At 38.6% G+C, this 72,089-nt stretch overlaps 1 protein-coding gene across 1 annotated transcript; it reads left to right on the top strand.

Annotated features, from left to right (window-relative positions):
• The first annotated feature begins 20,518 nt into the window (after window positions 1-20,518).
• Window positions 20,519-58,467, top strand: LOC139714481 (uncharacterized). Its single transcript, XM_071626186.1, has 5 exons — window positions 20,519-20,647; window positions 23,462-23,593; window positions 30,597-30,768; window positions 56,800-57,022; window positions 57,464-58,467. Exons 2-5 carry the CDS (start codon window positions 23,574-23,576, stop codon window positions 57,724-57,726), a joined length of 678 nt encoding a protein of 225 aa, XP_071482287.1. The 5' UTR covers window positions 20,519-20,647; window positions 23,462-23,573; the 3' UTR covers window positions 57,727-58,467.
• Window positions 58,468-72,089: the final 13,622 nt, after the last annotated feature.

Below are 72,089 nucleotides of genomic sequence, written 5' to 3'. Positions count from 1 at the left end.
TTTTGGCCAGTACTCTGGATGTAAACTTAATTTTAGTAAAACGGAGGCTATATGGATTGGCGCAAAAAAAGGATGTTTGGATTTCCCATTCACCAGTCATGGTGTATCCTGGCAAAAGTCAGAATTTAATTGTTTGGGTGTTAGATTTTCTTTGAATGTTCACCGTATGTTTGATTTAAATTTTAATAGTAAATTGAACAGAATTGAGCAAACATTAAACTGTTGGCGAATGAGGAATCTTTCTCTAATAGGTAAAGTGTGTGTTGTTAAAACTTTGGTATTACCACAATTGATATTTCTATTTTCTGTGCTTTGTATTAGAATCCCTCGTTCCTTTTTCCAAAAGTTAAATTCAATCTTTTTTAGATTCATCTGGAATGGAGGCAAGGACAGAGTCCAGAGACAGATTGTGTGTAATAATTATGCTGAAGGTGGTTTAAAAATGATCGATCCTTTATCTTTTGCCAATGCCCAAAAGTTGGTTTGGGTAAAACACCTCCTTGATGTAAATTTTGTTGCCCCTTGGAAATCTATTGAATTATCCTTTTTGCAAAAATTTAATGCTGAAATTTCATTTTTGTGGAATTCCTTTGCTCCAGAAAATATTCTTAATTCACTTGGCAGTACACAACTTGCAGAATCTCTCCGTGCATGGTATATATATCGAGAAGTAGCTACTGTAGAGTTTTATGGCCATAAATTTTCAGATTTAAGTGCATGTCAGTGTCTTTGGTTTAACCGGCTTATTCGTTCAAAATCTAAATCGTGTTTATTTTATGAATCCTGGTTCGATAATAATATTCTTACCATGTCGGATTTATTCAACCCTCCTTTAACAGGTCATAAATTATTCGAAGAATTAGTTTTAGATTTTGGCATTCCTTTGAGTGATAGAAGAAAATTTAATTTCTTGATAAAAAATATACCTGAAAAATGGATTAGGAATTTTGACAAAGATATTTTTGGAGTTCATGAAACTATAGTTCAAAAGCTTTTAAGCACAAAGAAAGTTCCAAAGAATGCATATGATATTTTAATAGGCTCCCATGTTCCAGATAAGAGATATCAGTATTGGGGTAATAAAATACCCGTGCCTGTTAACTTAGACTGGGAGAAAATACATATTTCTAATTATTTTTGTACCATTGACACAAAATTGAGATCATTTTATTTTAAAATCTTCCATAAGGCAATTGCTTTGAATCAATTTCTTTATAAAATTAATAGAAGAGATTCTCCAAAATGTTCATTGTGTGATACTGGGGACGAAACAATGATTCATTTATTTTGTGAATGTGATAAAGTCATTTTAATCTGGCAAGGGGTTTTGGATGTAATCTCACAGAAATGTGAGAATGTTTGCAATGTAACCAATTTTGAAAAATTATTTGGTATTTGTAGTGATAAATTTGTTACGTATTTGTTTTTGCTTGTAAAATACTACATTTATACTTGCAAGTTTAATAACAGTCTCCCCAATTTTACTGCATTTAAATGCTTTGTTAGGAAACAGAAAGAAGTTGAATATTTTTCTGCTAAAAAAAGAAACAAATTGCCCGTGCATTTTAAGAAATGGCGATTTGATTTATAATTTTCCCTCACTTTTTCTTTCTTTCTATCTCATCAAATTTGTATATGCGAGCCATATTTATTTTGGATGATGGGTTTTGATATATTTTACTTTGTTGTTTATTTTGAGTGATGCGTTGTACATGTATGCATTACACTTTATATTGTAGTTCAATGCCTGCTCCTTTTGCTCATTTATATTCATCCCTACACTTGTACTAAATGATTTATTGCCTGTGCTGATATACTTCTGCAACCCTCGACAAAAGTGGTGCACACTGCCACTCTTCCTTTATTTTTTTCCTTGTTAAGATCTTGTTTATGCTATGTACCTGTAATACCATAATTATAAAGTATAAGTACAATGCTCAGTGTTATACTGCATATTCACATACTATAGTACCTTTAATTCATTTATACTTCCAAGGGCGAGCTCCCCGATTAATTAAGACATCTTGACTCACAAGGCCTTTGCGAGCAAATAACAATCTGCTTTTAAAATGTCCTTTGAATTCTTAACCTTCCAATGGAATAATACATCTATATACGATTGTACATGTACGTATTTTGGGATATTTGGATGGGGGAGATCGGGTGGCGGAGCGATTCCCTTTATAACAGTGATTTCGAGTGTTGTTTCGGGATGCAATGGAGGTTGAATATACATGTATGTTAAATGTGCATGGGGGTGAGAGAGAGAGGAGGGGAGAGAGAAGGGGAAGGGGGAGAGAGTTTGTTTCAGGTGGCTGCGTTAGCTAAGAAAAGTTGATCTGGTGGTGTAAACTCTATTATGTAGATCGCTCCGCTAGTCGACCTTCAGACTCCAATCGCCTTCAGTACATCAAAGGAATGCCAGCTGGTTGCGCACATCAAAGGATGTTTTGTAATTTATTGGGGTCAAATGAAGTGCAGGGCCAAAATACCAAACTGGAAGTTAAACATAAGACATAATGTGAATACCTTAGCTTCTCTTCCAGTGTTTCGGAGCTCAGCTCTTGAATAATACATGCATTTTATCTTTGTTCTGCCCTTTATTATTATTATTATTATTGTTATTATTTCTTCTTTTATTTTTGTGATTTGTATGCTAATCTTGTAAAATCATTTGTAAATGTGATTTTTCATTGATTTTTTGAATAAAAACAAAATTATAAAAAAAAAAAAAAAAAAAAAAAAAAGAAAGCAATGAGACATAGTAAATATGTGAGAGTGTCAAAAGATCAGAGGAAAAGGAAGAGAAAACAATAAAGAAGAACAGTAAGATAAAAAAGAGGGTACTAGAGGGTACTAGAGGATACACAAGTACTAAGAAAACATCCATTATGACAATTCATGCCAAGCAGAATAACCATACCTTGTCTTTGACCCCTGGTTGGGGCAGCAGGTGGCAAAGTTGACATTACACCAGCTCGTCACAATCTCGGCTACGATCCTCAAGAGTGTGTTTACAAACGAGGACCACTGAAAAGTAAAGATTACATTTCAAAATCATCGGTACGCCTGATATGGCTCTTGCTCATGGAGAGTTTTCATCGCATCTGACAGGTCCTTCCTACTCCCTAAATATTACTTTAGGGAGCCCTTTTGCAAAAGAATCTTATTTTCGAATTTGATCATGAAAAAAAACCTGCAAACGTGATCCTTAGACTTTCGCTTTAGCTGTTTTTCCCACCGATATTATGTGTGATCAAAGTGTCTTCCCTTCACCTTATTAATTCAAGATTCAAGATAATTTATTGTCATGTATAAAATATACATAAAATTTGTTTTCCGACATACATAAAGATAGAGGTGCATAAATGAAGAATATAAATCATGAAATAACTTAACATGAGTTTTATACCATACATACATAAAATACATACATTTAATACAAAAAAAACTAAAATATAACAGGCAGTGTGACGTATTGCAAATGCTCAATAATGTTATATTTGTGTTTTGTTGAAAAGTTCTCTTAATTCTTTTCCTTCTTTCCTTTTCTGTGTATGTTCCAGTAACAAATACAATATATGATAAATTAAAAATATAATAAAGATATTGTACTAGTATATCATGATAAAGTCACAGTGTGATCACCTATATGGTGTTTACAGTATTGAAATTAATGACCATCATTTGACAACCTCTCTTCCTTGTTCTAGACATAGATCACCGCTATTATTGCCCAAAACTGGATCCAAAGTGTCATAAAAATTTGAATGGCCACATACAAGATAACAGAGTGAAAGCCATAGGTGACAGAAAGGAATTTGTCTCTAAACATGCTAAAGTTAGTTTTATATCCGCAAGTTGTTGCTTTTTCACATTTGCATCTCAGCATTTCAGCAGTCTATGTGGGGGTGGACTTACAGCACTGATATCAGCGATGAGTTGAATTTCGACTCCATACTGAACTTGTGACTTGACATCTGATTATATAGATGGAGAAAGAAATAAGGAACTCACATTCAAGACTATACTTACGTAAGTTGTCGATTTGGGGATTTTTTAACGTGTTACCGATTGTGCAGCAAATATTTCAGAAATTTCGGGAATCAACATAAATACTTTATCCTCCCTCAAGAGTAAGAATACAAAACAAATAAAGAATCGGTCATTGCTACCGTAAAGTAGCGCTTTGTTTGTTGGCAAGAAACACCAGATATATGGGTCTAGATTGATACTGAATAGAAAGTTGCTTGAGTCTTTTTTTTTTTCTATGACGGCAAATTCAACTTCTAACAAGGTTCTAAAACTTTATGAGACCATAATAGTAAAAAAACCCGGAAAATAACCCCTCCATTTTAAGTCCGTAAAAACACTGTCTTTATTGTCTTCGATTTATAATAATACCTACTTGGCATCTAGACACTCACTCTGACACACGCTGCCCTGGTAGTCGTCTGCGCAGGTGCAGGCGCAGGTCGATGTGTCCAACGTCCCGCCATTTAGACAAGCGGCGTCGCACTCACTACCTGTTACGGCGGTCGTCACTCGAGTGGTGACGCCCGTGGATGTCGAAATCGACTGCGATATCGTAGTGGTCTGAGACGGAACGGTCGAAGAAGACGTCTGTGTTGGCTCGAGAGACGTCAAAGTGGAGACAATTGTCGGTGTAGAGGTTGAGCTGTCGGTAGACGCGTACGGAGAAGTCGACCTCGCCGATGACGAAGCATCAGATCCGACGACGACGCTCGACTGGGATGTCGGCACTTCGGCAGACGTGGAAGTTATTCCTTGCTCCGTAGTACCTCCACTTCCAATTCCCAGAGACGTCTGCTCAGTTGTAATTATTGATGTTTCTCTCATTGTTGTATCTGTTGCTATGGTAGCAGTCGAGCTGGATGTCGTTCCATTTGTTCCACCTTCCGTGATGAAAAAAGATTTACAAAATGTTTCTATATATATTACACATCTCGATGTGATAACTTTGTTTGTGCTGGGTTAATCATTATAGTTACATCGACACATATTATGCAGGTTAATAAACGATCTGCAGATAAGTCAGATATTTGATACTGGTGAATATTCAATCATTGCCACTTCTCTGCCTTAGACAACTTACAGCACCCTGCTACATAAATCGGTACACTACTAGAAAAAAAAAAATCGTCAAAAAATGAATGCGTCAACACGCAGTCAAGTCAAGCGAATCACATTTATGAGCAGCATCCCTGCCTTTTCGACTAGTGGCAACTGGATAATATAAGAATCCCTACATCCTGCTGATGCATTCCTATGGTTAATACATTGACACTCATAGTCAAGCGAATCACATTTATGAGCAGCATCCCTGCCTTTTCGACTAGTGGCAACTGGATAATATAAGAATCCCTACATCCTGCTGATGCATTCCTATGGTTAATACATTGACACTCATAATGAAACTATATTGAGAGTGAAAAAGAAATTTCTTCGAACCGAAATTCCAAGATTCAACTAACTGTATACATAAAATGATAACGTGCATTTTAGAACACTTCACAAGAAAAAACAAAATAATATTATTCACACTCACCACATACGAAGTTGGGATCAGCTAAATCTGTGAAAAGATGATTTTAACATCATTGTGAGAGAGTAGGACAGGTGAAAGTGACAGATGACTAGCCCAGGACCATTAGCTGTTTCGGGACTCTTAGAAACAGAATGCAATCCATAATTGTGATTCTTTCTTGTGGTTTCTACAACTTTTGTATGCATTCTTATGGATATACTTTCATTAATCAGTCACTCTCCACGTGTGACTTATCATAACGATCTGCACGCGGTAGTAGAACGCTCTTTCTAATTCAACGTATACTCTGACTGTTGAGATTAAGATGTTGTGCAGCAGAATGATATCATGTCAGTCATGTATATGAATTATTGAAAATCTAAGCAATCCGTAATTTTAATGCTAAACGTATACGTTACCATCTACCTTAGATTTCGTCACAAAATGAAACAGGCTAACTTTCGCATAGAAAACAAGGTAGAATATCTGAAAAATATTGACTGCGTCGGGAGGGTTGAAGGAATGTTTGTTAAGAAAACAAAAACAAAATCTCATTTCCGAAGCACAAAGTAAACATACATTGTAAATAGCAATTTTATTTTTAATACGAATTATACTATTTTGTACGACTTCTTTTTTCTTTTCTTTTCTTTTTTTTTTGGGGGGGGAGAATATTTTGGTACGATATAACATGTAAATTTGTTAGACCCATTCAAGGACTTTAAGAAATAATTCAATTGAATTCTTTATCTATTCATTCCGGGCTATTCTTTTTTTTTTTTTTTTTGTTTCAGATAGTCAAAACATTATCAGTTGACTCACTGCATACACCACACATGTAGGGACAGCCTTTTGGAATGGATGCATGCAGGTCGCACACTTCAGGGCCGTACCAGCCGGGGTTCTGCCAGCAGTTCTGGTGGGTGTCTTCGCACACCGCTGAAAATGACCAAACAAGCAAACTATTTAAATTTACATTACTAGTAATATGTGAGGTAGAACGAAAACGAAAACAAAACACACACACACACACAAAAACCACAAATCTTCATGTCATTTCTTGGGATTATCAATCATTTTTCTCTGCATGCAATGTATGGTCTATCTTACTTGAAAGAAACGTTAAAATAATTTATGTCTCGTATGGAAGTTCCAGAATACATCAAAAAATAATGTTATAGGATATTGGGGTAAGAAAATTGGAATGGAAAAAGCTGCTATTTCGTAATCGAATATTATTGGTAAAATGCACGGGACCAGATATATATACGGAATAAACATGAATATAGAAAAATTGAATTAGCATCTTGACCAGATGTATTCACAATATCAAACCATAATTCTACCCCCATTTTTCCAACTTGTTGCAATAGTCTGATATCGACACGATGAGTGTTTTCAGCGATAAATTTTGTGAATGGTGATTAGTAAGTCTGGAAAACATAAACATATGAAAACTAATCTTTCAAACATTTCTCAGCTACCTAAAATCTTTTTGTGTCATGTGGCGAGGCAAACTATCTCTATCATTGCATGATTGGTTTGTTTTGTTTTTCTTTTTAAGGAGATTTTTACAAGAGAATGTATTGATAGACTCACTCGAGCAATCCGTTCCATACCAGCCATCCTGACACTCGCACGTACAGTTCTCTGTAAATGTCCCGCAGTTATAGCAGTTCGCTGCACACTCTAGGCACAACCAGAACAGGTGTAAGTTTAATGAAAGACAATCTTAAAATTTTATGAAGATGTGAAATTTCATCATGGGGATGGGCATTTAAGGTTGTCTTTTTTGTCCGATTTCATTGATGTCTCTATTTGATCAATCGCTGATGAGTCACGTATTTTCTTATTTTCTCTTTTGAAACATCTTTTGTCTTGCTCTGTCTCGTATTTTTTTGGTGCAGCCGGGAAGACGTGGTTGCCCTGTTGGGGACATTTCATGAAGCGTTTTGTCAGATATTTGTTCTGACAAACTGTTATAAGCTACTGAAATCCTTGCATCTGATTGGCTGAGAGAAACTTTGTCCGACAAATTTGCCAGACAAAACGCTTTATGAAATGCCCCCCCCCCCCCCAAATACATTACAAGGGGTCGTGTGTGTGTGTGTGGGGGGGGGGGGTGCATCCAATATTTGACGGGGATTATAAAGTGACCAAAAAGAAGGAACTCCTGCCTAAGATGAAGTATTTCTGGTCCGTTTTCCTATCGCATCAACGTCTGCATGCAACGATAACGGCCCATATACTAGTATTCGTCAATGATTGACTTTCCATCCCGCCATATTCTATTTTTGCTTGCAATGCATAAAACTTGGTGACTTCTGTTTGTATTTCATATTTTCGGCAAAACCTACGAAAATTATTGTCATATGATATTGCTTACAACCAGTCTTTCTAGTTTTTGTGTGTTTTTCCTTTTAATCTTATGGCAGGTAAAATCTCACTTGTCATTTTATCGAAATTCTATGAATATTGTATATTAGATAGATCCATAAATGCAGATAATTGAGACAAGCCATTGTATATATTCTACTTTACAACAAGCAACATAACTTCGTAAAGCTGCATGACGTAGAAAAGAGTGAGAGAGTGAATATCCAAATCAATATGATTATCAATATGTCTTCTTTTAAACTGTTCTTAAACTCACCACAACCATCTTCTTCTAGAGAACATGTGTCTGTTGAAAAAGAAGATGAAGAAATCAATTCAAATGGTTTATTGTCAGCATGATTGCAACAATAACATTTTTTTTTCAATTACACTCTCAAGGAATCTTATCTTAGTAAAGAAAATTTTAGTCTTATTATGATGGTATGTCGCAAACGTGTTTTACGAGTGAACAACATGACTACCGAACAGAAGGCCCATGAAAACGATATAGCCAACAAACAACAATGATACTTCCCACCATCAGATTTTGACACTACCACAGCCAGTTGTGACGAAATGCCTCCTTAGAGCTAATCTGAAACATGAAAGTCCAGTCAAGGGTGATCCTCGAACAATGTTAGATATTATCATTATGTCGTACCAATATGTGCCTTTTAGCTTTAGCTTTGTGCCTTTTCTTTCTTTGTTTCCATTCGAAATAAAGACGACATTTGTATTTTGTTGACAAACTTTGATTTGAGCCAAATATGGCTAGTCTTCGAACTTTTATTTTGGTGTTTCTGATAAAACCGAATTTGAATTGAATTGAATTGACTCGCACATAACATTCTATTCACAAGCTGGTTTCTCGATTTATATTTCTCAACAAGCATGACTAACGAATCATTGTCAATTTTGATATCTCCCTTTTTATGTTCTCAATGAATATTTACAGGCCTTTCGAAATAAGCACTAGTCTTTTCACTGGAGTTTGTTTATAATTGTTATTTTCTTGTTTTGTGAGATCGTATTGGAAACTGAGCAAAAACAACAACAACAAACAAACAAACAAATAAAAGCATATATTAAAATGGTAGATTTACCACACAAATTGTTGTAGCAGAGCGCCACACCGGAATCGCACTGGGTACAGCTATCACCTTCCTGGTAAGGCTGTGCCCCTTGGTAGTTTCCTCTATAGGAGTCAAACAGGGGAGACGAATTAAAGATGATATGTGATAGTGACAAAAAAAAAAACACACAAACCAACAAACAACAACAACAACAACAGGTGAAACTTATCTACTACTTTAAATATATATTCGGCTCCTCTATGTTGAAGAAAAAAGTATGTTTACCAAGTAAACGACATCATCGCTTTCTTTTCATTTAACCAACACTGTATACAGCTTTTGCAACCAGCGGAGCACATTGCACAAGTATCTAAAGGAGCATGCTTTAATTTCTGAGTAACACTTTTCGGGTAAAGTACAAACGACAGAGCATCGGAAAAGACGGTTCTCTGCGAAGTCGGGGAATTTTCAAACACGCAGAATTATCCCTGACATGTAAGAATTGCCCTGGACATTGTAAAAAGAAAGACAATCAGTGCAGATGTGAATGAGGACTCAAGAATCAAGACAAAATCCACATTCTCTGATAGAATAATACTATTTTCCTTTATTTTTCCTTTAGTTTGTGTGCGTCACTCACGCTGGTCCGTAGTTACATGTGATGATGTAGACGTTGGTGTAATTTGCTGTGTCTGATGAAGCTGTCGCACACAGAGCTCTACCGCAGCCCAGGGCGTAGGATGATGCCCACACAACCTGTTCGGGAGAAAGGAGGAAGGCAGCCCAAAAATTTGATCAACAGTGATATTTTTTCAGAAATTTCTGAAAATACTTGCTAACTGTTCTAATATAAGACTGTATAGGGCTTTTTACACTTGTAAATTTTTGCTTAGCCCCGGACTATCGGTGGGGCTAAGGGGGGGCCTTAGCCCCACCGTTGGTACGGGACTATCCTTAGCCCACTTTCTGTTTACACTCGTTTTTGCCAAAGTGGGCTAGCCCCACCGATAGTACGGTACTATCTGGCCCTGCAAAATAGCAGGGGTTAGCACCGCAATTGCGGTGCTAGCACCGCAATTGCGGTGCCAAGCAAGTGAGTGTAAACAGAACGAAAAAATAATCCTGGGCTAAGCGACGGAGACGAAGTCCGACCCTCACTGACCAATCAGAAACGAGGCAATCAAGTGCTGCCGGTGCGTGCGTGTACGTGTACAGTACACAGCGTAATTATGAATATTCATGTGGTTTGGAAAGTCCGGGGCTAAGAAATACGAGTGTAAAAAGGTCAGTTTTCTCCTTAGCCCCGGACAAGAGATAGTACGGGACTAATTGGCCAGTGTAAAAAGCTGAAAAAATTGGTACGGGACTAACGATAGTACTGGGTCAGAGAAAGTCCGGGGTTAAGAAACACAAGTGTAAAAAGCCCTTATGTATATCACGACAAGTTGATGGGTAGCATTACCCCAGTGCGAGTGATTTTGGGGCAAGCTCCAGCTCCACGCTGCCGGTTTTGCCAGTGTATAGCGGGATCATCCCACGAGGCCAACACCCAAGAGTCATAAGGCCCACGAGTTCGACATTTAAAAATAAAAGTCCATGAGTCATACGCCCATGAGTTCGACACTAGGCAAATAAGGCCCATGAATCTGACACTATAACTAGGCAAACAAGGTCCACGAGACCAACATTAGATCACTGAGCTTAATGTGTCGGTCTTGTGGACCTTTTTTTTTTTCTTAGTATCGAACTCGTTCGCGGTTTTTTTTTTTGCCAAGTGTCGGGCTCATGGGCCCTTTTTGCCGTGTGTCGAGCTCATGGTCTGTATGACTCGTTGGCTGTATGACTCTGTGGGTGTCGAACTCGTGACGTGCACCCTTATTAGCTGGAGACACGACGTTAATTCTTTGACGACGGGGAGGCGCAGCCTGGGTTCCTCTTCTCCTTTAACAATAAAACCGACACAAAATGACTAGAAGTTACATTACAATATTATACCTGAGTGTAATGTCCGCACACGTAGCTACACTCCGTGGTGTCGTAATCGTAGTATTGGACTTCGTTGTACCAAGCCTGGACCGCTCCTATGCCGTCCGGTGGCGTGTTGCCAGCCGTTCCAAGCCACAGATTTTGGCCGAGCGTGCTGAAGGGCGAAATGTTGTCTGGCTGACCGTGTCCGAAGTAACATCCTTCTGACCATTCCTGGGCCATGGTCGCCAGATCGTCATCCCAGCTCTGAGAGAAAAAGAAGAATGTCACGTCTCATTTACTATAAGACGTATCTGCTGTTTTCATTGCCAAAGTTAAAAACATGCAGTATTTGATGTACAAAGCTACAAGTACAGCCTTTAACCAACTTTAAACAAAGTTGTATGATTAAAATGATTATTTATATAGAATTGATAAAATTTTAGCTCTTACTTCATGCGTTGTTTTGAAATCGCTCGGTTTCAGTTTGTTTTCTATAATTTCTGAAGACCCATTTTGTCAAATTGATATGGGAGAGTAATACCATTTTGCAAATCGTTGTGATATGTGTATCGTAAAATGGTGGAATCTGTCTGTGTGGGAGAAAAAAGACCCACAGTTTTCTTGCTATCTAAGACCCTGTAACGGTTATCCTCAGAGGATAAGAACCGTCAGAGCAGGCCTGAAACCATCATTTGACGAAGGCATCACCATCTTTGATCACGAACTTTCAATATAGTATGTAACATTTCACAATGAATATTGATAGTAGAGCTATTGCCTTGTACTCTTACAAGATTAATCATTCTCTGTCAGAACGCGAACTTTCAAATGAAAAGGGTTGGCAGTAACGGACGATGATTACAAATCTGTTAGATTTGACACTTTACAGTCATCATGTCATAAAAGGTTTGCCCTCTCCACTTTCTTCCTTCTGTTAATTGTTCCATGTCACTTTCAAGCGTGTGTAGACAAGAGTCGGATTTATCCTATCCAAACATGGTATGTGCCTGGAGACGGAGGTGAATTAAGTATTGTTACATTAAGAGATGTTGGTTGTTTTTCGAGTTGTCCTTGCGATAGCACATTTATCTTTCACTTCTGCTTGTCACTCATCCTCCTCTCATGTAGTTAGTCTTTTTCTGTCTCCGCAATCGAACATTCCTACACTACGATGTGTTCTGGCCTATCTTTTTTTCTGGGATCATTATAAAAAGAGAGAACGTATAGCCCTCACTTCCTTCATTTTATTGTAAAGTAAGCAATCGCTATAGACAGTGTGACGAGACATAAGATTTCAATTAGTTTCAGGTTTAGCCTTGTGGATGGGAATGCTGATATACAACAAAATAATGATAATGATAATGATAATAATGATGATGATGATGATTATAAGGATGATGATAATGAGAATGAGAATAAAATTAATGATAAAACAATAAGAAGAAGAAAAAGGAGAGGAAATTAAGTAAAAATGGCATTTGAGCTGTTTCCTTGCTGAGAGTAGGTACAAAATTCTCTTATTTCAACAAACATTGTACGTACAATATTGCCATTCTCGCCTCCCTCATGTATGCATCATATACAAATACGTAATTCTAAGTAAATATATGCAATCTGCTTTAGACGCTCCACGGTCTGTTGATGGATTCGGAAAATTCATTCATTCATTTATTTTCTTTTATTTCAAGCAGAAACATAGAATATTTTGCAAAATTTGAATGCATCAATTACATCACTATGCATAATAAAGGAAATGTATACAAGTTTCCAAAATAGCAAAAATAGTAAAATGTAAAAGTAAATGCCAAAGTAGTTAAAATACTAGTAGTAGAATCGTATGGCTTTCCGTTCATTTTTTTCTCCATGACTGCACAGGGACAATCTGCTTCTAGAGTATTCCAAAGTATTCTATACTCTATATTCATTGAAGGTTTGTCCAGACATTATACACACAAACCATTATTACTTATCGAATACAATAATAGGTTTCGTGGGGATTATAAAAGACCGTCACTCCGAAAGTGAGAATACTCTTAACGACGTACGACCAAAATATCGGTAGACTACGATTCAATTACACCTTTGATATGTATTGTTGGACTATTTGTTCTGGGAGACAATAGCCACTAAATTTCGAATCGAGACTCTGGCACCGTAGTGTCAAAAACCACAGTCTTTACAAACAGCTCTCATGCCTTTTCGTTTGCCTCTTATAGGAAACAACAGTTCCCCCGGCAGCCCAGACAAAAACGTGTTCTAATTTTAAAGGCAAACATGAGTCGAAGTTATTTAGACCACCACTTGATTGATTTTTGCCCACTTAGAAATGTGTTAGCTTAAGCAGCTCAAGGTCTAACATTAGAAGAAACGCTCCATCGGCAGTTAGGCTGGTGCCTTAGTATGGAGAAAAGCGACGAAATCGTGTATAGTCTTTGACTTTTATTGTCGGCCATTAAAAAGGAAAAAAAAAAACACGTGTGCTCTATAATTTTATGTGAAAAGTCCAATTTCTAGTGATGGTTAGATTTCTGGAAATCATAATGCTAATGTAATGTTGAAAAGCTGAGAATGGCATTGCCAGTCGAGAAATCACTGTTTAATTAAGTGAGCATTCAACTGACGGGTCTAACGACATACTGTGCAGACTTCGTAACTACGCTATACAAAGACTGCAATTTGGAGATCTGTCATACTGTGTAATTGTCCTGGTACCTATACAAAGAACGATATTATTGTGTTGTGAAGACTTATCAATGATAGATAGTGGTAGGTTGATATCTAATTGCAATAAATGAACTTGGGAGATTTAGATTTTCTAGACAAGGTCCATTTCAAGGAGCACCTTAATCATTTTGATTAGGTTTTAAATTTCCTAGAAAGTCTTGGGAATATGTACGCTGGCTCTTTAGCAGGAAATGTCTCACCATCTCCCCTTCTGTGCCATCTTCTCACCATTCACACACATCACACACATACAATAAATTCAGTAACTACAGTAACTTTTATGACAATATCCATTCCCAAAATGTTAAGGCTTCATGCTTCTGCTTGTTTCAGAAAGCGCAAAGACATCGATGAGTCCAGTTGAAAGTTGAGCAGTTACAGCGGCTGCGGCTTTGATTTCAGAAACAGAGATGGTCTTGGTCTCTTATAGATGTTTTGTTGACTCTAATCCAAGCCGATTTGAACCTCTCGAGCAGCGAATTCAACACAATGGGGAAGAAAATCATCGCTAAACGTCATGGCTTTTATTTCGAGTAAGAGCTTTTTTGTAGGCCATCTCTTACAGCTTCAGAACAAATAGAAAAGTCCTGTCCAATTAAGCTGTTGGGAGAATACTTTTGTTGATGCTGTGTGTGTAGTGGTGTATGTTTGTTTGTTTGTTTGTTTGTGTGTGTGTGTGTGTGTGTGTGTGTGTGTGTGTGTGTGTGTGTGTGTGTGTGTGTAATTTCACATTCTCATAAAGTTCCTTACAAATTGAGAACCAAAATGATTTCTGACTCCCGATTGTTTGCTGTGGATATCTGGGCTTGAGGCACGCCAAAGAAGCCGACAATGATTTTATAGGAAATGTTGAACTTCTGTGATGTGTGGACACCGTTGGTATAGTTCTATGATGGATGTTTATCATTCTTGATATTGATAATCACAATAATGATAACAAAAAGACATCAAGATGAGCAAACATTCGTAAGACTTGTAAAAAAAAAATCGTTAATATAATGCAAAATAACCTCACAGAAGTCCAACATTTCCTAAAGTCTTGTTGGTTTCTTTGGCGTGCCTCAAGTCCCGACATACACAGAAAATAATACATGAAAGTGGCAGCCATTTGTTTGTTTGTTGGTGGTTTTTGTTTTGTTTTTTGTTTTGTTTTGTTTTGTTTTTGTTTTGTTTGTTTGTTTTTTATTTTTATTTTTTTATTTTTTTTTTTTGGGGGGGGGGGTCCTGTCGTTGAGTGCACGTTGACAGTGCAGGAACTGGTTAGAGATTCTAACCTATATTATTTCGGATTGGCCGAGGATTGGTGTAATGTCGAATCGTTTGTCTCGAAAGTGTTTCTGTTGTCAAAAAGAACCTGCAAAACAGTTTGTGTTACACGTCGGACTTTAAAGAAAAAGACGAGAGGGATGAGGATAAGAGAGAAAGATATTCATATAATATATATATATATGCTTCTGACCACACGAGCAAAGAGAGTAAAGGGTTTTGGACGAACACCGATCTAGGGCTTTCAATAGCTCAGTCGGTAGAGCACCGGTCTAGTAATCCGGAGGTCTCGGGTTCGAATCCCGTTGAAAACCCATGTTCTTTGCTCAAAGTTTTCACTATTTATCATTTGTTTCTCGTCAGTTTTCCCTTTCTTATAGCGAAAACTTTGAGCAAAGAAAATGGGTTTTCATCGGGGTGAAAACCCATTTTCTTTGCTCAAAGTTTTCGCTATTTATTATTTGTTTCTGGTCAAATTTCCCTTTCTTGTTTCAATATATATATATATATATATATATATATATATATATATATATATATATATATATATATATATATATAGAGAGAGAGAGAGAGAGAGAGAGAGAGAGAGAGAGAGAGGGAGGGAGAGAATACATATAATAGAGAGAGTGGGGGGGGGGGAAGAAGAGGAGTAAGAAAATTTAAAAGAGAACGTGTTATATGAATTGTTGAAAGACTTCTAATTTCCTATCGGCATTCGCATTCTCACCATCAAAGCCTACCAAACAAGCCGCTCCTTTCTCTCCGTTTTCCCTTTCAGGGACAGACTTTTCCAGTCCTTGTCTTCTTCCAAAAGAGAATTGTCAACAGAGCTCCTGCCCTTGCTGTGCAGGTTTTTTATGGGGTCTGGCCCGCATGTGGCAAAGTTGCCCCTTCTATAGATTGAAGGTGTCGAATTCTTTTTTATTCCTCGCCTGCAGTCTCTCGACACCTTTCAAAAATCATCAAAGTAGACCTCTCTCCATAATACATATTGTTACAGCCTTTCGGTTCAGATGCGTTTTAGTAGCTCGTTAAAAATGTCTGAGGATTTTAGGTGTGAATACGTTACTTATTGTAATCAGTGTCTCACCTTTTTTTTTCCTCTGCTAAAGTAGGCGGAAAATACATTTTTGGGGGTTTTTTTAAGCGAGAAAATACTCCGTCGGTAGCATAATAATTGATACGTTTCTACCTCCATATTCACCCCATGCGGAGAGAAAATTTGGACTTCGAAGTCGATGGATGTCCATACAATAAAGCAAAAAAGAATAAGGAATTGTCCCAAATAATCTTATTGCTTGTTGTTACTGTTCAATCATTGTTTGTTGTATGTAAGTCTGATGTTATCTATAAACGTTTATCCGCTGAATGGACAATTCAGATAATGTACACTTACAATCATACCAGTCTTATGAATATAACAATCATTGTTTTGAGTACGTTAAGTGATAGAAAATGTACGGCTCTGATCTCGATAAGTAGACTAACTTGTTAACGCCAGGATTTACACTCTGCAAATTTACTTACTGTAGAAAGACAAAACAAAAAGAGGGGAGGGCTTAATGAAAATAATGGTGACGTGAAAATATGCTGTATTGTTTTATTTTGTTCAAATCTGCTGATCGATTTCTAGTGATTTGATCCTAGCATAATAAGAGCGTGTTGTGGCAATACTACTTGTACACATTATTATGTATTATGACAATGTGTATCTTCGTTTTGATGCTAAAAACCTGCAAAAACTTCACGTGGGCAAGATGACCATCGATTGCACATTGCCACAGAGAAATACACACATTGCAAATGTACATGCGATCTCACGATTCTACAGCGTAGGACATGACATCATAGGCATTCTATAATGTGTTATACAATGATGTCCTTCTAAATTTTGCAATGATCGACAATCTGCGATGGACACTCGAGAAAAGAAAATCAGTAATTATTAAGTGATACTGCTGAGCAAATAATTCTACTTTGGTATAACATATCTGTTATCCGAATATCTGATGGAAACTCACTCAGATAACTTCCTGTGAGGTGCCCACGTTGTACAAGCATAGTCTTTTGAGTGGGTACCTCCACTTTTTTTCGCAGAATGTATAAATATGTCTGTATGAAAAATGCCTAATTTTGTAATGATTATTTACAAACGTTATTTTTTGCTATCTATGTATTATTCCTTCAAACGCATGTCGAATCTATATTTTTTTTACATTCTGTTGAAAGAAGTGAAAATAAAACCTTTGAAAAAAAATTGAATAAAGTAAATGGAACCATCAGAGACAAAAGAATGCTGATGATTTTAGAACATCTTCTCAACTGTTGCTGCCTTTAAAGTAATGTTAAAGAGATGGTTTGGTTTTGGTTGAGATGGGAATTCAGATCTTAACTTTTTGTGAGATACTTAGAAACCACTAATGAAATGTTAAAGAGCATACAATTCTATATAAGAGGAATTCAAAGTTTATTTGATGAAAACCGGTTTTGTAATGGCAGAGAAGTAAAAAAAAAACAGAGTAAAAGAAAGCAATCTTAATAAAGGGTGATGGGTTCAACCTTTTATTAGGATTGCTTTGTTTTGAATATTTCAGCCATTTCAAAACCAAATTTCGTCAAATAAACGTGAATTCTTCTCAGAATTATAAATTATGCTTTTTCATATTTCAGGTTTCTCATTATCTTCAAATAAAAAAAAAAATCGTCATCAAAATAACGATGGAAACCTGAAACCCCATCTCAGTCGAAACTATGCTATCCCTTTAAATCCGTGTTCACCTAGCAAAAGTCACTTTATCTACCATTATGAAATTAATGTAATTATAGTAAAACTTGATGGCAGCTGATAATAGCAAACCATAACGTGAATATCGTCAGTTTCATCATTATGATTGTGAATGTTATCCCTAACTATTTCCACTGACGTCATTAAGGAACATAGTAGCCTCATGAAAGTATAAAAGATTGAAAGACCTTAAAAAACTGTCTTAAAGACAACCGTCTCTTCCAAACTTCTTCATAAGTCCCCCCCCCCAAAAAAAAAAGAAGTGAAGTAAAATTTAAAAAAAAAATAATGGGAAAAAAGTCTCTCTCTTTGGCCAGACGGCTCTTGACCAGTACCCATATATTATACAGCTTACCATTCTTTCCATGTTGGACGCTTGTGGAGACACCTGCCCTCGCAACTCATTATGTTTGTCCAAGATCGCCAGCAGCTCGTCTGAAGCGAAATCGGTGGAACGACGACTGCGAGATCGCCCACGGTTTCGTGCTGAGGTCGACGTCCCATAAGCCACGTCATCAAGACTCTCACTTCGAATCATTAGTTGGCCTCGTTCGCTGATGACCACCCCATCTTTACGATATGAAACTGCACGGCTGTCGAAAACGCTTGCGGTGTAAGACTGACCGATGAAGGCAAATCCCACAAAAATCAGAGTAATTATCATTCGGCTGATGTTCATGTGCTCCATTCTTTTTGTTCTTCTAGCGGTCCATAATTACTGAAGAGAATAATAATGCATCCTAGCGCATATTATTATCAGAAAATAGTGAGCATCGTTGCGCTGACTTAGCTGTAACTGCATGCAAAGCTCCCAATAGTCGAAAATATCTAACAAAATTTGCACTGGGGTTTGCACAAGGATTGGGAAGAAAGAAAAAACGAAGTCTTCAGAAGTCACTGACTATTTCTTATGGGCTATTACCGATTACAGTAGTGAGAAGCCCTACTTAAGCCGAGCAGAGTACTGGTCTTTGCCTCGCGGAGCTGTATAACCCAATCGCGCTGAACAAAACTGGCACCCTAAGGGCGACTCTGTTGGTTGCTAAAGACGCAGTTATCTTTCTTCAAGTATGTCGTTCAATCAAAACCACTCTTCATTGGAGAGACGTTCTGTCACGCATCCGTGCACACGACACTCTTCAATGCAGAATTCTATGTCAATAATTTTGAGTGAAAACCTGGGTATTTCTTGATCTATCTATCTATCTATCTATCTATCTATCTATCTATCTATCTGTCTGTCTATCTATCTATCTGTCTATGGATGTGCATATAATGTATCAATATGTACCTGTACACATGAAGAGTTTGTTTGCAAAAACCGATAAGTCCATTTTTGAAGATTTTGAAGTACGGTCTCTGTCATAAAGTACAAAATAATACCTTTTAAATGATATATTGGTCACTGCATGCAAAGGTACATTTTTGATGTTATGGTCAAAAGAAGCAAAAATTTTCTTATTATTCTCTTTATTTTTCTTGACCTTTAATCGCAAATATCTCCATTTGGCAAATATGGACTTATCGGTTTTTGCAAACAAACTCTTCACATATATATCTCTCAGTACCCCCCCCCCCCTCCCACCTGATTCTTCAAGATAAGAATTCATCTTCCATTACACATTACCAGCTGAGGTCGACCAGTTCCACTCCAGGACTTGTCCTGACAGGGAGGTGGAAGAAACACTACCTCCCTGGTCCTGAGTCATTGCTATCACAGGGAGGTGGAATCTGACTTCCACCTTCCTGGTTCCTATAGGCCTATACTTGAATTTCGAGGCAATTTTCAGGCACCATGCTTCAAAATAGAGTGAATCAACTGATGATGCCCTCTTGTGACTATAATTTGGGTTGCCATTATTCAGAATGTGATTATTTCATGAGTTCTAAAGGGACGAAGTGTCTAGTGAAGCTTTCGTTCATAAATACTTTGCTCATTATGATTGCCAATTAGGAACTGTACTGTATTGTTTATTGGGTCCTTGGGGAATTTGCCGTATCTCGGAGACCTCAGATTAACTCACAATCATCCAATTACTACATTTTGTTACCAGTTGTGCTCGTGTGTTATGCTTTATGTGACAGAAGCTGTCTTCCTTTAAAGTGGGGCTTGGACAGAACATTATGAACATGAGCCTAATAAGATGAATTCTCATTATGCAGGCGCGAAAGGAGGGGGTGGGGGTGGGGGAGGGGACACTAAGCTGTGAGAGCTAACATGGCTCTATCTAATATAGTCCCCTCCGTCCTCGACCTCTCCTCCTCCCTGCTCTTCCTTTATCTTGACCTTTTTTATTCTCCTCCTCCTCCCTTTCATCTTCCTCCTCCTCCTCCTCCTCCTTCATCGATCTTCCTCCTAATGTAATTGTTTTAACACACACACACACACCCACACACACACACAAGTACACGCACGCATGCACACAACTCCTATTTGCCTTTTAATTGATATGAATCGGCATTTTTTAAAACCTTGAAAAATACCACAATTATAGTGATATTTGCAAGCGCAAGAAAGAGCAAATAACCGGCGAAATGACAAGTAAAACATTGCCCTCTCTCACTGAGATACTGCCAACTTATCACCCGATACCACTCTGTCTGTGGCGCTATCTTGCTTGCTTCATTGATCACCTCTCATAACACACACACAAACGGGTCGGCCATATGTACGTAGCTAGCGCATCATAATCATTACACACAAGGAACCCCATGCACCATGGATATGGCCCATGGGCCAAGCAAGAGACCATACGTATAATCCCATTGAGCGCAGCGGCGGAGTGCATTGAAACGGCGAAGAGTGTCTGAATCAGCGCCTGTGGATCTTGTGTTTATTTATGTTCACGTAATGCCACTGTTTCCATCTCTTTGTAGAACAACTGTGATTGACCAATTCTACATGTGAGTATTTGTCCAATAACTGAAAAAAAAAAAATGACGTAGGCCTGCACCGAAAAATATCGTCGTAGTCGTAGACAATTCGACAATCGTGACAATCGTCCTTGCTCATGATATGGTTACTGCAGTGCAGACACTGCACAGTTTCAGTGTCAGTGACTGGCTATATTGTACTCGTATGTTGTGGCCAGGTTGATTGGAGAATGAACCCACTCCACTCCAGTCCATACGGCATTGGCACTGATACCCTGATCATTGAATCATAATCGAATCACTGCTATGGCACGATCATGCCATCTTTTCTGCATTGCCTAAAATAGATAGGTTGATACCTAACCCTGGGCAGGCGCTCCTAGTTGTACACCTACACTGTGGGAGCTTTGCGTTGGGGCTGGTCGCAGTTGTAACTCATTTGCATTTAGAAGTGACAATGGGGATAGATTAGTAATACTAATAATACTAGTAGACATCTACTACTGATATAGTATCACAGTGTTATCACTATAAAAGGGAGGTGGAAGAAATCTGGTGCTAGAGTACTTTCGCACCTGTTTGTCAAATGATCTCCAAACATGCACAAACTCACCGTCGTTATTCAGCAACCTACAAAAATACTTGCATCTGCAGAGACTGCAACTCTCCCGTTTTCGACGGGAGATCTCCCGCCGGAAGCCCATTTTTGCAGAATCTCCCGTTCTCCCACTGAAGATTTGATTTCTCCCGCCCCGGCTCTGTGTCTCCCGGTGGAAAGGATTTCTTACTTATTGCTATCGTATGTTGAAAAAAAATTAGCCTTAGATAGCACCAGAGAACATCTAGAACATAGGAACTCCACGGTTCGCACACATCAACTTGGAGTCTCCCGTTTGCTAGGGGTTTCGGGCGGGAGAATCTCCAGATCAGAAGGTGCTTGGGGTTGGAGTCTCTGCATCTGAGTCTCCAAAGTCGAATAGACATTATTAAAGTGTCAGGAAATTAGAAAATCTCAATTGCTTGAAATGCCGCTCGATGTGTACACAAGCACAATACAAATACGTTCAGCGCTTGGGGTCGATCATTTGGTCGGAATGTAGCTGCACAGCAGCTTTTTCTATGTTGTCGTTGAAAAGCTAAAATCTATCTTTCTGGCAAGTCTGGCGTTAGTGGTTTAGCTTCAAAGCGGTTGAGCACGTGCGCGAGTGTGTGCTGCCACTTATATCTTTTTCTTTCTTCTATATCTTCCTCTTTCATTTTCAGGTAGAATCTATACCTAAATTTCCATTTCCTTCCTATGAATCATTTCTTTGTGGTTTTCCTCTGTCTATCTTTCTCAATTTCCTATTTAACTGTATTTTCTGCGTAATTATTCTTTGTTTCCTTCCTAGGTTGTTTTTCCTTCCAACTACTAGGATCAATTCAATTCAGTTCAATTTTATTCGGCACAAAATAAATCAAAAGTACATTATGTACACAATAAAAACAAAAGCAATGTATTAAATATACATACAAAATATGTTGTTTGAATAATGTTCTGAAGTGAGAAAGTGTAGTGTTGGACTTGAGATCTGGACTAATTGAATTCCATTCATTTGCACCTGTAAAGCGAATTGATTGAGTTCTAACTGTTAAACGGGCTAATGGCATTCTCTTTCCTTTCTATCCTCTCCATAATCTTTTTCTTATATGTAATTCTAATGAATCCTTTTCTTCATTTCCTTTTCAACCTGTATAATTCTTTCTCTCCTTTCTAATCATCATTGCTTTTATCCAGCTTTGATTCATATCTCATTCTATTATTATTTTACCTATAGTGCTTTTCTGTTTCTCTTTGCTTTCCTCTTGTCTTTTCAAATATATCCATCTCTTTCTGGCTTTCCTTTATAATGCCAGTTTCTCTTCTTTTTTTCCTTCCATTATCTTTCAGTGAACTCTCTATTTTGTAAATCTTCTGTTTCATTTTTTTCCATTTTTTTAGATATCTTTCCTTCATTTCCTTTCCCCCCTTTTCCTAGCCTTTTTTTTAAAGGCTTCATTTTCTTTCATCCTCTTAACCACATTTTTCACAATCTTCTTTCATGCATAAACACACACACACACACACACACACACACACACACACACCCTCACACATACCGTACGTATGCGCGCACATACGCCACAGTGGCGGATCCACTATGGTTTGCCAGCCGTATGCCATGTACACAGTTTAAGCAGCGCCTCATGAACATCTTTTTCAACATTTTGTTTGGGCAACGAGCATCATTATGGGTAGAATGTCTCCATACCTCGGCACTGTTTTTCATGATGTTATCCTATTGTCCATACATGAACAGCACTTGGACAAACTTTACAGCTCAACATTGCATTGTGACATGTAGAACATGTTACCACTTGGGCAAAAAAAAATAATAATGATAACAAGAAAAAATCACTTATCTGTAAAACAGGCAGCAAATTTGAAAAAGAAATGGCTGTTTAACTTTTCCAATTTAGTTTCTGTTTGGATGCATTACCAGTATTCTGATAGTTAAAAATGCATGATAGACTCACTGTATACATAATTTGGTCTCTTCTTTGCCAATGCTACCTGTATACAGTTTGTTTACCTAGTCTTTGAATGTGATTTGTGCCACGTTAGTTTTATTTTTTTCTACATACTATTGCTTCCATTACTATGTTCCCGCAAGAAACTACATATTGTATCATCACATATCATTAATGATTTCTTTGTTTTATGTATTTTTTTTTTAAATTCCTTACACAGGATACATCACTGAATCAGGACATGACAATCAGCCGTCTGTGCTCACAGTTTTGTTTGACTGTTTGCATCAATAGTGATCAAGTCGTGTATCCAGTATACGGGGAAGTTTGCTGTAAGTGCGAAACAAAAGCTGCTGCTGGACAGTGTCTTTGGATTACTTCTCAGGTTTAATTACCCACTGCCATCATGGAATACTACTTTTACATGTGAGTATTGAGCTAGAATTTATACGAATTTGTAATCAACCTTTTCCTTGTTCCTGATAGTTGTTCTTTGTTGTCATTAAGTACTGTACAGATAGCGCATGGTAGGAGCTGTTGATTTGTATTTTTAGGGGGAACATGGTGATTGATCAATGAAAAGATTTTAAAAATGATGAAAAGGGATTATATAATACAATACTAGCTCATTCTAGTTCACTAGTTCATTCAGAGAATATCATTTGGAATTTTTTATAAGACAATTTAAGCAGACATTGTGAGAAAATTTTTATAAATATAATGCTTTATGAAGGAAAAATTGTTCTGTGCTCTTATGTAATGTGCATTTCTTGTCATTCTGCTGCTCATGACTGAAAATTATGTACAATGTACATATGTACTATGACTTCTTTTACAGGAAAAACATTACTCATGTTTTTGATATCTTTATGTACATGTACTTTTACAGTACAGTCAGTAAAAATGGATTGAGTTGTATAAAAAAAAAAATAGAAACAATATTGGCAGTCAGCAACAGCTTCAAACTTAAAGCTTCTATAAGATTACAAATCCCAAATTAGAATTGGCTCAGCTGACATTTCCATAATTATACATTTTATTACCTGTGCCAAGGATGGAGGTTACTTAGTGATCATTGCATTGGTTTGTCTGTTTGCAAAATAGGTCAAAAAGTTGGTAACGGATTTGAACAAAACTTGCAGGAAAAGTTGATAATGACACAAGGAAGAGCTAATTACATTTTGGTAGTGGTCTTTGAATTTTGAAAGATTTTGAAGGATTTTTGGTCTTTTTGCAGATAAGGTCAGTGAACTTGGGAATTCAAGATGCAACTTCACTGTATTTGCGGTTAACATGTACGCGCTCTGAAGTGCATGCTCTGCTCAGGCGAGGTGTCGCATACACTTGTAGCTGGAAACTGTTGACGTACGAAAGGCTTCTAGATTGGATTGGGATATTGGGCGATTTTCAGCTTGCGTGTATACAGCTGTATGGGTGGAAATGAGCTGCTTGGCAGAGGTCTGCTCTCTGTGAGTGCTTTTGTTTCAGCTGCAGAATGGGAAAAAAAAGCCATAGTGAAGAATTAATTATTTCAGCTGCAGAATGAAAAAAAAAAACACCATAGTGAAGAATTAATTGTTTCAGCTGCAGAATGAAAAAAAAAAATAGTGAAGAATTAATCATGCAGTGGATAAAAAGTATGAAAGCGCTGGGGACAGAGTTCTGCATGACTAAGATGCGTACACTGAGGCACCCAGTACACTGAACATTGCTGCCCACAATAGTAAACTATGCTGTATTGTTCTGGATGTATTGTATGCTTGCCGTGGATATAAACTACTCATTTGCAGATCAGGATGTGGAGGAGATTCCCCCAATCCTGTTCACACTGTCTTAGTCATACTCATACAGAAACTCGCAAATCCTGGCAGGCACCTTGATGTGAACATGAACATGACTTATGCTCCAGGATTATGCAGTCATTGTTGTTGTTGTTTTGGGGAAAAAAGGAAATACAGTCTTGTCAATATGGAAAACATTTATCCTTATAATTTGTACAGTCATGCAAGTGTAGTGTAGCTACTGCAATATGATGCACCTCTCTGATTTCCAGTGAATCATTGTGGAGTAAAATATGAAAGGTTTGTGAGTAGAAGGATTCTCAGTATGTGTCGTGGGTGGGTTGAAGTCAGCTGATTTACTGCAGGGGGAATGCTCTCTCTCCCTCTCATGGTGTGTGCACAGTACTAAGCAGTGTACATGTAGATGTTATCAACACAGTGTGTGATCATGTTGTGCAATCAGTTCAAATATTGGCCTACAATCTGCTGCATGTTACATGATGTACCAGTTGTACATTAAGCGTGAGCACTTTTTTGTCTCTCAGAAATTGTGGGATGGGTTTTTCTGACATTTTATACCAGTATACATTGTACAGTCTCTATAAAAGAGAATGCATATGTTGAGGGGGTTTGTCTTGTGCAAATTTCTTTCTGTTCAAAGTTCGAAATTCCCAAACTTCAGTATATGGTCAGACATTTTCTCCTGAAAACACTTCCAACATGTAGATGTACACAGTACCGTAAAGTTCCGTGTATAAGACGCACTATTTTTTCGTCGGAAAACGTTGAAAATCGGGGGTGCGTCGTATACACGGGTACAGTCGAATCGAGGAAAAAAATCCGTCATGTACACCCAATTTTATAAGGCCAACTTGGGGCCATGTATGCCCATCGACGTTTGGAAGGTAAGCAATCACTAGAACTTACGGATAAAAGAGCGATCTTTCAATCTGGACACCCACAAAAGCTGCAAATACGAGATACACTTACATCGGCCTTGTGCAGTAACGATGTATCAATCTGGCCATAGACAACAGCTGTAACAGCACTGCTGTATGCTACCGATGTCAGTCTACCAAGCTACCAACAGCCAACCTAGTAGCTGGAATACGCGATGTACAGGTATCATTACTAAATTACCGATACTGTAAAACTTATCAATGTACTAGTATCAATATGACCATAGACAAAAGCTGTAAAATACGGAGTAGGATCGACACTATGTCACCGTAAATATGAACGATGTGTGAAGCATGCATGCATATCCATGTCGTTCGTTTGCTCTTCATTTCACGAGTGCGAGACCAGCTAGGATAGCATAGCTACACTGTGCTGTAGCTAGCTAGTAGCAAGCCTTTGGCAAAGGCAGCAGCTGCAGAGAGGCTTTTGCAATGGACTCGCGTGCACACAGCGATCGGATCGAAGCGCGCTAACCCATTGCGCGCTGTGTGTGCAAGTCCATTGCTCTCTGTGTGCGTGTGCTGAAATTATAGCGAGCTGCCTTTTGCAAAAGGCTAGCACTGTGCATACAAGCATGGTACAATAGACACACATGTTACTGGTAACAGTGCATGAGTGTAATTACCGTACGCACCGTACGTCTTGCCGTATGATCCCTCTGCTACACTTGTTGATGTTTTTCTTATTTTTCGTGATGAACCTTCCAGTCTGACATGCGTCAATATGCGAGACACCCTCTGCTATGTATGACAGCAAAGATCGTACTGTATACTCATGAGTACGATATGCATGACACATGTACCACGATTGAAAGGCGAAACAATAGCAAGTGAGTACCGAGACAAGTCTCGCATTTTGCGTCTTCCATATTTTGTTGATACCCGATGAATACCGTTAAAAGAAAATATAAAAGGAAACGAAAAATAGAGCAAATACATGCTGCATTCTAGGGAAATATTGAGCTGAAATAATATGTATGACACACGCAATATTTGCGTGGACATTTTCGTGTGTTTTTTTTTTTTTTAATTTTAGGTCCGAAATTAGGGGTGCGTCTTATATACGGGTGCGTCTTATACACGGAACTTTACGGTATACAGTACACTTGTACAGTGTACATACTCATGTGAAGTTTCAAGAATTTTAGTTTTTTATAATTTTTTATTTTACTTCATGGAAAGCAAACATGTGACATAGTTTGTTATTTCCCAAAACACCTTCAGAGAATGTTAGAGGTGTGAAATGAAAATAAAAAGGTGTAAAATATCTATATACCAGCAATGTACTTGTACATTTCCCATATTTACGTATAGGCTTTTCAGCTGATGATGCTTTAAAGGACAAGTTCACCTTCATAGATATGTGGGTTGAGTGAATGCAGCAAGCACATCAATGAGAGTTTGAGGAAAATCGGACAATCCGTTCAAAAGTTATGAATTTTTGAAGTCTTTGCTCAGTCACGGCTGGATGAGAAGACTACTAGGACTATAGCTTGTGATGTCATATGAGTACAGCTATTAGTATATAAAGAAAGTATAAAGAAAATTCAAGATATTCTCACTTTTCTCACATAATAAAAGAACACTCGACTTCTCTCTTTCAGATGTCAGGGGAAATAATATTACCCCTAACATAGTCAGTAGCTTGTATATAATGCACTTTATTCAAAAAGTCAAGTTTTGTGAAATTCTCTTTTTATTTTCCTTATATTGTTGTACGCATGTGACATCATACACTGTAGTAGCCTTCTCCTCCAGCAGTGATTGCACAGATACTTTAAAATTTCATAACTTTTGAACGGATTGTCGGATTTCCCCCAAACTTTCACTGATGTGTTCTACTAATACTGTTGCCTTCACTCAATCCACATGTGTATGAAGTTGAACTTGTCCTTTAAATAATTGCATGTTATGTGTCCATTGTTATTCTGGTATTAATGATGGTAATGACAACAATACACTGTATATACTAAATATTACAAATAACAATATTTATTTGTATTTTATTATAAATGATTTAGTAATACTAGTAATAGATACAAGTGGGATGATGATGATGATGATGATGATGATGATGATAGTAGTACTGACAGCATCATTAGGCCTAAAATGTGCTATAATGGGGGATAAAAGTTAGGCATCCACTGATGATGCAGTTTACACGTGTGTTCACTAAATGTTTCAACCTTGCAATCATTTAGCGAGAGATAGGATCATGATTATGGGAGGAAATTAAAGGTCATCATATCATGGCCATTTTTAGTCCCAAGTATCCTGTGACTTAGGAAATAATTGATGTGCGTCATCACAGAGAATTTTTATTCCAAGGGTACAAAATGTAATTTCCCCATGGAGGCAATGTGTATTAAAAGGAGACTGTTTTTATGTTGATTGCACATAAATTTGAGTTTGTAGTGCACTTTGCCCATGTCACATTTGCTGTGTTTTGTCAACTTTCCCATATTTGAAATACGTTTCAATGCCAGCTATCAAAATGCATATTAAAATCTATGCAAACGCCTTTTGGATGGCATTTCTTGAGTTGTGGCATTTATCAACTCTTTCGTGAGTTGATTGGGAGGCCTTTATCACTGCGCAGCTCCATTGCGCAGTTTGACCTGAGGAGCGGAGATGTGTAGTTGGCAGTGGTCGGAGTTGGCAGGTCCTACTGTAGCTATAAACACATTTCAAAATAGCTTTAGTGTTTTGAACTCAACTCTACAGAAATTAGTTTCTGGCTCAAACGTGTTTGCGATTGTCCTTTTTTTAGCGTGTCGGAAACACATTTCAAATCCCATAATCAAAACAGGGTCAGCTTTGTATTATTAACTGTCCAAACTCCTTGAAAATAGTTTGGAAATCTTAATTCTGTGCCAGAAGTGAATTGATAAATGCACCCATTAATTGATATAGCAATCTGACCGTATCAGGGCAATTACCCCCCCCCCCCCCCCCCCCCCCCCGTTAAATACTGGTTTGGTTAGTGGTAAGGTTAGAGTAAAGATTAGGGTTAGGGTTAGGTTTAGGGTTAGGAATTTAGGTTAGGGTTAAGATTAGGTTCAGGATTAGGATTAGGGCCAGGGGAAGGGTGCGGGGTAATTGCCCAGGGGGTAATTGCCCTAGACCCCAATCTGACATATTTGATAGTCTGGTGCAAGGTGCAATGTTTGTGTGCATTCTAATTTTGCGAATTTCACGCGCCAAAATTCGCGAAATTTAAATGCACGCGAAAGTTCTTGCCTACACAATATGCATTGGATACCAGTGGCAATTCACGAAAATTGTACATTGTATGCAGCAAGAAGGCCCGTCGGCTCCAATTCGTTTTTACAGTAATATCATGGAGTACAATGGTATTTTATGGCATGAATGGTATTGCTGATGGTGCATGAAGTTTTGCAATAAATTTTGTAATGTACAACCTGTACAATGCAATGCATGCCTAAGCATGTGACTTTCAGAGTCACACACAATTTATTCACTCATGCTACCATTGCTAAAAGTTTATGACTATGAATAAACTTGAAAGGCATGTGAAGATACATTGTAATAGACCATGCACACTGTTGATGTGTGTGTACAATTTTGTATGTGTGTAAGTAACATTGGAAGGGTGTACATGTATTTCATGTTACAAGAGAAAGCGCACAAATGAAATATTGGATTATCAAGTCAATATTGTGATTGGAAAAAATTGTAATTTACAATGTACTATACCTCTTGTACCAAGTTATTTTGGATTTTTGAAGGTGGGATTAGGGTACTACAGTACAATGTAGTAGTCATCAAATAATATTGATTAGCCAATCGAGCGCCTTTTTGGTTTATATCATATTATGGGATATTTGTAGTATGTACTGTAGCATGGAATATAGCCGGGTTTACATTTTCTTACAGTAATCTTTATTGGGAATTAAATGTTGTACACAAGTGAAGTTCTATAGCTCTTGGGGTGGTATTCTGAAATCCTTCCTAGGAAGAAATTTCTTCCAAAGTGAGGATTTCTTCCTAAGTTGTATTCTGAAAATCTTCCTAAGTTTCTTCCTCAGTACACTTAGGAAGAAACTTAGGAAGGGGGCGGGAATATGCAAATTTCTGACTTAGGAAGAGGTTGGTATTCTAGAATGCACTTAGGAAAGAATTTTAGAAAAATATTTAGGAAAGCTCCACCCCTGTCCTAAGTACGTTGTTAAGAATAGCAAACTGCAAGCATCGTGATAGGCGCGCTTGTTAGTCATTGCGCGCACATGTACTTTGATGCGCGAAATGAGCGTGAGAAAGGGGACATGCCGCGCTCTCGTGCATTTGACCCTACGTCATAGTAATATGCGATTGTCATTGGTTAGTTCCTTAAGATACGGCATTTCGTATTGGCTTAGGAAAGGACGTGGGTGGGGATAAGGATGGCCTAATTTGCATTAAGAAGTGCCTAGGAAGAAATTTCAGAATACCAATTTTGTCTTTCCTAGGCACTATCCTAAGTTTCTGACTTAGGAAGAAACTGAGGAAGAAACTTAGGAAGATTTTCAGAATACCACCCTTGCAAAATAAGGCAAGCAATTGTCACTTTTCATTACCTTTGGCCGTGCAATGTACACTAGCTACTGTAGGGTAATGCTTCCCAGCCCATGGCATATCGTATTATGCTTGTACTGAAATGACAAATTTTTGGTTGTGTTACATTTCTAGCCTGGTGGTGGTGGCCCTGTTCCTGAAACTGGGTCTGTACTTCTGCTGGTACCACATGCGGCGCCGGGCAGCCCTAGCGCGGGAGGTCCACATCGTAATGCCCGATGGAACGACGCGGCGCGCCGTCGTGACGGGACGAACAGCACGCAGAAACAGACGAGAAGATAGACAGGTAAAATTAGGGTTTAGAGGACTGGAGACCATTTTTTCAAAACACCGTAGTTTGTTGTGTCTTCAGAACAAAACACTGTTGCTACCAGACTCACAGGTGTTTCTATGTAAGAAAGAACTCAGAAGTCTGAAATGTTTCTCTATATGATAAAAGCATGTTGAGTCCTACAGCTGATAAAAAAAGTACTAATGCCAATTGCAACATCTCAATACATGGAAAGCTGCCGGGCTGTTCTTTTCTCATTGTCATTTTCATAGACTATTTCATTTATGAAACCAGAGTCCGGATGTCAGTAGAACAGATCATGCTATTGTTTCCTCTCAAGAGCCGTCAGCCATCTTGACTTCTGCCACATCGACAATCCTTGATGCGTGTATCGCTCTACAATGCTTGTTTTCATAATATTACAACTCGGTTTTTGATTACACATGTAGTAGCTACTGTGTCTCGTCTCGTACATATGTACATGCTCAAAACACTGCACTGCTACCAAACTCGCAAGCTTTTGTATGAAAGAAAGAAAGAAGGTTAAAATGTTTCTCTTTGCGTGTTGAGACGTTACATGTACAACTTTTGAATAACTGCTAGCGCTATTGCAACATCTGAATACGTGGAAAGCTGCTGTTCTTTTCCTGTGATAGTGGTGGTTAATCAAATTTACTTGAACCAAGGTTCATTTCATATGAAACCAGAATATGGATGTAAGTGTAATAGATTGCTATCATGCTATGAAAAATAATTGCTCTCAAGAAATCCATCCTACTTGACTACTGTTACAAATGTACATTGACAAACTATGATGCTTGTATTGCTCTACAGTGCTTGTTTTCATAATCTTAAAACTCGGTTTTTGATTACACATGTAGTACATGTAACTACTGTGTCTCGTACATATGTACATGCTCAATACACTGCACTGCGTCCAAGCTTGCAAGCTTTTGTATGAAAGAATGAAAGAAAGTTAAAAATGTTTCTCTTTGCTTGTTGAGACCTACATGTACAAGACTATAGTTCTTTTGAATATTAAAATGCTAGCGCTATTGCAACATCTGAATATATGGAAAGCTGCTGTTCCTTTCCTGTGATAGTGGTGGTTTATCAAAATTACTTGAATTGTGGTACTGTAGTTCATTTGATATGAAACCAGAATACGGATAGGTTATGAAACCAAAATACGGATGTAAGTGCAATAGATTGCTAGAATAATTGCTCTCATAGAAATCCAGACTACTTGACTACAAACCATGAAGCTTGTATTGCTCTACAGTGCTTGTTTTCATAATCCTAAAACAAGGTGTATGATTACATCTTTTGTACACAAGTGGTAGCTGCTGCGTCACACGTATGCTCACACACTACACAAATGTATATACCAGTATGTGTCCACACACTCACGCACACCGTCTGTTGTAATACTAATGCCGGGTGTGGTGACCGAGTAGAGCTTAGTCACATAAAGATAGCATTAGTGTGATTTGACTGATTGCTTGCCACCTGCCTTGTCATGCATTTTATATTTAGACTCTTCTTGACTTGTACACCACACAAGAAGCAAACTGTGTATGTAATGGGATATGTTATAGATGTGTGTGAAGAAAGGATATGAGATGGTATACAGGGCTGCCAACTCTCACGCATTGAGCGTGAGACTCACTCATTTTGGTCCTTTCTCACTCTAAAACTTTATTTCATTTGCATGCATTTCTATTGATCTCACTCATTTTGACTCCTAGATTATAGCATTGGCCTATGGGAGTCTCACTCTCATCTAGTTTCCAGTGTTGGCAGCCCTGGGTATAACATGTAAGAAATCACACACACACACACACATACATATATGTATACTTGTAGGCGCTTAAACATACAAAATGTACTATCAAAAAACAAAAGCGTGTGTAGTATCAGCTAAGTGTTCATCATTTCTCATCAAAGGCAGAAAGTATTTAGTAGTAATAAATGCTATCAAAAGTGTGCATACCCACTGTGTACCACCAAAAGAAGAAGAAGAAAAAAAAAAAAATAAATCACCCGACAAGTCACAGAAGTGGAACTGGAGTTTAAGGGAAATTCCCTTGGCTTTGCTTGACTTCACTTCCTGAAAGCTTTCGGTGAAATTCACATCACTTTCTGAATGGTTGATTCAGCAAGTGTTAACATTAGATATATTATTGGTTTTGTAAACTAGGGAATAATCCACATCAAAACAATTCAAAACCTACTGAGATGCTGTGTATTCTTCTTTATAATCACAAGTGTCAATATTTCACTAATAGGCAGCTTTGTTGGGCAGTGGTTAATATATTATTTTATTATTATTATATATAATATATATATTTTTTTTACACACGGTCCATTTCAAAGAGATAATCAAATGTACTTGACAGCACTTCTTGATTGTGTGTATTTGTCGAATACATGCGCTGTAATATTTTATTAAGAAACACAAAAACTTGAGTGTAGTTCACTCAGCTGTTATCAAAGTTGTATGCTAGGGCTGCTTCTGTCACTGCAGTCACGAATTCACGTGTGAAACGTACAACATGCTGTTTGAGGACTAGTAGAATTTTCCGTGGGAACAGCGGAAGAATGTGTGTTAAAGTACACACTTCGGGCTCAAGATTTTCATCTCAACTGACGTCAGCAAGTTACGTAGAATATAGTTTGCGGATCACCTGATCATCTCTGCTGGTGGAAAGTGACTCACATGGAACAATATTGAGGAGGAAGACTCCCACCTGTTGCATGCTTGCAGTGTGTATTGCAGACTCATCTTAAGTGTGAGAAAGAAGGGAAAGAGAGATAATATACTCTGTATAGATAATACTCTATGTACAAATTGTACTCTACAGATGAGATGGTTGTATACTCTCTTTATGTGTATACTGTATGTGTACAGGGAGACACACATGCACACACTTGCAAATACACACAGACAGAGCTCTAAGAGACAGAAGGAGAGGGAGGTACATGTACATGTAAAGACAGACAGAGATACACTGTACACACAGATACAGACACACAGACAGATACATCTGTAAAGGACAGATGATTCCCCCATTCTGCTAAAACAAAATATATATATCGTACATATGCTCCTACCCATCTCTGTCCCCCCCCCCCCCCCCCCCTTCCCCCTCATACTGTACACATGTAGGCTTTCTGGGCTGCCACATGTTCAAGCAACTGCTTATAGTGACAGTCCTGCATAATTTCCTAGGTAGGTAATTATTCGCAAATTTTTTGATACAATATCAATTTTACTTAATGGAATTAATGTACACATTTATTTTCTTTCTTCACACCATGTACATTGTAATCCATATCATATTGATGTTTCCTTTGATATCACTGAAAAAAATATTTATGTTTGAAATTATGTTGTAGAAAATGAAATCAAACAATCAAACAAACAAACAAACAAACAAACAAACAAACAAAGAACAATTGATTACAGATTAACAGACAGAGGGATATGGGCAGATAGATTGACTACCAGGCTCACAGACAAGCAGAAGCTTGAACATTGACAGACAGATCCTATGAGAATAGAAGACACGGCTTGCTCATCAGCACGACTCAATGTTTGATTGTCTTTCCTTGTTGGTATGATTGAGAAGGCATTGTAATTACCATTTTGCTCAAGTCAAGCATTTGTTCACAAGCAAATATTCTGGCCAGTTCAGGCTTGTTTCCAGATGCAGTACAATGTACACGTGCCAAAACTGTCTGTTTTATTATTGTATAGTAAAACAGACAATATATTATATTTTTTCAGGGGAAATAAAAAGTGTTAAAGCATGATATACAATTGTACAGCAATCATATGCATTGTTCAGAGCCGTACGTAGAGGTGCTTTTGTAGAAAAGATATGATCTGATATTACTTAGTACTACATACCTATATCATTGTATGGGGTAACATGATAACATCTTCAATGTTGCCACTGCTCTCCAAGTGGTCCTTGTCTATATCATTACCCCAGCATTTTATACACCTGGGTCTAAAGGGACATTGTAGGCAAAGCATCTTGTCCAAGGATGACTGCACTGGGCAGAATTTAACCCCAAGACTCTCATTTTACAAATCCAGAACCTTTTTCACAGTACGACCTTGCTTCCAGTTCCATATGAATTCCTCTCACACACATAACCCCCCCCCCCCCCAAACAAATGAACAACTACTTTGTAACTACATTAATAGAAAACATAAGTATGAACATGTTTATTTCACATATTCAACATTTTCAAATCTGGCTAGTGAGGAGGACTGTATCGGCGCTTTCACATCAGCCCGATGTTTCGAAATAGCGCGCTATTTTCTGACTTGGGAAATTGGAAAATATCTCGAGCTTGGATTTTTATCGGGCTGATGTGAAAACGCCTTATGAGTATAATCTTATGCATGCCTCATAACAAGAGGTACATTGTATTTTCTATCTCTAAAGCCAAGACAACAAACAAAATTGAAATGTGATTTGCACCATTCATGATCAGCAGACTGTTTATTACAATGTACGTGAGACCCTTCACTTGTGAAGTTGTTATGATATATAACGAGGAATGCCATGTGCTACTTGAGAGGCAGAGATTTCATCATTTAAGGACACTTCATGCCAGACAAAGGCAGTTGATAATTAGCTCATGTGTATGTAAGATTTTTTTTTTCTTTCTCAATTGATACTGCCAAGTACCAGGCAGCGGCTTACTGTCTGAGATGTGCTGATAATCATCACATTTACGGATGCTCTTGATCTCTGTGAATTTACAAACCAACATCCCTGTTCGTACAAATGACCTTTTTCTTCTCATGCCCAAAGTGGAATTATGCACCGGTCTATTACCCAAGATTCATGATAACATTAATTCTTCCCTATTGGACTGGATTTGTAAACATTTCCAAGTCTCCCTATCACGTATACAGTTTGTGCGATTGTTGATGAAAGCCTTTTTTTTTTCCGCTATCAGTTGGATCCATATGCTGACTGTACGCCGTGTGCAAATGAATGAGGTGATCTTCACACACCCACTCATATATCACCAAATACACATATCACGCTGTGCAGTGGTGCAGCATTGTCACAGAGACTCCAACCCAAAGCACCTTCTGATCTGGAGATTCTCCCGCCTGAAACCCCTGGCAAACGGGAGACTCCAAGTTTATGTGTGCGAAGCGCGAAGTTCCTAGGGTTATAGATGCTCTCTGGTGCTATCTAAGGCTTATTTTTGCAACATACGATAGCAATAAGTAAGAAATCCTTTCCAACGGGAGACATTGAGCCAGGGCGGGAGAAATTAAATCTCCAACGGGAGAACGGGAGATTTTGCAGAAATGGGTTTTCGGCGGGAGATCTCCCGTCGAAAACGGGAGAGTTGGAGTCTCTGTTGTCAACACATTATTACAGAAATTAAAAAGCGCCACCACTATTGGAGTTTCTACATAATACTGAATTCATTTGTGATAGTGAGAATTCATTAACACCCACGATTGAACACAAACAATGTACCACTACCAGTATTTTTTCCATGGCATGGTTGGAGCTTCGATGCAAAGTAGAGATTCTGGTTTCATTATACACTTTCCTGAAGTTATGCTACACTCAAAATCAAGCTCTCTCTTTCACGCACAAACACACACACATGCAGCTGTTACGCATTTCTTCATTTAGTGTCTGCAGTCAGTCTCATCCAGCAACCTAGGCTGTCAGTGAACCCATTAGCATGGCATCCTGTCATTTTAACACAGGATATTGAACAATGTTTATCAGAATGTATGCTTTCAAACGGATTCACGGTATACTAGTGTACAATAATGTACATGGTGTATTGTACAAGTTGGCCTATGTGTACATGTGTACATTAGAGAGAGAGAGAAAAAATCATTGTGGCACCAGAAGGTACAAGTAGGGGTACTATTGATCAGCAAGCAAAGAGACAAATATTTTCTGTTCTGGTTTCAAAATATCTACATTGTACAACATACACGTGTACATTTGGTATACCGGTACATACAATGTGTCGCATTGGTACACGTACTATGTGTTGTCGGTATAATACCTGTGTGCAGTATACACATATGCAGACAGTGTTCCCATTCATAAATGTGCAACCATAGTACTACCCGGTACTTGTGGCTGCACTGTAGGTTTAGTTAGCATTGATATGTACAGACACAGTGTATAGGAGGAGATATGCAATGTACCTGACGTGGTACAGCGATAAAGGGTAATTACACGACAGAGTACATAATATATGTAATCGTCATAGTTACACTGAAACCCACAACTACTGTAAGTGTACATTGTGTTCTGATACAAGAGTATTTGCCAAATACATGTATACATAGTGTAGATTGAGTTTTGCATGCCTTTGTTACAGTCTGCAAATGTAAGTGTATACACACTGCTGATTTCAAAGCAGGGTTCTATGTACAATGTAGTTGACTTCAGTTGTACATGTACATGTACCGTAGGCTACAATTTGTGTATTCTACTGGACAGCTGCATGTTGATCCAATTGGATCCTGATTGTTACTGACAATAATCACCCCTCCTCCCGTCACTACACAAACACACACACACCACACACATGATACACATAACACAGCACAGCACATAATTCACAAGACACCATGCACATGCACAACTATTAAACTCCATTTTCCAAGTACACATAGACTTGTATTTAAATGAGTAAAATGAGACAAACAAAATTAGTGAACATTTTATTTCTATTGGACAAAATGTAATGAAGTTGAAGTACAGTTGACTGTGATTTATTTTGTAATTTGTTTATTAATTTGTTTTAAGCCACTATTTACTTAGCTCTTTATCATAATACAGGATAAAAAAATGTGTATATTGTCTATTAATTCATTATTTATTCCTTTGTCTCAGCTAGTATATTGTATCTTTTCTTCAAATTTCTGTCTATCATGACTGGAAGCAATTATCAAAAAAAGAAAATAAAAAGTAATGTGCATGTTCTTTTCTTTTGTTCATAGTTCTGAGTTCTTTTTAAAATTAAGTTGTGTTCAAAGGCAAAAGTTTACCTGACATCATATTTCCCACTGATAACTGCAGTGATGTTTGTTAATAAGTCATCATCATGGAGAACAATAAAGTAATACACTGTAGATGATCTGTACAAAAGTGTGCATGGTATATTGGTATTGCATGCATTACTGTCATATTATTCCACATGTGCTACATGTAATACTGAAAATAACTTTTGATTTATTTCTTGATTAATTAGCTAGACATGCTATTTTTATGTTTCAGACATGCCCAGCTTGTATGATAGAACTTTGAAATATTTCAACTATATACAGTGAGTCATTTTAAATTGATGATAATAATTGTGTTTGAAAAGTACATTGTATTAGGATACTTGGGACATCAAATGGAAGTTTTGATACATTCCCATGTGCATAATCTATGTACATGTGTAGGTATATTGATTTTTTAGCTGACAAATGAAATTCCTAATGTACAGTCCAAGAAAAGAAAGGAACATGTCCCTTAGACTTTTTGTCCTAATACCGTAGGTTGCTCACTTGCATTTGAAATTCTGGGGGTAAAAAAAAAAGAAAATGAATTTTCAAATATCCTACATGTGCATGTACCATTTGTTACCATGATTCATTTTTCATGCAAATACATTGATAGGATTGAACTTTAATCATCATCATCATTTCATAATTGTTCTAGCTTTAAATTGGTACATATTGCACCTTGTGCTATGGTACATGTACAGTTTAAATCATATGCACAAAGTAAAAAAATCAAAACTTGCCCATTTTTATTTCATACATTGTATGACGTGAGCTACAAATACAGTGTACATTGTGTAAATACCCCGCATACAAAGTGTATGAGGTACTCCAGTCTATTTATACAATACAATGGGTGTTGGCAGACACTGTGTGCTTGTTGAAAAAGGAGTTTTCAGCTGGATTTCTGGGGAACGTTGCTCTCGAAGAAAAGCCGAGTTCCTTTACAAAGAAACCACAGACAGACAGGCAGGCTTTTGATGACTTGCCAGAAGGGAAAACCCTAGATTTTCCTCTTCTCAACTGAGAGCTATCAATTGAATGTTTTGCAGTATGAAAAAAATAGGGGAAACTCAAAATACCCCCTGGTTTTATTCCCTTTATGAATGACTTCACCCACTCTGCCCTATCGGATGTACTGGACAGGATCTGTGCTTTCCACTAAAACCAGATACACCAATGTTCTTGCCTGAAAAAGCCTGCATTGTGGTTTAGGTTTATAATTACATGTATGGCTGGGAAACAACAAAGAGGTCTTTATCCAATCTAGCTACATAGCTAAACATGACATTTATTCAGGAAGTCCTCCCCCCCCCCCCTATAGTTTTGTTGGAAGTTGTTGAATGTAGCAGTAGCGTTTAATGGGCACTCGAAATTGGCAGACTTTGTCGTTTGAAAGTGAAAATAGTACAGTACAGCATTGATTCTGCTAGGACAATTCATTTGTGATCTATACCATACATTGTACAATGTACTTGTATGTCCGCACACATCCTGGACAAAGAGGAAGCCAAGATGATATCCTTCCAAGCAGTATTACCAAAATGAAAGTTTTGAGTACTTCAGACTTGCAAAAGTATCACTGACCCAGCAAGTGCCAAATTAATGATATAATGTCCTGTCATGCTGATGGTCATCTGATCTACAATTGCATGGTCTTGGAATCAGCGTACCACTGGACATGTCGCAATCTTTGTCGTGGAATGATAGGTTGCCACATACATTTATACTGATTGATAAATTGCCCTACGTCAACGTAAAATAAGCACTGAATTGATCAGTGTTTTAGTAGTAGCCATGATAATTACTCAGTATGTCGATGTAGGGCAATTTGTCAATCAGTTGCAATGAAAACATCTCGACGGAAGAAAATCATGAATTTGAATAACAATACATTTGTGCAGTTGTGATACCATTGCCCATACTATTGTGTGGCAGCACATTACAAATTGTAGCTCTCAGACTCTGAATATTTTTCATCATATTCAGACTTTGATGAATATTTCTCATCATATAGTACCTGCTAATAAAGCATCATCTCATTTCTGCGTTGTAACAAAGTCCTTGGGACATGCAGTTTTCTCCTGTTAAATATCAAAATTTCATTATAAATAGCCGAACAATAAAATGTATAAAGATATTGTATCGAAGGTAATTTTGGGACCTAAATTTTTACTTCATTGTTTAACAAATGAGAGTGCACTGTATTTTGCTTTTAAAATCTAAGACCTGTGAGGTTCATCCTTCTTACCTGCTGCATGAAACTGAGCAATCTGTGGTCGAACCAAATGCAGTCAGTTGTGAACCAGAATGATTATTGACTATTAAATCGAATTGTCAATTTTGAGATTTACTCTTCATTAGCTCAACATTCAATTACTGGCATGTTTTGTTGGGTTACGAGTTGTGACACGAGTCTGAATACAATGATTTAGTTGTTTGCACACTGTATTTATATGTAAAATGAGATCAGTTTTCCAACTGTGTTTAATGGTGGGTTGTTAAAAGGTTTGATTGCATACAATGTTAGCACAAGGATGTCTATGTGTGCATGCAGTGCATGAGTGGAAGTACAATGTACAGTTGTATCTTTTGCTTCTTATACCACCATTTGCATTAAAACTACACTGTACCTGCTCATGTGTTCCATCTGTATACTGGTAGTCACTGGAAGATGGCATTTTGTTACGACCAAAATCACTCTGAGAATGATCGCACAAAAGAAACAATCAACTGATGTTCAGGCGGTTTATTAACAGTGATATTGTGGGTACAGACTGGTAATCAGCGTCACATCAGTACAACAATGATCAATAGAAACAGTTATAAATCGGTAGTGGAATCACTTACACGTATTAAATAATCCTTTGAAAGTGTCCAAATACGATGTTAGATGCACAGACGAATGATCCTTGACGCACGGATGAATGATTCCTCCGACGTAACTCCAGAGGCGCAGGTTACGATAGTCCACGGTATAATGTTCACAGCGAAATGTGCAGAATCCAACGATCACGTCCAGTCGATGCGTTGAATGATGATTCACTTTATAGTGTCCAGCGAGGAATCCAGCCCGTCACAGCTTTGCCGTAGCAATGTCGATTGACATTAAAATATGGAGTCCAATGAAGGCACATTAATTCTCTGCAGGCAAAATGTCTCCCAGGCCTTATCTCCACAAACATAATAGGTCAGCAGATAACACAGGACTGACTATAACAAGTCGCTTCAGAGCCAGAAGTGACGTAACTCTCAGAGCAGAGGTGTTGGGTACTCTGCCTACTGCAGAATTTCTCTAGCTTATATACTATCCATTCACCCCCTTCTAGCACATTCTATAACTCTCTCCAACATACTAGCCAGTCCAAGTTCCAGGAAACCTGGATGACTCACTGCCTATCTATGTACAAAACATCATTGCCAAGAATAACTACCAATCACATTGGGCTACAGGGACAGTGCCTCACTCAGCCAAATATGTTAGCACTTCCCAGAACATTCTGGAATGGGTGAAATCATTCTGGATTGAGTGAGCTATAATGTATTTCCTGTTACATGCATGTACTGTATATCTACATTGTATACCACCTAGAAAATTCTCCACTGATCTGGTCAGCCTGTATGTACTATATCTATACCATGTAGAATGTTCTCCATGAATCTGGTCAACCTGTGTACATACACATTAAAACAGCCATGCATACAGTACATCATACATATGTACATAACTACTAGTGTGTACATTTGTGACACCATCCCCCATGGGAAAAAGAAAGCCTTGCCGTAGCAAGGGTTTCTTTTACCTTCACAATTTCTCATTATTATTTACAATGAATGTGAGGTAAAATCCAAGTCAAGCTACAATAATCACATACTATCACATGCCTTTTGGATAGCTGTATTAATTCCATGTTATCTTTTCATGGATACCATTTACAATAATATTGCTTGGATTCTCAGAGCTTATACAATCATATCAAACTGTTTTGCACACATTAATGAATATGCTAAACACATACACTGGAAATGATATACGGTGAAAACTTTTCACCTTTGATACTCTCTTCATGTTACACTCTTGACAGAGCGTCGGCAATTACATTGTTCTTGCCTGCCACATGTTTGATTTTGAGTGCATATGGCTACATCATCATGCTCCATCTGAACAACCTGTTGTTCTTCATTTTGAACCGGTCTAAAAAGACCAAGGGGTTGTGGTCAGTATAGACCGTGATCTCCCCTTTGCTATTTGTCAAGTACCCTTCGTATTGCTGGAGGGCAAGGATGAGACTCAGAGCCTCCTTCTCAATTGTGGAGTACTTCTTCTGGTATGCATTCAGTTTTTTGGAGAAGTAGCTAACTGGCCGTTCAGTGCCTTCTTCATCTTCTTGGAGCAAAACCGCTCCCACTCCTACATCGCTAGCATCTATTGCCACCTTGAATGGCTTTGCGAAGTCAGGAGCTGCCAAAACAGGCTCATTAGCAAGGACTGCCTTTAGTTTCTCGAAGGCTCTTTGACACTCATCAGTCCACATGTACTTCGCCTTGCCCTTCAGCAGGTTTGTTAGGGAGGTGACTACAGTGCTGAAATTCGGTACAAATTTCCTGTAGAAACCAGCCATGCCCAGAAATCTGAGCAACTCCTTCTTGGATTGGGGGATGGGAAAGCCTAGTATAGCCTCTACCTTGGCTTCTCTTGGCAATACTTGTCCCTGACCGACTACATGCCCGAGATACACCACTTTGGCCTTTGCAAATTCACTCTTTGCCAGATTAATCACCAATCCGGCCTCCCTGAGTCGATCAAAAAGTTGCCGCAAGTGTGTAATGTGCTCCTCCCACGTGTCACTGTACACTAGGATGTCATCAATGTATACTACACAATTGTCAAGTCCGGCAATGATTTGGTTCGTCAGCCGTTGGAAGGTGGCCGGAGCATTTCTCATGCCGAATGGCATTACTTTGCATTTGAACAAGCCATCTGGTGTAGCAAAGGCAGAAATCTCTCTGGCTTTGTCGGTCAAGGGCACTTGCCAGTATCCCTTTAGAAGGTCTATTTTACTGACATATGCAGAATTTCCGACCCTGTCAATGCAGTCTTCTAGTCTGGGAATGGGGAAAGAATCTGTTTTTGTCACGGCGTTTACCTTGCGGTAATCAATACAGAATCTTTGAGACCCATCCGGTTTGGGCACCATGACGATTGGGGAGCTCCAACTGCTTTTACTAGGTTCTATTATGTCATTGTCTAGCATGTATTGAACCTCTTCCCTTACTTTTTGCAGTTTGCTCGGGTTTAACCTGTAAGGGTTTTGCTTGATAGGGTCAGCATTTCCTACATCAACATCATGTACAGCCAGAGGGGTGCAGCCTGGTTTGTCTTTACACAGTTCTTTGTACTCATGTAACAGACTAGTCACATCTTTCCTCTGATTTTCAGGTAGGTAGTTCAGTGCCTGATCTACTTTCCCTAACATCTCTGAGTTAGACAACCTGGCACTAGAGGGCTCACTTCCATTCTCATCTTGAGCTTCTCCCTCTTCATCTACTTCTTCTACTACCACCTGAGCTACGCCTACCGGCTGACTAGCCTTTCTCTCATAGTACTCTTTCAGCATGTTTACATGACACACCCTCTGATCTTTTCGTCTATCTGGCGTACTGATCACATAGTTCACATCATTGAGTTTCTTTTTGACACAGCATGGGCCACTGAACTTGGCTTTCAGTGGTTCACCTTGTATGGGCAGCAGTACAAGAACTTTGTCACCTGGGTTGAAAGTTCAGGCTTTGGCATTTTTGTCTGCCTTTCTCTTCATAGAGTCTTGCGACACTTTCAAGTGTTCCCTAGCTACCTCACAAGCCTTTGAAAGCCTTTCACGAAACTTTGACACGTAGTCAAGTAGGTGGACCTCATCATCCTCAGTCATGAATTTCTCTTTGATGAGCTTCAGTGGGCCCCTAACTTCATGACCGTACACCAACTCAAATGGGCTGAAACCCGTCGACTCATTTGGGGAGTCCCTCGTTGCAAACAGCAGGAAAGGGATGCCCTTATCCCAATCCTCGGGATACTCCTCACAAAATGCCCTAATCATTGTCTTTAGGGTCTGGTGGTAGCGCTCCAACGCACCTTGGGATTGGGGATGATAAGCTGACGACTTCAGCTGCTTCACACCCAAACGATACATCACCTCTTGAAATATGCCTGACATGAAATTTGACCCTTGGTCAGACTGCACTTCCTTGGGCAACCCATACCTAGTGAAAAACTGCACTAGAGCATCTACCACAGTCTTAGCAGTGATATTTCGCAATGGGATAGCCTCTGGAAACCGTGTAGACATATCCATGATTGTCAAGAGGTACTTGTGACCCGACCTAGTCCTAGGCAAAGGTCCAACACAGTCAACTAGAACCCGACTGAATGGTTCTTCAAACGCAGGTATCGGAATCAATGGCGCCGGCTTCACTGAATGCTGTGGTTTACCAGCCACCTGACATGTGTGACAAGTCTTGCAAAACTCAGCCACATCCACATTCAACCCTGGCCAATAAAAATGCCTCATGATCCGATCCTTTGTCTTTCTGACGCCTAAATGGCCGCCAACAGGTAACTCGTGAGCAATCCTCAAGATCTCACCGCGGTAACTAGGAGGGACAACAACTTGACGGACCACCGTCCAATCCTCATCAGCTGGCCTATGGGGAGGTCTCCACTTCCTCATCAAAATGCCATCTTTGACATAATAGCACTCAGGGACCTTTTCAGCCTCAGCCTCAGAACACGCCGTCTGAGACAAGCCTTTCAACTCAGAGTCTGCCTGCTGTGCTTCAACCAAGGAAGACTTGCTAAACAGCCCATCACTGTTAGCCTTGGAGCCTAATACAGCAACCCCATCATTCAAATCCTTGAAAAAGGTTTCTGCCAACCAAACACCGGAATTCTCCTCCACATCAACAGAATCCGCATCATCTTGAACAGCTCTACGAGCCTGAGACCTAGTCACAACACAATCTGGGAAAATCCCAGGAAATTCCTCCTGCAACTGCTCAGTTTCAGCAACCACCACTGGTTTCTCCGAAACAACTGGAGACGCAACCACCTTGTCCCCAGCCAAGTCATTCCCCAACAGGAAATCAATGCCTGCCATGGGCAACTCAGGAACAACTCCAACAGTAACAGGACCAGAAACTAGGTCACACTTCAAATCCACTCTATACAGTGGCACTGACATATAACTGCCATCAACAGTCTGAATCAAGACTTTTGCATTCACTGCACTATCTGGTGGAAAAGTCATACCACCATCCACCATCAATGACTGAGAGGCCCCCGTATCCCGCAGGATGACCACTGGCTTACCTGCCTCACCAGAAGTACATGGGGTCACCTCACCATCAAACAAAAAGCTACGATAGCTCTCATCCACCTGCTTCAGCCTATCTTTGAATTTGGGAGACTGACTTTCAATGGCCTGTGTTTCACTGAACGGGACACTGTTTTCTGGTAGGACACTTTTTGACATGACAAATCCCAAGTCCTTCTTTGTTTTGTTTTGCAACTTCCAACACTGTGACTTTACATGCCCTGTCTTGTTACAGTGAAAACATTTGATGACATTTGCACTTGTACTGGACCCTTTGTCAGATTGAGGCTTTGGTGCCGATGAAGTTTCAGAACTCGTGCCTTTTTCAGGACCAGCATTCTTTGGATTGCTCGACTGATTTTTGTCTCTCTTATTTCCAGAGAAATTCCTAAAAGGTGGTCTGTTGTCATTTCTGTGGGTCAGCTCATACTCATCAGCCATCAAGGCTGCTTTATGCAAACTTGTCACTTTGTGATCATCCAAATGCGACCTCACACTGAAAGCAACACTCTTTTTGAATTCTTCCAAGAGAACAACCTCACGTAGGTTATCAAAGTCCTGATCCACTTTCAGGGACCTGTACCACCTATCAAACATCATTTCTTTTTCACGAGCAAACTCAACATGTGTCTGGCCTGGTTTACGGTACGAATTTCTGAACTTATGTCTGTACGCCTCTGGCACCAACTCATAAGCATTCAACACTGCTTTCTTGACTGTAGCATAGTCACGTGATTGCTCTTCAGAGAGAGATGAGTACACATCGGCTGCTTTGCCGACAAACACACTTTGCAGGAGCAAGGGCCAAAATTCCTGTGGCCAGTTCAAACTGTTAGCCACCTTCTCAAATGACACAAAATATGCATCAACTCTGTTTTCTTCAAACTTTGGCACCAATCGAATGTTCTTGGCCAAATCAAATTCAGAGGGAGCCCTTTCACGATTTCCAACAGTCTGTGCATGAGTCAATTCCATCTCACGCAATTTCAGTTGTTGCTCCATTTCCTTTTCAATTCTCTTCATTTCTATTCTTTCCTTCATTTCTAATCTCATCTTCTCTTTCTCCATTTCCAATCTAGCAAGTTCAAGCCGTGTTTGATCAGAAATTTGAGCTTGATCTGGAGTGTCAAATTCTTCTTTGAGCTCCATGTGACCAGCTACTAAGTCAAGAATCTCTGCCTTTCTTACACCTTGTGGAACATCTACACTTAAATGCTGTGCAATAGCAGTCAAATCACATTTGCGTAACCTTTGCAAATCTTTGAGGGACAAATCTGTCCTCTGAACAAATGCCTGAACATCCATTGTACTGATTGACATTGTCACAATGTATTACACACAATATACAATTGAACAATCAACTCAACTGGTATTTTGTCTGTACCAATATTCTGGCTTCCGGAACGTTCCAAATTCTAAGTTTTGGCTTTAAATTCAATTCTCGGACACAAGCCCCCAATTTTGTTACGACCAAAATCGCTCTGAGAATGATCGCACAAAAGAAACAATCAACTGATGTTCAGGCGGTTTATTAACAGTGATATTGTGGGTACAGACTGGTAATCAGCGTCACATCAGTACAACAATGATCAATAGAAACAGTTATAAATCGGTAGTGGAATCACTTACACGTATTAAATAATCCTTTGAAAGTGTCCAAATACGATGTTAGATGCACAGACGAATGATCCTTGACGCACGGATGAATGATTCCTCCGACGTAACTCCAGAGGCGCAGGTTACGATAGTCCACGGTATAATGTTCACAGCGAAATGTGCAGAATCCAACGATCACGTCCAGTCGATGCGTTGAATGATGATTCACTTTATAGTGTCCAGCGAGGAATCCAGCCCGTCACAGCTTTGCCGTAGCAATGTCGATTGACATTAAAATATGGAGTCCAATGAAGGCACATTAATTCTCTGCAGGCAAAATGTCTCCCAGGCCTTATCTCCACAAACATAATAGGTCAGCAGATAACACAGGACTGACTATAACAAGTCGCTTCAGAGCCAGAAGTGACGTAACTCTCAGAGCAGAGGTGTTGGGTACTCTGCCTACTGCAGAATTTCTCTAGCTTATATACTATCCATTCACCCCCTTCTAGCACATTCTATAACTCTCTCCAACATACTAGCCAGTCCAAGTTCCAGGAAACCTGGATGACTCACTGCCTATCTATGTACAAAACATCATTGCCAAGAATAACTACCAATCACATTGGGCTACAGGGACAGTGCCTCACTCAGCCAAATATGTTAGCACTTCCCAGAACATTCTGGAATGGGTGAAATCATTCTGGATTGAGTGAGCTATAATGTATTTCCTGTTACATGCATGTACTGTATATCTACATTGTATACCACCTAGAAAATTCTCCACTGATCTGGTCAGCCTGTATGTACTATATCTATACCATGTAGAATGTTCTCCATGAATCTGGTCAACCTGTGTACATACACATTAAAACAGCCATGCATACAGTACATCATACATATGTACATAACTACTAGTGTGTACATTTGTGACACCTTCCCTTTTGCATTCCTTCCCAAATAGCACAGAACATGATATATTCCACCAGAATGACAAGACTATTGTAAATCTATAACATTTCTGTGATATTTGAAGGTTGTTAGCCGTTAAAATTCAAATAATGCACCAAACGCTCACCGTAACGTATTCTGTGTACTAGGCACAGCTATATTTCTAATCCTCCTGTGGTTGTAATATGATACTTATACTTTGAACAACAGATATGCATGTTAAAGCTGTCAGAAAAGAAGAATTCACTAGCTTCTCTTACTTTGTTATCAATGGCAAATAACAACACACCACTTACATGAACTACATGTACAACTAAGTGCATCACACAGTTCTGTAAAACTAGACTAGTATTTAGATACTAGTATGTAATTTTTGCGTAGTACGCAAAAATTATTCAAATCTTAACGGTCAATTTAACTAAACAAATAAAGACCCTCTTGAGTTCAAAATTTACAGGTTTCCAAATAGTGTTTTCTTCAATACTTACGTGTTCTCACCAATTTTTCAAAAATTTGCATGCAAAAGGGATTGGCTGTCTTTAAAAGCATAAATCTTGCTTCTAAGTTCTATCATGTAATGATGTGTCAGACTATTTCTGTATCTCTCTAGAGTATACATTTCGTTTGACCGAAAGAGCGGTCTGTATCTGGTCGTCGGGGAAATGTTCTGCGTAGACTAGCTCTGGCTTTACGGATCCCCTCCTTAAAGGACAAGTTCACCTTCATAGACATGTGAGTTGAGTGAATGCAGCAATATTAGTAGAACACATCAGTGAGAGTTTGAGGAAAATCCGTTAAAAAGTTATGAATTTTTGAAGTTTCTGCTCAGTCACGGCTGGATAAAAGACTACTATAGTTTGTGATGTCACATGAGTACAACGATATAAAGAAAGAATAAAGAAAAGTCAACATATTTCCATTTTTCTCGCGTAACAAAAGAACACTCAACTTCTCTCTTTCAGAAGGCCGGGGGAATAATATTACCCTTAACATACATCAGTAGCAAGTCAATGAACTGTGCGCTTTATTCAAAAAGTAAAGTTTTGTGAAATTCTCTTTTTATTTTCCTTATATAGTTGTACACATGTGACATCATACACTGCAGTAGTCTTCTCTTCCAGCAGTGACTGCCCAGATACTTAAAATATTCGTAACTTTTGAACGGATTGTCCAATTTTCCTCAAACTTTCACCGATGTGTTCTACTAATATTGCTGCATTCTCTTAATCCTTTAATATGTATATGAAGGTGGACTTGTCCTTTAATATACAGACCGAAGGCAATGATGCTGGCTCCTGTGGGGATGCGCTGCCAGCAGTTGCGCACAGATCAAACGTTACGATAAACCAAATTTCAGACAGCTTTTTTACATTCAAACAAGTTTGACATAAGATGACACATTATGCAGCAATATTTGGGGTAAATTTCTCACTTTGTGCAATCGAAATACTTACAGTAACTAGGTTATAACGCAGAAATTTTATCCATATCGAAACATCGCCGTTCGCTCACTAGCTGTAAGTCGCCATTTTGAATCTGTTAGCCAATCACATGCGAGGTATGTGTTTTTATAAAAAAACACATAGAAACTACCTCGCATGTGATTGGCTAACAGATTTTTATGTTGAAGAGCTGTTAAGACCATATCGACGGGCTGGTAGTTGCATCTTTAGTCATGAAAATTCTACCAAAATGTTGGATTATTCATTAATCTGGTGAGAGTAGTGCATTCTTGAAATGTTGATTTTGCTATACAAGCTTAAATTTGCCGACCTAGGGTTGTGAATTAGACAAAATCGAGAAGGGTGAGGTACCTCACCCAATTTTCCATAGAGACAGTGGTTAAGACCATCCCCACAGCGATGTATGCTACCAACTTCCGTCTGTTTACGGAGGAGAGCAATAGCGTCAAAAAAATGAAGGACTCCTCGAGACAGACGGATCTTTCTGTCTAACATTTCGTCATCTGCCCAGGCGAAGGGCCCTAGTAAGCTTCATATGGGCAGAGCATGCGTGCCTTGGGGTCCTGCCATAGCAAGTTTTAGAGCATGCAAGCCTTAGAGCCCTTTCTGTCAGACAGGCAACGATTTCATTGGTATCATTCTTTCAGTAGTTTGTGCAAGTTGTACAATGTTTCAGTGCAAGCATGCATGCAAAGGAGTGCAGTCTATACCAGTGACCCGACAAAATAAACTCACATAATGTCTGCTGGCTAACACGCGAATAACATGAGAAATGAACATAATATCTACGCCTTTTGATAATATACTGGTTTAGCTCTGTAAACATTATGCAGTCTCATATTTGCACTTTCTGTGTGACATCACAAAAGTGTCATCGTGCAGTGATTAGTCATACCTGTTACCAGAAGCTGTCTTTTATTGGTTGATCCCTGTTTTCCCACTTCCTCATGGTAGCCGTTTTCACACGTACCGAGAGTGCGTAATTTGAATCACGATTCTCATGACGCATCGCTGGAATCATGATTCAAATGATGCATCACTAGAATCGTTATTCAAATGACGCATCAATAATATCTTTCAAATGATGCATTTTGGCCATGTTTATGCAAACTGGAATCGTGGAGAGTGATTTGAATCTTAATTCCATGCGTGATTCAAATGACGGTCTGAAAGGGTTTTCGAATCACAATTCTCCAGAATCACGTTTTTGTTGTAACAGTCGTGTGTATTGTTTGACCCACAAATCATGTTTTTGGGGCAGAGCTTACAGTGACCTTACAACCACTTCCGCAGAAAAATCACGCTCCTGGGGGGCATTTCATGAAGCATTTTGTCAGACGAAATGTTAAAAGCTACTGAAATCCTTGCATCTGATTGGTTAGGAGCAAATTTGTCCGACAAGTTGTCGGACAAAAATGCTTCATGAAATGCCCCCCAGAAGTGCCTGCACTGCAGTCAAAGCGTGCGCTACAATACCGCTCAAAAGCAATTAATGGGTACTCAGAAAGAAGCCACACCTCTTCTCTCCCTCCGAAAAATAAAAACCACAATATCCCGGAAGCCTTCCTCGGTTGCGTGTGTGGACAATAATCCTAATTGCGATTGCAATCGTAACTAATTCAGCATTGCAATTACGTTTCTTGACTGGTGTGAAAACAAGCTAGTGATGCTGTTGGCAGTGTTTCCTTTCTTCTTGTTCTCGTTCTCTCTCTTCTCTCATCTGTCTTTCATGTTTTTGTGTCCTTTTCTCTATCTCTTTTGCTCACCATCTTCTTTATGATGTCTTATGTGTTATTAGTCAATGACCTCATTGCAAAAATGTTTGCCTCATACATCAAGTACCAAATACCGCATCCTTGAAGTATACTCTTTTAAGTGACTCTTTCCGCACGCTGATGACAGAGTACCAAAGCAGTCCTAATCACCATTTGTAAACTGCACCATCTCTGGCTCCAATACGGGGTGATTAGTATGCTATTTTCATTTTCATGGCACAGCAGGGTGAATACATATCGCAGGCAGGTAATTTTGCTTTTAGCAATCACCTGGCATGACCTCAAAAGGTTCAATGCCAAAGGTCAATGTAGATTTTCTTTCTTTCTGTTTTTATGAGATGCTGATAACTATTGAACAAGAATTCTATTGAATTGAATTAAATTGAATATTCTATCTCTAGAAACTTAGTGGTGAACGTACAAAACTTGTACATTTGGTGGACTGACAAAACTCACATACCGGTACTCGTCAGTCCATGTAACTTGCATGTTCACCACTAAGTCTAGACATGGTATAAAAGACAGTGTTCAATAGAATTTAAAGGCTGATATTATCTTTTTTAAAATCAATATCAGGCAATTCATTTGAAAAACAACAAATTTTCAGTGAACATTTATAATTTGACCTTCACATGTTGGTATATGCTGTAGATATCAGTCCAGCATTGAGTACGTTTGCCCCAAAATTTTCAATTTAACAATTTTTGGGCAAAGTTATCTTCTCATTGAAGTGTTCTGAAAGATCATTGTCCTGGGGGTAAATAATGCACATTGGAAACAGGGAATAACTTGGCCTCCCTGAATTTTTTTTTTTTTTTGTTAAAAGTGAAGCTCAAACTTTATTGTCAAGACTGTACAACATTTCAAACTGGCATCAAAGAAAAATTCTTTTTTTTTTCTTTTGAACATATGTAGTGCATTTTGAGTGATGTTTTACGTTTTTGTTTTGTCTTTTTTTTTTGTCTTGCTATTTATGCAGCTGCTTGTAAAAGTATATGTGTTATGATGTGCAGTTTTTGTTTCTCGTCCATGGACCATCTTTTTGTCCTATTGTGGGTCGTTTCCTTGTGTTCACCAGATCTGCACTGGAAAGCTGGTATCCCCCCCCCCCCGAAAAAAAAAAATGAAAAGAAATGGAAACAGTTTCTGACCTTTGTCCTTCTCAAAGTGGGGGACATACTCCATGTCAGATCAATGTTGCGTGACATTTCAAAGCATGTTAGACAGGTGCTGAGCTAAATATTAGGCATACCTATTTGCGCCACTACTGATATTGTTTGATACTGATGCCAATCGTATTCTTATTTTATCCCCAGTTGTTGATTTTTTTTTTTTTTTTGGGGGGGGGGGGATGTGACTGTGAGTGTGTGTGTTTGTGCCTGGCAATGGCACTGTACACTGTATGTTTCTATTAGTTGGTTGATTAAACCGAAGAAGTGTGCCTGAAATGTGCCCGAAATAGTCGACCTGACGCACATCTCTTGGCTGAAATCCATGGCCGAGACTAACCGGCCCAATTGGGAACAGGAAATGCGCTGTCTACTGCTCCTAGAATTGGATGGGGATGAACCTCAACAAGTGACACTAAAAGCTCAGCAGTGGTGCTTCTGCCAATATTTTATCTATCTTTGTTGTTCATGTTGTTAAGGATGTCTTCGATTGTTTGATTGGCTTTACGTGTGAACAGCACACTACAGTGTTCCGTGGAGCTTTATGTTCCATAATTCACACATTTATACATACATGTACATTCCCCATCAAACACTCTCCAAATGTGTCCTGTGATTTTCAATCTGACGATGGTTTTTTTTGTCCTGAATCAGAACATTGGAGCATAATGTTTGATGTTACAAATGTGTATTTCTGTAAAATAAGCTTTAAAAGACTACTTCTTAAAAAAAGAACCATAAAATGATAGAAAAATATCAGTGTTTAATGGAAATAATGATCTTCTCCAACCAAACTTGCTTGTGCTGAACCGTATTTGAAGAGCTTCATATCCATATACAGTATATTCCTGTGAAGTGATGTCACATGAGCAGTATTTTAGGCATTGGTGAAATCGTGCAGCATACAGTTTGCGAGTCTTGGAGCTTCTGGATTGGCAAAAAATTGAAGCTATTGACCCATAGTTTCAGTGATACTACAGATGTATCATGAACTCATATTTAATCCCTCAAGACCCACTTAGATGGTCTGTAGTATGAGAACTACTACCTGGTTCTTCCCACTTGGAAGTTATTTCTGAGACCCTCTCCTTTGCTGTGCAGGAACAGCTGGATTACACATTCGTTATCCAAGGTGACAAGCACTTTAGGCTTATTAATTGTGATTTGTGGTTTTGTGACACAACCTGACATTATCACAGAATGAAGCAATATCCTTGATTGCTCAATTAAACATCCCATTTATAACCCTCCAAAAATGTATTTCACAAATTGAAATCTTAATTCATATTTCCATCTTTAAGTGTATACAAAGTAAATTTTGTGACATAGGTGTACATACTCTCATGCTACTTATGCACAGCTTTTAAAGTCCCATCTTGAAATGTCATGCGAAGGACCAGGAGGATTGCGCAGTGATGCACTCATACCTTACAACAACCAAGAGTAATAACAATAACAACAGCAACAACAACAACAACTGACAATCATTGTTTCAGTCTGAAATCTTATAATGCACTATCCATGAAGTGCCATTTAAGAATGAAAAGGACACTGAAGTATGTTCTTCCTCACAAACCTTTTAGATAAACAGGTGAATGAATACATGCTCTTTACTACTGGAGGACTGTTTAATGGTAGCTTGTTTACTAATTACAAAAAGTGTCGTTTTTACAAATTTTGCAAATCACTTTTGGGATGCAAATTTAACGGCACACAAACACATTGCCATGTACAGTAGAGTGGCGTGCACTTTATGATACCCTCGATGTCATACCGTGAAAACATCATCTTGCGAAAATGCCTGTGACCTCCTCTATTGCAGAAATATCTGTATGCGAAAATAACAGCTTTTACGGTATATGACTAGGAATATTGAAGCAATTAGAGCAATGGTTGGTTGAGGAAACTCACATTTAGTGGTATTTGGTGTCTAAATGGGACACGAGTATATCTGAGAAAGTGTAGAAAGATTTGCTGTGACAGTTTTGAGGTACATTAATAGAAGTGAACTTCAAACATGTACCAGTCGCATCCTGGTGGGCTGTCTTTGCTCTCAATATAATTTCACATCCCGACATTGCCCTCCAGTCACTGTAAAGTTGAAAAGTGCATTCTGAATTCTGAAGCGATGCTCTTTCTTTTGCTTACACTGGCAATCCGATAACTAGTGTGCACTAAGTCAGTGGCATTTTAAAATGGTGGCCCTGAATGAGTTCAGTTCCATTCACCATTTCATTTGTATGTCAATGACTCTTTAATACGAGGAAAAGTGGTTGTACAAAACTGTGGTGTTCTTGGTGCTGTATTGCCCTGTCATTAGAATCAAACCTGCCCTGGCTCCGTGTCTCCCGTTGGAAAGGATTTCTTACTAATTGCCATCGCATGTTGAAAAATAAGCCTTAGATAGCACGAGAGAGCGTCTAGAACCCTAGAGCTGGACCCCGGTCGCAAAGAACTTCGCGCTTTGTGCTCATCAGCTTGGAGTCTCCCGTTTGCTAGGGGTTTCAGGCGAGAGAATCTCCAGATCGGCAGGTGCTTGGGGTTGGAGTCTCTGTAGTAATCACAGCCAGGCTGCCACTTCAACCCTTTCTGTGCTAGGGACAGTGTTTACAATGCTGTGGGTTTTTCCGTGCCAATCAGCACGCAAACAAGCAACAGTCAGTCCGCAGCGTGTGCGATAATGAGGCACGAGCGACAATTTTATTCAGAATCACGTTTACGCAGTTTGTGCCCTTGAGACTGACAAGATTTCGCGATACTTTGCGAGAGTTTTTGCAGAGGTCGCAACAACAGCTTTCATAGCTTTCGCAGTGCATTGTTTGACCCAGGATGGTTAGTTAAGTTATAGAGCTGATTATGCTCATTAATTTGATACCTAATTTCCCTATTTTTGATGTCAATATAGTAGTCCATTTTAGCATCAAAGTAAACGATTATTTTGCCAATGTTCAAGAAGCTTTTAGATCATAGTTTGATGTTTTGCTAGTTCCTGACTGGTATTGAAAATAGATCTCCGTAATTTCTTCGATTTCACAATCGTGAAACTTGAGCGAGTATGATCAATTAAAAAACGAAGAGGGGCACCATTTTTAAGGTTGTGAATTTTCCTGTTGAAAACAAGGCAAATTATGTTTTCTTACTGGAAGTGGGGTAGTGAATGAACACGCGTGGAATGTATTGTTGATACCCAGAAAATGGTCGTGGACCAATGGCCAGGATTGGAATGTTTCATGAGGAATTCCACTATCGCAGCTAGTCTTTGTTGATTCTGAAATGTGGTGTGTGCAAGCACATGGAAACATGTGCTTACTTCTTTCACGTGCATGCATTTCACCCTGTGTCAAGAATTCAGACTAGCAGTGCTCGGGGCAATCCACATGAATAATTGATTAAGCATTCATGTGCCTTGCAGCAGAGCTCGGGACAGGTGACAGCCAGGTCCATTGTTCAGGGTCATTGTAAGTGCACACTCACATACACATCATTGGTTCCTGTGTAAAGTTCAAGTTTTGTATAGAGAGTGAAAATTCGATCACAATCTGGAACCTAACATTTAAAACTCACAGCACTGAGTCAGCAGCCAATGGATACTACGCAATGCGACACGCCGCGTCTTGCGACAGATTTCGACCAATCACAGACCCGGAATTCCGGTGCGAATGCGAGGATAATCTTTTTAAACTCGACGCTAGACATGTCTCTGAATTTTGCTAGTTCCTGACCCGTATTGAAATGAAGATGGGAAAACGTGCCCTTATTGTGATACTATGTACTTTAGCGGACATAGTCTTCACCATATTTTAGAGGGGCATGAAAGATTTCAGGTTATTTTTTTGGCGTCAAACGTGAAGGAATATTTTTGAATACAATACCGAACTTCGAGAGGGATTTTGATATTCTATATTCTTCTTTTCCGTTTATTTTGATCATGAGCATATTTGCTTATGTTTTCTCTTTCAGTCGATACTAAAAGTGTCGAAAACTGACGAGAAATACTCGTTCTACACGGATCTATTCATGACCATGTATCTGCTAATTACGTATGCAAGCACCGCTCAGCCGTGCATACGACTTGAATAAATACGTGCGTTTTCGCTCGCGCTGCGGACTGACTGGCAAAGGGTTATTGAACAATGCACAATAGTAACATTCTACTCTCCACTGTTTATCCATTCATACACCTGGGTAGAGAGGAAGGGTGTAGAGGATATTGTGTGTAACTCAAGGACACTAGTGCCATTGCAGGTCTTGAACCCTCGGGCTACCTGTTTAAATGTAGTGTGCACAAACCACTAAACCACAAGAACTTTTTTCCCTTTTTCTTTACACGCTGGACAGAGACCTTACTCCAGTAGAGTTGACACTGGCCACCGGTCATTCACCAAATAATAGTAATACTATCCTCCTGTTTTTGTGGTGGCAGAGTTTGGTACAGAGCTACTTAGTCTGAATTGTTATAAGTTTAAGCTCAGATACAAAATGTAGTGTAGACAGCCATTTGACAAGAATAAATCGTACCCATACAATACAATGTGTATGTGAGCATTACGAGTGACTCTTGTCAATGTTTGTTCTGAAGTTCAGATTTGTATCAACCTGTGCCATTAGCTATTGTTGCAATAAATGCATATATCTGGTTTTTTTTCTCAAATATCTCAGATTTTGGCCCATGCTGATGCCCTGCAACATGGAGACAACCAAGGCTTTGAGGAACGGCCAGCTTACCCCCACATCATGACGGGCAACGCCCCGGTCGGAGCTTTCCCCGAGCCGCCCCCGTACCCTGGAATCATTGGGGGAGGGGGAGGGTCCAACGAGTGGAAGCTGCCTAAATACGAAGAGCTACCTCCTCCTTATACCCATCCAACTCCCACAGAAACGGGTAATTAGATGCTAGTTTGTTGTCTTTACTAGAAATATCCATCTTGATTTTTTTTCAGTATGTTTGTTTTTCATGTATACACCAAAGAACAGTTGTAACATGTCACACTTCTTTCAAGGGTAAATGGATATAAAGATATGTAACTTCGCAAAGTTTTACAAAATATTTGAGACCAAAATCTTTATCAATCAATGTAGAAAAAAAGTTCCACTGTAGAATATACACTGGACATATTTGTCAATATCCATGAAATCTCTTAATGCCTTTTTGGGAGATTGAGTAACAAAATTCATCAACACTTGGTTGTGTCATAAACTACTACATCCTGAAAAATGGGTTTCAGGAAAGGCAGAAACAAAGCGATCAGTATGTTATGCATCAAGGTTTAAAATAATCCAGTTGCACATCTAATTTCACATTTTATCGCATCTTCTCTGTCAGGTCGCAGTGCCTCTGAGGTTCCTTCTGTGCCTATAGCCCCGCCCTCACCCGACCACCCATCGATACCAGTGGAGACCGGTAGCAGCGCCCCATCCGCATCAAGCCCCGCCCATCAGATAACCCCCGGAATGGCCAACCCACCAGCGGGGACCGGAGAGCAGCACTCCTTACACCCGGCGTCCAGCCAGATGCCCAGTGCGGATTACCCTACCTCAAACAGCTCGCCACCATCAAACGGAAGCCCTGGGCCGCAGAGTACATGAGTTTCTTTCACACATTCTCTCTCTCTATCTGTCCTTCACCACTTCATCTGCAGCACACTTTTGTTGGACTTTCAAAAACTGTTTCGACATTTTCGCATTAGGCCTCCGTCGAGATTATTGATAGTTTGGGTCGAAATTTCTCTTTAAAAATCACAGTGGCACAGCTCTGGAAGCTTTTGAGGATGTAGAAAAGAACAGAGATTCATTGAAGTAATTGGCTCTAAAGACTTAATGATGTAGAGTTGTGTGTGACCTCCCGATGTGGTGGGATGTGTATCCACGTGATGGAAATACAACAGAAAGTATCAGTGATTAACAGTCCATTGGTCTTTCCAGCAGCAGCAGAAGCAGCAGCATCACACTAACTATTGGGATAATGTGGAAGAGGGCATATCTATGGACAATCATGATGAACTGTGGAGCAAATAATCAAATAAAAGTCTGCTAGTACAGACTCATTCCGCGAGACTCCGTGTATGAAGTTGGTCGTCATTCCATTCGGAGGTTTGAGCTCCGACTTTGGTTTTAATTGGTCCTCTTTTTAACACCGACTTTGATTTCTCTATAATGTGTTAAAAATCAAATCTGATCGTGGCGTTCTTTGATTAATATTTACTGACAAGACTGAATGTATGGCTGATGTGGAGCCAAGCACTGCAGTCATAGGGATTACACTTACTTGTGTCTTTGTTTGTAATGGCATAATGTGGGTTATAATCTTTAGTGATACAACTGTAGCTTTCACAGGGCTTGCTCAATCATGTTTGTTGAGCTGTATTCTGATAATGTTCTCGTGTGTTCTCCATCAGAACAAAGCTCAAACATAGCTTGTGATGTTCAGCGCAAAAGGTGCACATATATACTACCTGCCTTAAGTGGTGATGAACTTTAATATCAAACAGCCATTCTGGTCCATTTGTGATGAGACTTGGTATGTGACAAGGGTTTGTCACTTCTGAAGTAGGGCCCAAACAACTCTTCGCACTGCTTTCTCACACCACTGTCGTGAAAGAAAATATCAAGGAAATTCAACATATTTTCACTTTGCTAGCATAGTGAAAGAGCACTTGACATTACCCTGGGCATATATCAGTAAGAATTCAAGGGAATGTGTGCTTTTCATTAAAGAAATGAAAATTTGTTGAATTTTCATAATATTTTCTTTATATTTTATTTCATATGTGATATTATAAACTGTAGTAGTCTTTTTATCCAGCAATGGCTGCACCAAAACTTTAAAAATTTATAACCTTTGAATGTATTGTCCAATTTTTCTCAAACTTTCACTGATGTGTTCTAACATTGCTGCATTCACTCAATCCACATGTATATTTGGGTCTCATTCCCCTTTCAGACAATCATGATAACAAGCACTCCAGTTCATGGGCCTTTTGTTTTCCTAATACCTTTCTTGACAAAAAAAGAAGAGAAAATGGAAATGGAAAAAGACAGAAAATGGAAAAAGACAGAAAATATCAGTCATTTCAGTTGGTCAAAATATTGGTCTACAAGTGATGTTCTTGTCTATATGATATCTTTTGCATCGTTTGTTGAATATCAGTAAAATTTCATATATCTATATTTACGTGTAGTCTTGATATAGTTACCAAAGTACGCACAAGCATTGAATATTTGTTTGTTTGCAAAGTATCGGCACTTTCAATAAATTAGGCATCGTACAGGGGCTCGGTACGAGGAGTTCCTAATACATCATACAACACATAGCTCTTTGACCTGTACTGTGTATTGTTTCATGAATTGTTTGATAATACAGTATTCATTGCATAATCGGGACAGGTTGGGAGTAACTAACACGGCCCCTTTAAGCGGGGTGCCCGATTTCGCGATGAGCACTCACCATACACTAACGGCATACGACATGTACATGTAGTGCACACACACACACACATGCATACTGAAGTACTGTACATGTAAATGAATACACAACCACGGTACCCCTCGGCTATGCATATAAGTGTACTGGATGGACGGAGGTCAAAACACACCAGTCCGAAGCTTGCTTTGTAAGTTCGATGTCAACGACAACTGATAGGGAATCTTTGAAATATTGTTGTGGTATTTTGGTAGATTTTTTGTGTAAAATATCAACAAAATCAAAGATCGCTTGAAGAAAAATTGTCCCGTTTATCAGAGTCCCCGCCCGATTATCCAGTGAAAATAACATGCATTGGAAATGTTTCTGGGAAGCGTATGTCATTTAAGCGAGGTTCCCGATTATCAGATCCCCTATTATGCGATGAATACTGTACCACATTTTCTTTCAGTAGTTGATGTCATGTCAAGTGTACATATCATTCCATTGCCCCGGCTGTTAACCTAGGCACTGGCAGGTTTAAAAATTGGAAGTATAATTTCTGTTCATTTGATATCAAGCTCGCATAAACTTTTCTCTTTCAATACTTCTGTTTTCTTGCTGAAGTACTGTATATGTTCCATGAGGCCGAGTGCTGCAGTAAGTTGACGTGAAATCAAGGAACACAGGAATGGCAGTATGGAGAATACTTGTGCTGTAGTTTTCTGCAACGCATTCACATTCTCTTTCCGATCCCATATGAGATGGATTTTCCAGGATGATATCATGACCTGTAATGAATGACGTAAATTATAGGGAGTCCAAGTTTTGGTCACTTTGCAGATACCATAGAATGTTAGCGTACGTAGTATCGTATAAAAGTTGTCAAACACTTACAACATGCCAAAAAGAGAAGATGTTCAGTAGCAAGGACATAAAGAGCTGGTGTGGTGTAGCAGTTACAGGGCTGTTTGTTTGTTTGTTTGTTTGTTTGTTTGTTTGTTTTTTGGTGGGGGGGGGGTGGTTACAAAAGAGAAGGAATACTATTAACTGAATTTGCATAGGTATGCAATATATTTTGTGCTTCTCCTGTGAAGTAAATAAGTGCCAATGTTTATTCTCATTCTCATGGCGAAAGGTTGATGATTTTAACTGTAGAAATGCACGAATTCTAGCACTGTCAAACAGGCGAGTTATATGTATTCATCCAGTGTATGGATGTGCAACATATTGATATGAGATCATTCAGACACAATGTCCTTTCATCTTCTTTGCATGGCACAATGTGCCTGGTTGATGCTGTTTGCTGGCTATTGCTAGTCATTCACCTTTGGGGCGAACCATGATGATACTCGCAAGGGAGGGGGGAAGGGTCATTCAAACAAAGTCTACCAATATTGACAACGAATGTGTGAATGTGCAAATCTTTCTGTTTTGCTAGTCTGGTATTATGCATCATGGCTGAAACAATCTTACTTTCTGTATCCACGTCGCAGTAAGTACGCCAACTTGGTGTAAGAGCTAAGGTGTAACTCTACGTGTACATATACAATGTACTATACAGCGTTGGTGTTTGGTACACCTGTATAACTTGATGGTGTGTATGGTATTCTAATTATACAATCTGTATAAAATTTGTGAATGATTGACTATGCCTAATATTATGGGAAGGTTCTTTTCAGACAAAATCCTCAAAACTATAAACAATTTTTTAGACCACTTGCTTTCTTCAGGAGATCATCTTTCCATTATGTCAATGCCTAGAAATTGTTGTATGTATTTTGTTCAGTTTAATACAAAGCAGCGTCACTGTAACCGTTGTTTCTGCAACAAACACAGTGACATTTACATGTATGCATTCCTCGATGTGTGATTAATGCATTGTTTTGCCTCTGTTCAACTCTAGGGTGAAATTTAAAAAATATTGCCACCTTTTTTCTTTTTTTTTTTTGGTTGCTTTTTTCTGTCATGTCATTGCTGTCTTTGCCACTTTCATCCATTGTGTTTGGGTCTGTCACATTATAGTGCTGTAAATTCTATTTTATAGTGTATTCATTCAATTGCACAAAAGTGGTTGTGGTTCATGTGCAGTGTATGTCATACCGTTCCACGTAGACAAGAGTTATGTTATTAATAGACTGTTGTACAGAGCAAGACTAAATTGCTTTTCTTTTCAATCTCTTGCACTTTCAAATAAAAAAAAAATACAAAAGAAGGTTTGAATGAGACCAACAGACAGATGATCAAGTATACACTTCTTATTTTTACCGAAAATTAAAAAATACAAAAATGAATAAGAGAGTAATTTTAATGAAAATAGTGTTAATAAAAAAAATATATACTTTTATGTATAGGTCATGTGCATTGCTGAATATGAGAAAGAGTATAACAGTCTTTCTTTTTAATACATTTGTACATTCATGTTTGCATGCATTATGTGTTATGCATGCAGCAAAGACATGTTCACACATGCATGTGCTTGACACGTGTGTGTGATTGTGAATGTGATTATCAATTCATTTTCCATATAATCTGTGTTCTTAAAATATGCCAAGGGCTATATATATTTCTATATAGTCATGGATGTAATATTTACAAGTGTTTTCAACACTCTCAATAGGACACATTTTGTTTATGTGCATTATGAGGCTCTGAGCTGTGTACACACACGCACACACACAAACCGAAAATCACAATGCAAAGCCATTCTGACAAGCACACATCCGTGCAAATACCCATTGTATGTCTAGTTGCTAGCCTCACAAATCCCACAGTTTGAGTCAAGTAGTCAACAGGTCAGAACCTCTATCATAATCACGGTATATATGAACAGACAAACAAAGTGTGCCAAGAAATACAGATGACTTGTTATTGCGGAGGAAGATGTATTGTGATCTTTGGAAGCAAAGACTGGATAAAGTTGCCAACGTAGATTAGCTAATTGGTTTTGTTTTGTTTTGTTTTGTGTGTGTTTTGGATAATAGTCTCCACACTCCAGGCTTTCCAAAGGTGAATAATACATGTATGCCCTTTCAGTTTTCCAAGCACCCACCTTAAATACGGCTTGAAAGCTAGAATGTAGCCACCAGGAAGCAGGCCCAACAGTTTGGGGAAAATCAGTGATGCCATTGAATTGCAGTCAAGCATGCAAAAGATGAGGTTCTTAAAAATAATAGGATGATACAAAACCCCACAGAATTCGTATTATTTAAAAAAAAAAGATATACAATTGTATATAAGGCTCCAAGTTCTGTTGGTTTTTCTCTTTTTAGTATTCCTAGCTTTGGAAATTTTGCCAGGAGGTAGGAATGACAGCAAACTTTGTATTTTTTTTAATGAATATGATTTTCTTTTTTGATATTTAGCCATCAACCATTTTGCTGATTCTTCAGCGTTGAAATCTTGGATTTGATTGAAGTATAATGGTGACTGGTCACATATGCTAATGGAGGTTGTGTTGTAGGGAGGCTACCTCTAGAGCCAACAAAAGTGATACAATGTATATGCCACTCTCAATGTATGGGCCTGCCTTCAACAGTAAACTGCTGCCTTTTTAGAATTTCTGTTTGTCAAAATATTTGCTAATGTGTATGTTTCTACTTCTGGCATATTTCTTTCTTTTCATGGGAGGTGGAGGTGTTTGGAGGGGGCAGATTTGTTACTCTTGTTTAATAGCTTGTATCATGGCATGAAAAGCATGTGGGAAGCCACAAAATGTACTGTATTGTGTTCATTGTACATACATGTACATGTGTAAGTGGTTGGAATACTTTTTGATCAACATTGTTATTTTTTTTAACCAATACATACTGAATTTATGAACTGTGAGAAGTGCTCAAATCTGGATTGGATGTTGGAACGTGTCGTGTTCACGAGAGTCTGTTGCGCATCCTCTGGCAAGAGTTGGTTCAAGCAAAGATTTGAATTTTCTCGAGATGATTTTTATTGCACCTTCTCTCGACGAGCAACATTTGTCATCTCTCATTATGGGGGCCTCCCAGCCCCCCCCCCCCCCCCCCCCCCCAGTGCAGCTAGGGTTAATAAAAGAATGACGTATGTACCTCTCCCTCTCCCTTTCTTTCCCCGTGTAAGAATAATTGTTCATCCTTGGCTTTGTATAGGACATGATAGTACATTAAGCTTGTGGGGCTTTTTATGCATTTCAGTGGGATTGTTACACTTAGAATTTAAGAAACTTGAGAAATATGGTACATGTATGTCATTGGTTTCCCTGTTCAGTCTTAGTTGGTGTTTTCAGAATCCACTTCTCTCAAATTGTTATGAAAATTCACATTAAAATTCGTTTGTCATTTATTTCATAATTTATATATTAATAGCTACATGTAAAAGTCACCAGCATTTTCACTTTGAAATGAGAATATCACTGAAGACACACACAGCATACTATAATTTTCAGTTAATCTTGAATTTTAGATACTACTACATATTACTACTATGTACAATTTGTACTGCTAATAATAATGATAAAGATAACACTTATGTGTATAATAGCCCTTAATACTGACGTGTCTAAGCGCATTAATACAGAAAAAATATCAAATAAAAGTACAGCATTATGTACATATAACAACAAAAGTTAGGATTAAGTAAATAGATAAGTTTTTAGCAATGATTTCAACTTATCAACACTTTCAGCATTTCGGATATAAAGATCAATTAAAATTCTTTGTGAAGCATCCCCCTAATATCTGAGTAGGCCTACAGATTATGCTGGTCATGCACATTCCAAATACTAGTACTGTATTCCTGTGAATGGACAATAAAATCTGTTGCCCGATGTCATACCGCAGAGGGGAATTCCTGTGTCTTCGTGGTGAGACGAGTGTTTTCTTACAGGAAAGGGTTAGGACATCCTTTTAAATAGCAAGCTTGGGTAGTGGAGCCCTTTTGACATGTGGGGGCAGCTTCTGCTGTTTGGTACACATGTATGGGAGGACCGTGGCAGAGATTTCTGACTTTGCCACCTCAACAACAAACCAGACCGACCGGCGACTGATGGTTGATGGGGGCAGGAAACTGTTGAATTAGTAGGGGAGCACTTCATCTAGTGAACAATAGCAGCCCCTCTCTACCACTCCCTCCCCCCCCCCCCCTACAGTTTGTGGAGGAGGTGTCAACATGCATGATGATATGCTTGGAATAGACTATGATATGCATTGATCTAAACAATATTTTATGAAGATCTCTTTTGAGAAGAGCTTGCAACTTAATTGCATCAATCCCAGGATGATCGGGAACTAAACCACTCACAGGGACCACAACACATTCAGATTGAAAAGAAGAAATGTAAATACTAATAGTAAGAATCAAAATTTGGACCCCCCCCCCCCTTCCCTTACATGACAACGTCCCCTAAGTTACCTCCACTTCTCAATAATTCTATGGTGTCTTCCAGGTAGCCTGGAGTAGTGAAAGGGTCGTAGTTGGGTGACCCAGACTATATGAAATATAAAATTATTTAATATGGTGATATACATGCAGTCCTCTTCCAATGTGCCCTATTGATGGCTACTAAGCGTTGTAATGGTTTATGTGTATTCTCACCCGTGACGTAATGGAATCATTGAATCTATCATAGTACAGGACACACTGCATTTATTATGTGCAATGTCACACAAACAAGGTAAATTAAAAGATTGTCAGCGTTTGTTTCATTGATTCTTGTATAGTAAGCATTTTGGGCAAAGATTATTATATGATCAGCTTAATGTTAATACCTTCATGTATGTCACATTATCTTTGTATCTGTATTGTATTTTACACAATAAATGCACAGATAAAAAAGTGCAGGACAGTATGTCTTTGTCACTAATAATTCTGTATGAGTCCTTTCTGCATATCGCACACACACACATTTTTTCCTGTTAAGAAAAATTAAATGAAAGAAAGATATTATTCAGAGGGGTGAAGGTTCAGGTGCGAGTTTCTTCACTTTGTCTCCCTCTACAAATTAAATTTGTTAAGATCGCAACTGCTGATCTGTAAATTAACAAACATGTCGGAAAAAAGGAACCAGTGGGACTCGAACTTGTCATCTACTGCTTAACAAATTACTCTTGGTTAACAAATTTAATTTGTAGAGGGAGACAAAGTGAAGAAACTCGGACCTGAAAGAAAAATTATGTTTTTTGTGTGTGCGTGTTTGTGTGTGTGTGTGTGTGTGTGTGTGATGACATTCCGTAAGTAGTACATCGGCATAGGACTGTACACTGTAGCAAATTTTACAGTTTTCAGAATTTGATCTACAGAGAATTGCAATAAAGTAAATATTATAATACAATTTGTACACCTTTTAATACTTACACACACACACACATATACACACTCACCCAAAAATATGGAAAGAAGTGCAATTCACCAGATTTCCACTTCAGCATGTAATTGCTCCAAAGTTTTGCTATCAAGAATGCACAGCCCAATCCTAAAAATATGTGGCATTTCTTAACACTTCTGCGCTGTGTAAAAAGTCCCTTACAGAGTCGAGGATGTCGCCATGCACACTGCATATTATAGACACTGTCAAAATGAATTGCAGTGAACAGAGCTACCAAGTCTCACGCATTCTGCGTGAGACTAAAGCATTTAGGGCCCATCTCACGATCTCACGCATGACACCCATTTTTCTCACGCATCGGGCGAAGTCTCCAACTTGGGCCTATAATAATGAGCATAGCTCAAAAGATTAAAGTGATAGTTGCAAATGAAGGTATATTTCCCTTTTGTCTTTCAAAATAAGTAAAAAATAGTCCCTTAAGTATATGCACCTGATCGCACCATTAAGAGCTAAAAATTGAAATAACTCCCTACCGTGGGAGGCCACAGGGGGGGGGGGGGGAACCCCTCCCACACCCTCGCTCGCATGCACATTAGCATGCCGAGATGCCGAGTCATGAAAATCTCACTCATAAATTTTTTTTGAACTTGGCATCCCTGAGTGAATGGAGTGGTAACAAATGCCACATTATAGGGAAAACCCCCAAAACAAGCTGGCCTGACGAGTAACCCCTTCGACGAGGAGATTTCAGCAGTCCCAGTTTTCTACTGCCGATTAAATTGTTTATACGCCATAGCTGGTCCTTTTTTTAGCCAAAATGTATGATACATGTACCAGAAACCTCATTATAATATGGCTTGCCTGCAATCATGCCCAGATAAAGCATACTGCCTTCTTGTACACTTATAGTCTAGATACATGTACTCTGCTTGTGTTGAAGCTTTCCACAAGTAGAAAAGAGACAACACCATCATGCCATTCCTGTACATCAATATCTAAATGGATACTGATGAATGTTTCTTTTTATTTCATCTACCTATCTAGTAAAAGGGGGCATTAAGAGTATCATGGCCAGTGGAACTGGAGGGGGGGGGGGGGGCTCGGGCCCCCCGCTTTTTGTGTACCATACAAAGGAATACATAAGGTGTCATCACTTTGGGCCCCACCCCTCCTCCCCCCCCCCCCCACTTTTTTTTACCCAGAAGTATGTCAGTGCCACTAAAAAAGATACAGATCTTGAAGTGTGAGCGCGGTAAGGTAATGTTTTTCCGCTGAAGACCCCCCTTTTTTTTTTGCTTGTGAGCTGAAGACCATTTTTTTCTTTGCTTGTTAACTCATGAAACCTGGAAGTGCCCCCCCCCCCCCCCACTTTTGAAAACGCTCCGCCGGCCCTGAGTTTGGCAGACTGCATACAACTTCATGCACATCTTCCATCCTCAACACCCACTGATTGCACAATGAAGATGAACACTCGCAACACAAAAGAAAATGGACAACACTTTGACAAGACATACAATTGTATTTATTACAGACAGCCGCTGTAGAGTAATGATGGGCATCGAAACACACCAACCCAATTTATTTCACAGGGAACATTGATGGGGAAACGATTCAGGCACTTCTTGAAACTACAACTTCTTGGTTGTCAACAGGTAAGGGTACTTTCCAAGTATGACCTTGCACGACAAAATCACATCAAATGTTTTGGTATTTTGTTTTTGTTTTGTTATGATGTTATTCATGGTAGGGAGGTGAGGTAAGTTCATCTCCCCGTTCATGGTATAGTGCACTATACCAAAATTTATTCAGAGTTTTCTGCATTGAACACCTCACCTATGAAATACAATCATGTATGTACAGTCATTTTCTCTAAAACACTTATAAGACGTACTATCAGTACATTAATTGTTCTGCTGTGGCAAAGACAATAGAGAGAAACCTCGTTAAATACCGAGGACCTAAAAACTATGATGATTGCCTTGTTATACTGAGTTTCTCATTATATCAGGGTATAAAAACAAGGAAATAAAAAGAGTTGGAAACCGTAATTACCCAGTTAGAGAAGGTTTTGTAATATCCAACCTCAAAGTTCCACTGTACTACCATTAATGATTATCAACTCCTTACACTCAACCAAAGCACCACTGTCTGCAATATGAATTATCATCATAAAAATCTTTCATAATAAATAACTGTCTTGTATATCACACAAGATTTGGACACTGCTAGTTCTTTTGCACTAGACAACTTCTAATGGTGAGATGTTTGGTTTTACAACATAAGCACTCTTTAAAAAGAGTGGATGGACATGATATAAAAGCTGCATATGAAAATACTTATGGTGAACAGCAGTAGTCTAACAACACTAAAATCTAACATCTAAAAAAAGACATAATTTACACTGACAAAAACTACCTGTCTTAATTCTATTATTTTTTTTCTTTATTTCTGAAGCACACAAGTCAACTTACGATGTTTATTGCAGCACGGGTTCTACAACTCATTATTTCTGAGAAATATTACATGGATTTTGACACATGATAGATGTGGCTGCCGAAGTCAATGGCCTTGCAATTTACTTTTAATATTAATGACTTCTTGGCTCAGTGGGTATTCTCATGGTCACACATCCGGGTATTTAGCAGCTGCTGGAGTGAAAACAAACAAGTACATGATTAGCAAATTTTTGAGGCAAAATCTTCTACAAAAACTTTTCTTCCATAATTGGCTTTGAAATTCCATGAAACAGTCAGATATAGGTCATCTTATCATGTCTGATAGCCACAAGAAGAATGTTCTTAATAAATTACGTAAAAGAATGGTAGATCAAGGATTTCGGATGCCAATGCCGTGTCGTCTGTATCACCATGTAGATTCGCACACTGTATGCTTGTGCATGCACAGCAATACACACTCCAGCTCCGCAAATCTTCTGTACAGGCAAGCTGTTTGTTTTCTCTTCAGCTATACCTGAAGTGACGTATACTCGACCATGAGAATGAAATATGGAGCCATGCAGCTAGTCATCACAACCAACTTCGCATGCCAGTTTCAGAGAAAGTCCCATTAACAATTCATATGCTTTCATTGCATATCAACAGAGAAAACTCGATAGGGTTGTACAACACTGTCGGAGGTTCCTGGCACAGAATGGGTTAAAGGGATGATACAGTATTGGTGGAGATGAGAATTGGGCTTTTAACTTTTTGCAAGACACCAAGAAAACACTTATGATATAGCACAGAGCATACCATTTTAAGAGGAATTCAAAGTTTATTTGATGAAAGTCGGGTTTGGAATGACTGAAACATCTAAAAATAAAGTAAAACAAAGCATCGTAATAAAATGTGGGTCCCACATTTTCTTAGAATCGCTTTTTTATTGGATATCTCAGCCATTTCAAAACCAATTTTCATCAAATAAACGTCAAATTCCACATAGAATTGCATGCTCTTTCATATTCATAAGAGGTTTCTCATTATCTCACCAAAAATGTAAGAAACCTGAAATTGGGTCTCAACCAAAACTATGCAATCCCTTTCAAGAGGAGACATAAAACTGCACAGGAAGTCAACACAGACTGTCACTGTGGAAGACAAGAGTACCAGTGTCACTTTGCTCCAACGTAATCTACGTGATGATTGTTTCTTTGGCGTAACAACAAAACGATCCACAACTTTTCAGAGCTAAAGATGGCATTGAATCTAAAACTTGTATCTACAGTTTATTTCCAACAGAAGCATCACCCTTTTTTTCTTTGGAAAAGGTCTATTTCATGAATGAAATAGACTCACTTGAAATAGGGCAGTGTTGAGATGCTGTACATATTTGAAATAATTCATCACAATGGCGACCTTTCTTTAATAATAGTTTTAAAAAAAAAGTATCAAAATCAGAACTTAATTCCAGGGTATGTATACAGGCTAATTTGCATATCTAACTGGTTATAATCAGAGCATTTTCATAATTCTGGGTACAATGTGCCCTCATTAATTATTCTTATAATACAATATCAAACTCATTTGACATCAAAACCACAATTCATTCTGATCTACATGCTACCACAGTCTGCATAAGTTTTCCAGAGATGCCAACATTACTGTAACTTTATTAATTTTTTTTTCAGTACTTTGAAGTACTGCTTTCCAAAAGTTCTGCAGGTTTCAGGGAAAATACTAATCTTTAACAACTTGTATTACTACATAAGTCTATCACAGGAAAGGTAAGAATAGTATTTTCCATAAATACACATTTTTAGCACTCACAAGACTGCACCACTGTTTACAATGTTGGCATCCCTGGTTTTCCACAATTCGTTAAAACTACTGGGTCTGCTCATTTTCAAATGCTTCCAATACAAGTGCTTCTGCTGCTTGGAATATAGATGTGACACTATGAATTTTCTCATTGTAACAAAATCTTGTTTAGATGTATAAAGTAAACTGGGAATATACTGACAATCTTACCAAAAAAAAAAAAAAAATCCTATCGTACTTATGAAATCTTATTGTATTCATATTCATTAAAACAGGTTTTGCCTGTATTACTCATATGATGCAACTTTCAGATTACACACATGGAAATGAACAAAATGATATCACTTACATTAACTGGGAATTGCATGCATATGAACAAAAAAAAAAAAATGCCTACCGTGGGTATTTTGAAAATTCCACATAAATACAGTCATATCTTTTTGGCCATCTTAAAAAAAAAATTTGAAAGTGCAACACGACCTCATTCATTGTTCAAACTATCACACCAATTTCATTTTTAAACAAAGTCATAGCTTGACATATCACTTTCTTCATCAAAAAATTAGCATTATCTGAATACTGCAATGAATTGGCATTATTCATTTACCATTGCGATTAAAGATACAGAGGTTTGGATATCCCGATCTGGCTGAGTTGTAAGAACAAGTATAATATAACTTAAAAAGATCTATAATCACAATTCTACAGTTATAACTTATGAATGATCATACTTGTAATTTCCAATGCTATACACACATATACACAAACACACACATACACACAGTACTGGATAAGTTTGCTTCCAGTGTTAAAAACCTATCAGACCAATCGCCACATACAAGGAACCACATCAAACAGAAGGCCAATGGGGATTTTCCTCCTTGGGCAGCAAATTATTCCTGGACATTTAGACCCGTCCTTTCTCAACAGCTGGGCAATGTTTCATAAGGCACTTTCAATGGCAAATACATTTGGTATCTATATGACTTTTATTAGCAGAGACTCCAACCCAAAGCACCTTCTGATCTGGAGATTCTCCCGCCTGAAACCCCTAGCAAACGGGAGATTCCAAGTTGACGTGTGCGAAGCGCGAAATTCCCAGGGTTCTAGATGCTCTCTGGTGTTATCTAAGGCTTATTTTTTCAACATACGATAGCAATAAGTAAGAAATCCTTTCTAACGGGAGACACAGAGCCAGGGCGGGAGAAATTAAATCATAAGCGGGAGAACGGGAGATTTTGCAAAAATCGGTTTTCGGCGGGAGATCTCCCGTCGAAAACGGGAGAGTTGGAGTCTCTGTATTAGTGTGACAGCAACCTAGCACAATCCCAAAACCTACATCATTACTGAAGGGTTAAGAAACATACTGCACATTCTATTGTAGATTACACTTCTCACTCATTCATATATTGCACTAAACTAGTTAAGAGTATTTCAAATCATAAATTTCCATGCACTGGATGGCTTCTGTAAAACCAATGAGTTGTTTGTCATAGCTTTCTATCTCCACTGAATGGATTACACACTCACTACATAATATGTAAAATTAAATTAAAACAGGTTACAGCTAAAAATTGCAAATTAGATAACGTATAATCTAACATTTTCAGTGAGACAGCGACTTGCTCTATACAAGTTCTATATTCCTACTCAGAATACTGTGAAGGTCAATATTTTCAGGTGATTAACTTTACGTGCCTGGCGGCTCAAAAACATATTCGCAGATTCCTGAATTCACGCTGCACAATTGTCAATCCTTTTAAAATGCGTAGAGAAAATTGTGGAGATATTTTTCACAGGTTTCAGAATTTACGCTAGCCAAAAGTAGCGCGAAACATGCGAAACTTTATGTGCTGCAAAAATGTCCGCGTTTACAGTATGGAATACTTTGCTACTCCTCTTTCCCTTCGATTTCCATCAAACCACTCTTTTGAACAATCAAAATATATCAAGCAACTGGTACAAATCTCTCCTGCATCAATAATTATTATATTACTAT

The sequence above is a fragment of the Diadema antillarum genome, unplaced genomic scaffold (assembly GCF_040938485.1).
Source record: "Diadema antillarum isolate AM-2024a unplaced genomic scaffold, OU_Dant_1.0 seq00002291_RagTag, whole genome shotgun sequence".
Lineage (NCBI taxonomy): Eukaryota > Metazoa > Echinodermata > Echinoidea > Diadematoida > Diadematidae > Diadema > Diadema antillarum.
The sequence above is the reverse complement of the archived record's forward strand: the minus strand, read 5'-3'. Positions and strand labels throughout refer to the sequence as shown.

Excerpts from the sequence above, each read along its gene's own strand:
- LOC139714481 (XM_071626186.1), top strand. The coding sequence starts at position 23,574 with ATGGAATACTACTTTTACAT. Across the intron at positions 23,594-30,596 it reads ATGGAATACTACTTTTACAT|CCTGGTGGTGGTGGCCCTGT; the intron begins GTGAGTATTGAG and ends TTACATTTCTAG. Across the intron at positions 57,023-57,463 it reads TCCAACTCCCACAGAAACGG|GTCGCAGTGCCTCTGAGGTT; the intron begins GTAATTAGATGC and ends CTTCTCTGTCAG.